Source organism: Taudactylus pleione, unplaced genomic scaffold (genome assembly GCF_031769625.1).
Source record: "Taudactylus pleione unplaced genomic scaffold, aTauple2 ptg000587l, whole genome shotgun sequence".
In the NCBI taxonomy this organism is placed as follows: domain Eukaryota; kingdom Metazoa; phylum Chordata; class Amphibia; order Anura; family Myobatrachidae; genus Taudactylus; species Taudactylus pleione.
The window spans coordinates 1-72,089 of record NW_028284989.1 but is presented as its reverse complement, the minus strand read 5'-3'; the positions used below and the strand labels follow the sequence as shown (position 1 = coordinate 72,089).

The following is a 72,089-nucleotide window of genomic DNA, read 5'->3' as shown; positions in this document are numbered from 1 at the left end:
GGGAAGGTTGAGCTAAATTAGTAATTGTGGAATTGTAGATGGGCGAGACATATCATATAGTATGTACCAAAGTCGCTGAATAAAGGTCAACATTCTAAATATTATTATAATTATTATTATTAATAATTTGTTCTGCTTATGTGCAGATATAGATGTACATATCGCCATTCTGAGTGAGTCTATATCTTGCCAGGAAGATGCTGCATTGGTTATGCATGGATGTCTGAACAGCTAATTAATCAAGAAAATATCTACAAGCTGTTCATTGCACATTTCTTCACCCATTGCTCTCCATATTCACACTGTCCAACTCAGTGGTCTCCAACCTGTAGCTCGCGAGCTAACGATAGCTTGCGGTCTTAATTTTGGTAGCTCACCTAGCTGCAGTACTGCCAAGTCAACTAGGAGGAAGAAACCTCTGACATGTGCTCCCCTGACGCATCGATGCCATGGGTGAAGCCACAGGGAAGCACGTCAGGTGATTGCTGCAGCCTCTACAGCAGTCACCTGATGTGCTTCCCTGTGGTTCCACCCACGGCATCTACGCTAGAGTGGAGAAAGTGACTCCTGCCCAGCCCTGTTGGCAAATCACACAGCTGACTATATCTTTAGCTCCTCTACCGCACTTACCTCCTTGAAGCCGGTAATTAACAGTGAAATGTGTCTTAACTAAGATTAAGAAGTCATTGTAACAAGTTAGTGTTTGTCTACAAATCTACACTAAACTTTTCAGGCAATTATTGCCTACAGTATTCTCTCCAGAAAACCATAGAAAAGGAAATGATAACACTTGTCTTATTTTCTCAAAGCCACCAGACTCTTGCTCTGTGTATTTAAAACAGGAAGAAATTAATTTCAAGATAACTTTAGGTATTTTAGACTGGAAACACATCTGTGGCATCAGGGACTCTGATAGTGGAGTCCTCCAACTTTGGATCAATGAAAAGCTCTACTAGATACCAGGAGAGTGATTGCTTTTAATTCTATTATCTTGAGGTAGGATAAAGACTTATTTGGGGATAATTTTTGTTGTTGTTGTCATACAGCACGTGGGCAATAAGGTACATGCATATGAAGGATTATGGTTTGTATCTGAAGAACATATGGAAAGCTTTATCCAATGACCAAAATGGTAATCAAATTGACTGGAGTTTAACCCACTAGGACAGAGGTTCCCAAACGCGATCCTCAAGGTCCCCCAATAGTTCAGGTTTTAGAGATATCTATGACTGAGCAGAGGTGATGAAATTAAGTTGACTGAGGTACTAATTAAGTCACCTGTGCGCAACCATGGATATCTCTAAAACCTGAACTGTTGGGGAGCCTTGAGGATCGGATTTGGGAACCTCTGCACTAGGAAACTATGTATCAAGCAGTGAAAAGCGTGGAGAAGTGGACCAGTAGAGAAGTTGCCCATAGCAACCAATCAGCTTCGAAGTAGCATTTATCATGTACAGTCCATAAAATAATAGGTAGGAGCTGATTGTTTGCTAAGGGCAACTTCCCCACTGGTCTTTATCGCCATGCTTTTTTGGGATGCCACTGACCTTAACAGGCTTCAGAGTAAGTCTTGGTTCTCTGTCCACAACCCAATGTCATAGATAAATTTCAACCCTGAAAGATCATTCACAGTACCTGAAGTCTAGCATTCCCACTTTACTCCAGTACTATTATGCCTTCAGTAAACCTGGTATAATACTGCTGATGGTGGACAACAATAATGCAAGGCAAGTATGCAATGTCTATCATATTGTCCTCATTTTTGCCAATATGGACCTTTCAGTTTTGTATTGCATTATTGTATTGCATTTGTATTGCATTATCCCTTCCTAATTAGCCACATCATTACTGTCTCTTAACTCCTACACCACACATCTAGTGTCTGATTCAGAAATGCATGCAATGTCAATGTTATAGGCAGTGGAGAGTGTTTTTGCCACTGCGCATGCATCAAAGCTGCTCTATGCACTTGGGGCGATGGATTCATGAAAAAAAGAATAAAAAGACACACAAAAGTCCAATAATTTTAAATAATTACAGCTCTGATAATATTGTATATGAAATAAGTAAATTCAGGCTGATCTATGAATGCTACTTGTACTTCAAATCCAGGGACATCATTATACCATATGTAGATTTACATGGATATTCAGCTCTTATTACAAGATTTAATGTGCCTCTGAAATTAGGCCCACATTCCAACAATGGCACAGAGTATAACTTCTAGTCATCTGATCACATGACAAATGCAAGGGATTGTGGTTCCTACGCATATTGCAAGTTAGAACCCATATGACTTGGTGCCAAAAATTTGGAATAATTGATTTGGTTGAGTGCAAACCAGGGTGGTAAAATTCATAAGGCTGACTAGGCATAAGCCCCACAGGGAGAAGCTGCAAGGCACACTCGTAGTCAGCTGAGGTTTGTTTTGAGACAATGGAGGGAGGGGAGAGACAGCAGATCAATACCTGACTAGCATCAGGGTTGTTACACCTCCATGGGGGACACATGACTGCCACCAACACAGTTGATGTCACCACCAGTACCTGGAGGGAGTTCACTCTTCTTCAGACCTCAGCACACACAGGGACAGGAGATTACACAGGACTTGCAGGGATTCCGGACTTCCATTAGAGAACCACCACCGACTGTAGAGCAAGGATACCCCAGCATATGTGTGAAGCCAACTGGATTGAAGATCTGGAGTGCACACAACAGGATGGATGCTGCAGCCTACTGGTAAGTACGTAGTATGGGACATTGACAAAACACACACACACAAGGACATCCAAAACCATGACAAGGGTGAGGGAGATGTATGGTGTGTACACCATATGGGAAGAGGACCCTTCTCCAGTAAGGGTCATCTTACACATCCCATTCCCAGTGTGTGACTGCACTATAAGCAGGCGCTACACTGCAGACTTGCCACAGGAAGATATCACCACTGTTTGGTGTACAGACATTGGAACACTCTAAAGGAGACAGCTTATCTTACCAACAACCTCTCTGACAACAGTCTTCCTGCACTGGACATTATTGATAATTTAATGTATATTTTATTGGTATTGTCTGGAACACTGTTTTTCCATTTTTAGTAATCTAATAAACAGAAACTCACTCTATACTGTTCACTCCATTATTGCCTAAAATGGTGGTCCCACTGAACCAAATTAGAAGGGCAAAGTATGCTGCACCATTAGTTCTACTGCCAACTGTAAACGTGTCTCTTGAAAAGATTGGGGTTGATTTGGTGGTCCCACTGAAGCAAATTAGAAGGGTCACAGTTTATTTTGGTGCTAGTAGATTATGCCACTCATTATCTGGAGGCGTTTATCTTACATACTGCTTCAGCTACACATGCAGCTATGAAGATAATAGAGTTTTGTTCTACAGTTGGTCATCCGAGGATAATTATTATGGATCAAGAGCTAATTTTATGTCCGGCTTAATTAAACGTGTGTTAAAACTTCTAAAGTTTACGTCCATAAGGACATCAGGTTAACCTCCTCAAACAGATGGAAGCTGCAGTGATTTAATCACACTTTAAGATCAATGTTGAGATGATATATGGACACAGGGGGACATTGGGATGAGTTTCTTCCCTACTTGCTGTTTGCTGTCCGACATCCCATGCTTTTATTGGGGTTTCACCCTTTGAGCTTCTTTATGGGTGGAAACCTTGAGGTACCCCCACTCTTGCAGGAAACTTGGGATGAACAGCTGGTTAAAGGACAGAATATCCATCGGTATGTTATGGACATCCAATATCGTTTAGATTAGGTTGGTCAATTAACCAGGGAAAATTCCTAAAACTCAAAACGGTTATATAATCGTAATGCTGAGGTTCAAGGTTTTGCACCAGGAAAGAATGTTCTAATATTATTGAATACTCCAGATAGCAAATTACTAGCAAAATATCAGGGTCCTATTGAAGTAAATCCTAGAGTAAGGGCTACATTTGCTATTATGATTTTTATCAATTCAATGCTTTTCTGAAAATTTCCCTGATTTTGCAAATAATAGATTTACTAAAGTCAAACTAGAATTGAAGTCGCATGGGAAACATGAATTTAGAAAGCAATAGATTTCATTAGACAATCAGTACAAATATTATATGGTTTACATAGACAAGAATAGAAAACACGGATTTACTAAGCTCAAAATGACACCAAAATTGCATCAGATTATATACAAAAAAATATACCTGCCTGAGAGTGTCGGGTTTGGCCGAAGCACTGCAAAGATCAGTATGATCTATGCAGGCATTGTTGTATTAAGTGTAAAGAAAGGTCTAATATTAAAAATGAAAAATGCGTGGCGTCCACCCCCAGACCTCTGAGTTCTTTCTGTTACTGGAATATCAGGGTAAAATCTGATGGGAGTTCCCCCATTTTTCCAGTAACGAGCAATGGGCTGAACCAGCTGGGGACATACACTATAGCAGGGAGACACGGGATGAAGTCGGCATCTCGGTGTGCGGGATGCCGATGGTCTTAATACCGGTGCCAAAATCCTGACAGGTCAGGATCCTGGCTTCTGTATCCCGACCGTCGGTATACCCAAAGGTAAGTATCAGGGTGCAGGGGGAGGGTAGCTTTAGCTAGCAGGGTTAGGGTTAGGCACTAGGGGGAGGGTTAGGGAGATAGGCATCAGTGAGGGAGAGTTAGGATTAGGGTGTGGGGAGGGAGAGGTTAGGTTTAGGCACCGGGGAGGGGGTGTTAGGTCTAGGGTGTGGGAAGGGGAAGGTTAGGTTTAGTCACTAGGTGGGAGAAGTTAGGGTTAGGCACCAGGGAGGGTGGGTTAAGGTTAGGTATGGGTTAGAAAACTACTTACCATAGCATCCTATGGGTGTCGTTATTCAGGCTGTCAGCATGCCGGTGTTTGTGTTATGTCCAGTGGCATCCCGACAGCTGGGCTATCATACCCAACCCAGGAGACACACAGTGTGGACCCCCCATGCTATAATGTAAACCAACCCAAAAATAAAATGGGGTCCCCCCTCTCGAGGATCAACCATAAGCCCAGGGTTCTTCCTTGCACCCCTAGAGGTGATAGGTGCAGGGATAATTGTGTAAAATATATCAAATAATATTGTTTTTTACAGTGGGACTACAGGTCGCAGCAAGCCTGCCCCACTTGCCAGCACTTGTGGAACAACAATAGACAGATATTCAGGGCCCACTAGTACATATAGTCACACTGTAAAAAAATTATTAACAAAAAAATGACTGGACACACACGCCAATGCTGAAGTACTTTATGTGGTGATGGAGAAAGTAACATCACAAAGTTTGGGAATGAGGAACCAACCGAAAGATCCTAAACATACAGATACTAATGCAGTACCAACAAAAAGGAAAGCTTATGTACCAAAAGAAAGAATCTGCTAGATTCAGGAAAAAAACAGCTACACAATATGAAGGAATCACATAATGGAGAGCTTGAAAAGAGGACTGGAAGAAGCTAAAAAAAAAATCAACATTCTAGGTAAGAGAAGAACTACTACAAAAAAATTAAAACCATGTAAGATAGGAATCCACAAACAAACAGATCTACTCCAGACAAGAGAATGGAAGCTCCTGAGGAATACTTGGAAGTTTTTTGAAGACCTAGCAAAAAGCCTTATGCAAGATACTGTACCTCAAAAGAAATAAGAAATACTCCAAAGAGAAACAAAAGAAATGTAGGAAAAAGAGCAACAATCAAAGTTAGGAGCAAGGCAAAAAAACAGCAGAGGAAAGAACAATCTAAATTGGCCACCAATACGCTGGTTCAATAAAGATCTTAAGTTTATGCCCAGTAGCAAAAGGAATACATTTGATACATATATCAGTCTGCACCAGTGGTGTATCTATAATGGGTGCAGTGTGCGTGGCACACGGGCCCCCGGATCCAGGGGGCCCCACACACCGCCATGCACCCTGCACCCATAGTAGTTTAAATCTACCTGTCCACGGTCCCACGTTGGGTGTAAGCGCTGCTCGTGAACACCGGAAAATGGCCACCACGGCTAATTCTCCGGTGTTCACTCAGGGCACACTCTAGTGCCTGGAGTCTACTAATGCTCGGGTGGCTGGCCAGCCATGTCAGCCGGCTGCCGGACACCGGGGAAAGAGGAGGGGGTCCCGCGTGGGGAGTGCACATGGGCCCCCTCCTCTCTTAAGATGCCCCTGGTCTGCACTAATTAGAAAACTTACGCTTAAAAATAATTTTGAACAAAACCAGCCCAGCAGCTCTAATATGGAAACAAATAAGGTTGAGTATTACTGCACACATTTAAAGAAAAAAAATTCTACCCTAGAAACCCTAAAAGAACCATTGATAGAAACATATTTAAAATGTCCAAAATAGATTTAGAAGAACTTTCAAATAACAAACCAATGAGGAACAACCAACTGTATCTAAGGAAGAGAGAAAAGCCTTAAAAGAACTACAAGAAAAGAACAATTTGATCATTAAATCAGCCTATAAGAAGATGAAGGTCTGGTTATCATGAAAAAAGAAGACTACCTAAAGGAAGCTTTCAGGCTCTTGGGAGAGGACACAACTTATGAAAAGTTGAAGGGTGACCCAACCAATAACTACCAAAAAGAAATGACACATTTTCTAAATGAAGCACTCTACATAGGTATCCTAAATAAAAAAAAAATACAAATATATTAAAATGAAGAACCCAGTATTACTGGTATTTTATTGGTTACCTAAGATTCATAAGGCTGCAGAAATCTCTCCTGGGAGGCCAATTATCTCTGGGATTAATTCCCTCACTACCAATTTATCATCATATTTAGATCAATTTCCTCAACCATTGGTTATTAAACAAAAAAAGTTTCCTCAAAGACACCATGCACATCGTTAACATCTTAGAGGAAACAGAATGGAAGAGTCACCATATTTTGTGCACATGTGACATCACTTCTCTCTACAGCATTATAGACAATGAAGCTGGATGCAAATCTATCAACAGCATATTTACGGAAAGTAAAAGTATTCCAGCGAGACAAATCAATTTCCTTATTGAAGCCATAATGTAACCCATAGTATAGAGTTAACCGATAGTGCCTCCACTCAGATTACATTTAGTTTATGCTACAGTATCTAGGCTAACCTGGGAAAGCCTAAACAGAGTATTGGTAGGTTGTAATTTCTAATAGAACCAAATCAATATCTCAAAAGAAATGAGAAAACAGAATGTCCTTTATAGGCGCACAAATACAAATAACGCATAAAATATAACCTTTATTGGTATATATTAAAACCTTATTATGTGAAATATAGTTAAAATAATATAGATAGAAGAAATAGTGAAAAAAGATAGAATGTGAAATAAAATATCAAGACACTTGACTCACTGGGTGCTGCTATTCATATTATTACTATGATATTAGAGAATCTATGTCTCTTTTATATAGTAGTAAATCATAGACCTTATAAGCCTTCACAGTAAATAATCGTTACTCAATATGTCTTATATTAATGTATATTCTGAAACATACCATAATATGTATTATAGTTGAATATATGTAACTTATATAGACTTAGTGATTATACCAGCTCAATTGCACTTGTATATATTCAATCAATACAATACATGGATTCCTTGTTTCAATATAAGATACATAATGGTAACCATATTTCCATGTGTTGCGGTTGAACAGTTGTGAATATTAATTATAGTTACTGCGTATTATATTCAACTCCTTCCTAGCTATGCTAATACACACTGTGTATTGGGGTCCTTTGGGTAGAACCTAAATAAGCTAATTAGAGATCTGAAATGATCGTATTAGGGTATTATATAGAATTTCTGAGGATATAAGATAACCGGTCAGAGTAAATGTTGATCATACTATATTGCTTAATGGTTAATTGATGTTCTCCGTTAGAAACTAAACTCCTGTATTACTGATATATCAGGTCTCTCATTACAGGTGTAGCGGTAAGATACTAATCTTTATGATTTATAAGATAACAAGTAGTCACGTAGCAACATTCAGTTATATTGTAACCTGCACCTGATCTCCAGCTAATTACACAACACGAGATACAATGGAGATGGCTGGTAATTAACATAAAGCGTAGTATAATCACATGTGATCCTATTTTTAAAGGAGTAATATTAGAGAATGCCTGGAATTAATCATCAGACAACGTGCAGTCTCAGATTGATCACAACATATATATTAAATATACTCAAATCCGATATGATAGTGTTAGGTTCAATTAAAATTATTTGACAGTTTATGATTGTACATAGTTCACATACACTTAATGGATTTCACCAAGTATATGGTGATGTTCACATATACAGAGCAACGAATCTCCAGCTGGTCATTCAATGTTTAATACATGGAGTTGCCCATTAGTGATCATAGAACAGTGTGTAATATTGACAGAGCATTAAACACATAGCACGAGGAAGTGCCAACAGTAACTATATATCAATGTCCGTTTATAAGTAAACCACAACACATTCGGTGGATATGAAATTCAGGCTACGGTCATTTGAACTACTAATAGTTCATATTAATTGCAGCGCAGCATCAGCGGTCAGCGCCTAAAAATGCCAACGTACGTTTCACAAAAGGCTTTGTCAAGGCAAACCCGAGTGTGCTGTTTGCCCGGGTTAAGTAGATTCCAGCATCCAATTAGATCCAATCTCAAGATCACCTGTCTCCAACTTCCAATAGGAACATCCCCATAATATAGAGTCTGGACACAATCACTCCGGACTTAAGCTGTCCCTCGTAACAAATTCTGTCAATTATCCAGAATATATGTGCGCATAAATCCTATACACTCCTTCTCAATGAATCATCATCTGCTTCAATTTACTGATGTTAACCGGGTATATATTCTACATCATAATAGTGCTAAATATGCTCCCGATTATCCCAATATATTCATTCTAAATTCATCAAATCCCATATATATAAATGTATATAAATCAATTACAATACATATATAAAACTATAATGTGCTGTGTATGTATAATAATTAAATCATGGTTTTATGAATCAAATAGATATAAATTAGTGTAATATTAATTGATCATATATATAAAAAATATATTTAATCAAAATAAAAATAGTAAATATAAAATTAATAAAGTGTTATGATAACGTGATCTAAAATTTTAATATAAGGTGATAACATCATAAATCTAATATAATGATGTTACCATACAGTGCCATAAGTGAAAACATAAAAATTAATAAATAGATATTATTATATAGTGTCCAAATATGATTAAGTGAACAAACAAATTATGTGAAATACAATAAATTAAATTAACTAAAATAATAAATAAAAAGTGAAAATATCTCTAAAACTACCTAATCTCTATATATCACACCTTAAAACTTACAAAAAACAAAATTATAATGACATACAATAATATTAATAGATCATGATACTCTGGTCTTAACTAAATCCCCTCAAACCCTGAATATCATTCTCTATCATAAGAATGCTTGTTACATTGTGTTCTCAATGTGGTTATTGATTTCTTCTGAGTATCATACTCTTCTGACACTCCTAGATATTATTAGAGCATCTCATTATTGATGAAGAAAAAAGAAGAAAAAGGGAGTGAGAGGAAAGGGTAAATAGAGAATATTCTTTAATTCATATAGGATATGATTAATAAAATAATATATATGGAATAGATGTAAATAAATATTCATAATATCGATCCAGTTGTAGATAGTATTCCAGTCCAGTGATAAATGCCCAATGAAATTCATGAAAATTATAAAAAAGGTGAATAGCTATTATATTCATTCAAACCCTTTGGAGACATGCAGTCCATTAGGAATATCATCCTAGTTTCTGCCTTTAACAGTTCCTTGTCCACATCCCCACCTCTAATTCCTGTCTGTATATGTTGCATCCCAAAAGCCTTTAATCCCAAGGGATTACTACCATGATGCCATAGAAAGTGATTCGCCACAGGTGTAAGTGTTTTAAATTTAGCTACATCTTTACTGGCATTACGAATACTGTTCACATGTTCCAGTATTCTTACCTTCATTGGTCTAATCGTCTTCCCCACATAAACTTTCCCACATGGGCATTCAAGTTGGTATATGATGCCCATCGTGGTACAACAGATATATTTGGTTATTATCTGTTTTTGGCCAAATTTGTCAAAGAAATGCAGTTTTGGGACCATGTATTTACATGCTTTACAGCGTCCGCAACTAAATGATCCTTTCTTGTTTAGTGTAATATTTTTCTTTACTGGTTTTAAATGGCTCTGGACTAAAATGTCTCTAAGATTCCGAGCTCTTCTCCAGCTCGTCTGTACCTTTTCAGGGAGAATTGATCTTAGGTCTATATCCGTCTGCAGGATACCCCAATGTTTTTGTAAAATGTCATTAATCTGTCGCCAATTAGAATTAAATGTACCAATAAATCTCACAGATTCTTCTTTTCTGAGTTTCGTCTTTGAGATTAATAGTGTATCTCTAGGATATGACTTAACATCATGTACAGCAGATTTGATCATATTCCTGCTATATCCTCTCCTCTTTAGTCTCTCACATACTTGTAATTCCCGTGTATGGTATGTGTGTATGTCCGTACAGTTCCTTTTAGTACGTAGGAGTTCTCCCTTGGGGATTCCTTTAATGGTGGCAGGTAAATGTGAGCTAGTGGAGTGTAGGATACTGTTAGTAGCAGTTGATTTACGGAAAGCATCTGTGCTAATCCGTCCATCATCTTCTATCCTAATAGTCAAATCCAAAAAGTTGACTTCCTTCTTACTTATTTCACCAGTTAATTTCAAATTAAAATTGTTGCTGTTCAAGATGACTATAAAGTCATCCAACATTTGTTGTTCTCCTTCCCAGAGAATGAAAATATCGTCGATATATCGAAGATATAGTAAGACATGTTTGGTATACTGTTCAAGATCTTCATTAAATACGAATTCACGTTCCCACCAGCCCATATATAGGTTGGCATAGGTGGGGGCACAGGCGGTACCCATCGCCGTGCCCCTCACCTGAAGATAGAACCGTTCTTGGCAGATGAAATAGTTCTTAGTAAGTATGAATTCCAGGAGTGATATAAGGAATTCATTAAATTCCCTATGTGTTCCCATATCCAAAAAGTATTTAACTGCTGAAATACCCTGTATATGGTCAATGCTTGTGTACAGGCTTTCAACATCAAAGGTTGCCAGCCAAGTGTCTTGATTCACCGTCAAATCCTGCAATTTCATCAAAACATCCAACGTGTCTCTAGTATAGGAAGGTAAGGATAGTACGTAATGCCGTAAATATTGGTCAATGAAAATACTGGCCTTTTCAGACAAACTCCCTATGCCTGAGACAATAGGTCTGCCTGGCGGTGTTGTTTCATTTTTATGTATTTTAGTCAGCAGGTACAGTGTGGCCACCTTAGGTTTGTCAACTTTCAGAAAATCATACTCTTTTTTAGTAATGACCCCATCTTTCGATGCTCTGGTAATCATACCATTATACAATGCCAGGAAATTGTTAGTAGGGTTAAATATTAGTGGTTTATAACATTTCAAGTCACTCAATTGTTTCTGGTGTTCTTGTGTATACATAGATTTAGGCCATAATACAACATTACCCCCCTTATCTGAGGGTTTCACTATGACTTCTTTCCAGTTTTGTATTTGTCGTAGGGCCAATCTCTCACCCTTGGTCAAGTTGTCAGTATGGACTAGTTTACCTTTATTATTTTGAAATAAGTGGTCAAGATCTCTAGAGACCAAATCCAAATAAACTTTCGCTTGAGGGCATATCTTAGGGTCTGGAAAGAAGGTAGATTGTTTTTTAATTTTCATCGGGTCATGAGGTGATGGGTGAGATGATTCGGAATCGTTTCCTTCCTTTTCTAATTCCTCCAAAATTTTTAAGGCTAATTCATCCTCATTACTTAGGGACACTCGAGACAGGGTCCTGTCCACTATTAATCCCTGTTCATCTGAACAAACTTGCCTACAGAAATATTTTTTCAATAGTATTTTTCTTATAAATAATTGGAGGTCTTTCTCACATTCAAACCTATCCAAAGTATGCTGTGGTGAGAAGGAAAGACCTTTACTTAACAAGGAAGCCTGATCATCTGTCAAAGTATGATCAGTTAGATTAATAATTCTTAATACATCATCCCTCATCTCCTGTTCCTTCTCTGCTCTCTTGGCTCCTCTCTCCATTCTCTTATATCTCTTTTCCTTCTTGCCCCCCTTCCCCCTCCTGATCTTAAATCTTCCATATTGGTTTGATCCCTGACCCCTATGGGGTTTAGTCCTAAAAAATCCCTATTGCGGTCTCTGACATTATGATAAGTGTCTTCATTCTCTGAGGAATCAATTTCCGATGTGGAATAATTAGGGATATTAATATTTCTACTCCGTTGGGGATAGGTTCGCCATCTGTACACATTATTTTGGGCAAAATCGTTCCTGTCTCTTTGTAATTTCCTCCTCTTTCTCTCAATGATGGTCTGCTCACATCCAATATCGTTTAGATTAGGTTGGTCAATTAACCAGGGAAAATTCCTAAAACTCAAAACGGTTATATAATCGTAATGCTGAGGTTCAAGGTTTTCCACCAGGAAAGAATGTTCTAATATTATTGAATACTCCAGATAGCAAATTACTAGCAAAATATCAGGGTCCTATTGAAGTAAATCCTAGAGTAAAGGCTACATTTGCTATTATGATTTTTATCAATTCAATGCTTTTCTGAAAATTTCCCTGATTTTGCAAATAATAGATTTACTAAAGTCAAACTAGAATTGAAGTCGCATGGGAAACATGAATTTAGAAAGCAATAGATTTCATTAGACAATCAGTACAAATATTATATGGTTTACATAGACAAGAATAGAAAACACGGATTTACTAAGCTCAAAATGACACCAAAATTGCATCAGATTATATACAAAAAAATATACCTGCCTGAGAGTGTCGGGTTTGGCCGAAGCACTGCAAAGATCAGTATGATCTATGCAGGCATTGTTGTATTAAGTGTAAAGAAAGGTCTAATATTAAAAATGAAAAATGCGTGGCGTCCACCCCCAGACCTCTGAGTTCTTTCTGTTACTGGAATATCAGGGTAAAATCTGGTGGGAGTTCCCCCATTTTTCCAGTAACGAGCAATGGGCTGAACCAGCTGGGGACATACACTATAGCAGGGAGACACGGGATGAAGTCGGCATCTCGGTGTGCGGGATGCCGATGGTCTTAATACCGGTGCCAAAATCCTGACAGGTCAGGATCCTGGCTTCTGTATCCCGACCGTCGGTATACCCAAAGGTAAGTATCAGGGTGCAGGGGGAGGGTAGCTTTAGCTAGCAGGGTTAGGGTTAGGCACTAGGGGGAGGGTTAGGGAGATAGACATCAGTGAGGGAGAGTTAGGATTAGGGTGTGGGGAGGGAGAGGTTAGGTTTAGGCACCGGGGAGGGGGTGTTAGGTCTAGGGTGTGGGAAGGGGAAGGTTAGGTTTAGTCACTAGGTGGGAGAAGTTAGGGTTAGGCACCAGGGAGGGTGGGTTAAGGTTAGGTATGGGTTAGAAAACTACTTACCATAGCATCCTATGGGTGTCATTATTCAGGCTGTCAGCATGCCGGTGTTTGTGTTATGTCCAGTGGCATCCCGACAGCTGGGCTATCATACCCAACCCAGGAGACACACAGTGTGGACCCCCCATGCTATAATGTAAACCAACCCAAAAATAAAATGGGGTCCCCCCTCTCGAGGATTAACCATAAGCCCAGGGTTCTTCCTTGCACCCCTAGAGGTGATAGGTGCAGGGATAATTGTGTAAAATATATCAAATAATATTGTTTTTTACAGTGGGACTACAGGTCGCAGCAAGCCTGCCCCACTTGCCAGCACTTGTGGAACAACAATAGACAGATATTCAGGGCCCACTAGTACATATAGTCACACTGAGGAACCAACCGAAAGATCCTAAACATACAGATACTAATGCAGTACCAACAAAAAGGAAAGCTTATGTACCAAAAGAAAGAATCTGCTAGATTCAGGAAAAAAACAGCTACACAATATGAAGGAATCACATAATGGAGAGCTTGAAAAGAGGACTGGAAGAAGCTAAAAAAAATCAACATTCTAGGTAAGAGAAGAACTACTACAAAAAATTAAAACCATGTAAGATAGGAATCCACAAACAAACAGATCTACTCCAGACAAGAGAATGGAAGCTCCTGAGGAATACTTGGAAGTTTTTTGAAGACCTAGCAAAAAGCCTTATGCAAGATACTGTACCTCAAAAGAAATAAGAAATACTCCAAAGAGAAACAAAAGAAATGTAGGAAAAAGAGCAGCGATCAAAGTTAGGAGCAAGGCAAAAAAACAGCAGAGGAAAGAACAATCTAAATTGGCCACCAATACGCTGGTTCAATAAAGATCTTAAGTTTATGCCCAGTAGCAAAAGGAATACATTTGATACATATATCAGTCTGCACCAGTGGTGTATCTATAATGGATGCAGTGTGCGTGGCACACGGGCCCCCGGATCCAGGGGGCCCCACACACCGCCATGCACCCTGCACCCATAGTAGTTTAAATCTACCTGTCCATGGTCCCACGTTGGGTGTAAGCGCTGCTCGTGAACACCGGAAAATGGCCACCACGGCTAATTCTCCGGTGTTCACTCAGGGCACACTCTAGTGCCTGGAGTCTACTAATGCTCGGGTGGCTGGCCAGCCATGTCAGCCGGCTGCCGGACACCGGGGAAAGAGGAGGGGGTCCCGCGTGGGGAGTGCACATGGGCCCCCTCCTCTCTTAAGATGCCCCTGGTCTGCACTAATTAGAAAACTTACGCTTAAAAATTATTTTGAACAAAACCAGCCCAGCAGCTCTAATATGGAAACAAATAAGGTTGAGTATTACTGCACACATTTAAAGAAAAAAAATTCTACCCTAGAAACCCTAAAAGAACCATTGATAGAAACATATTTAAAATGTCCAAAATAGATTTAGAAGAACTTTCAAATAACAAACCAATGAGGAACAACCAACTGTATCTAAGGAAGAGAGAAAAGCCTTAAAAGAACTACTAGAAAAGAACAATTTGATCATTAAATCAGCCTATAAGAAGATGAAGGTCTGGTTATCATGAAAAAAGAAGACTACCTAAAGGAAGCTTTCAGGCTCTTGGGAGAGGACACAACTTATGAAAAGTTGAAGGGTGACCCAACCAATAACTACCAAAAAGAAATGACACATTTTCTAAATGAAGCACTCTACATAGGTATCCTAAATAAAAAAAAAAATACAAATATATTAAAATGAAGAACCCAGTATTACTGGTATTTTATTGGTTACCTAAGATTCATAAGGCTGCAGAAATCTCTCCTGGGAGGCCAATTATCTCTGGGATTAATTCCCTCACTACCAATTTATCATCATATTTAGATCAATTTCCTCAACCATTGGTTATTAAACAAAAAAAGTTTCCTCAAAGACACCATGCACATCGTTAACATCTTAGAGGAAACAGAATGGAAGAGTCACCATATTTTGTGCACATGTGACATCACTTCTCTCTACAGCATTATAGACAATGAAGCTGGATGCAAATCTATCAACAGCATATTTACGGAAAGTAAAAGTATTCCAGCGAGACAAATCAATTTCCTTATTGAAGCCATAATGTAACCCATAGTATAGAGTTAACCGATAGTGCCTCCACTCAGATTACATTTAGTTTATGCTACAGTATCTAGGCTAACCTGGGAAAGCCTAAACAGAGTATTGGTAGGTTGTAATTTCTAATGTACTGCGTGTATAGTGTCAGTGCAACACATAACAGTACAATACTATTCGTATACTTGTTTTCTTAGGTTCCTGCAAACCTGAGACAACTTCCGGCACACCGCCACACACTGGTAAGTAAGCCACAAAAGACACACACACACACACACATATATATATTTATTTCAGTTACTATTTTATAAAAGAAAAGCAACATACATTGGCAAGTACAACCTATAATTTTCAGTACAATATAAGATTACCTTGTAACATATTATCACATATTATGTGCTTGGTTTAACTAGTTATTACTTTTATCATCTACTTGGGGGTTTATTTACTAAGCAGTTTTAGGAGACAGAGTGAAAAGTGATAATAAAGTGATAAGGTACCAGCCAATCAGCTCCCAACTGTCATTTTTCAAACACAGCCTGTGAGATGACAGTTGGGAGCTGATTGGCTGGCACCTTATCACTTTCTTATCACTTTTCACTCTGTCTCCTAACACTGCTTAGTAAATAGACTCCTTATTCACCCATCTATAATATTCCCTAAAGGTACAAAGAGATTATTATAAATTCCCTAGAATTGTTAACAGTGTCACAGTAGGAATTCAAGTATACAGTAGGTATATTATGCGGTTTGCGATACTTTAGAGTTCAGTAGATTAATTGTCCATTCAACAGTTCTAGATCAATAAATTACTGCCAATTAGTTTAATCCAGTTTACTTTTTCCCTGGCAGTGTTAATATTATACGCCTGTCCTCCGTTAGCTTTCAACTGTTACTCTGTGCGATGTCGACACAGTTCTTAGCTTGCGGAGCTATTTTTTTTTCTCTAAATTGCATATGTATACAGACTTAAGAAGAGGGGCAGAAGTCAAAGCGAGAGTCTATGAAGCCTATAAAATTGTAACAAATAAATCGCCAACCAATGAGCACCTAACTATCATTTTTAAAATACAGCCTACAAAATGTTAATTGGAAGCTGATTGGTTAGTACTTTATCTCTCACAATTTTTTCTATCTCACTTCTTTGATACATAGGCCCTATGTATAGTAGATTTACAAATGATCCTTAGACAGCTGTGGCTCATAGTGGTTATGTTGTGTTCCTCACTAAGGTTCTCACTGGCTATTATGTTGCAGCTCAGAATTTCCTCTTGTGTTATAGTAAATAAATCCTGTAGTTATCATACAAGGCTTCTTCCTAGGTCTGGTCTCTGCACCCCCTTTTCTTTAACGCAGGGCACACTTATCCTGTAAAATATTCTTGTTCGTCATCTATCTATATAAGTACTATAGCTGCAGTTAGTATTATACCAGCTATCAATATGAGAGAATAATTGTACAGTATTTGATCACAGGCTAGTATTTCAATAGGGGTTTAACAGCTTCTCTGGCCAATAGTCATATTAACAGGGCCGGATTAACAATGGGGCGGGTGGAGCTACAGCTCCAGGCCGCCCATTGAAAATAGGCCCACTGGATCCCCTACAGTGAGTGCAGTAGTTTTGACAGGAAAAAAAAAATGTTTTCTTGTCAACACAGACAACTTTCTGAAGCCCAGCACATTAACCACTGGGCCAACCTCAGCATCGCTGCCCTATTTATTAGCCCCCCACAACCCAGCTATCTACCACCAGGCCGACTGAAGCTCTGTCCCCCGGCCATCTGTAGTTCCGCCCCTGGGCTGTCAAAAGCTCCGCTCCTGGGTCATCCAAAGCTCCGCCCTCATCAATTTACATTGAGCCTATAGGAGGTAAGCTGCTGATTAAGTGATTGTACAGCAGATTTTGCACTAGTTTGTGATACAATCACAGGTGACTGCTATTTAGGATCCTCCCACATCACTATTATATCCATTAGTGGCACTGTTATAATCATGATGTCTATCAGCAATTGTGTCCCATCAGAAACTGTGACCCGAAGTTTCATATAGACATTTATCTGTACTGTGCATTATCTCCAGTTTCCCCACCTTTCATCATTGGGTGCCCAATCCATCTCTGAGCCTGTTTTAACTATAGTATTCCTGCTGAGGCTTTACCATCCACAGACTTACATTGTCCGCCATTACTGGCAAGTACAATGACTGTCATCTCTACCACTTTTGAAATCCCATTATGTGGAGCAACCATCTACTTCTTTATATAGTTTTTCAGTTAATTAATGCAGTTATTTATATTCCATTCTTAATAATTGCTATTGTATTTGTACAAGTGTATTTTTATTTTTTAGCTCTAGTAAAACTAATCATTTAATTCCAATTGACTCTAATGTTGGGTACACACTGGCAGATATATTGGCCGATCAATTGATTGGCCAATATATCGTATGCCCGTCGGCCAGTGTATACCAGTGATATGTCTGTGAATGACGTCGTTCACAGACATATCACGTCAGCTCTGCTGAACAGCCGATGGTGGTGCCAGCTATGCTCTCCATGGAAACCACACCCACACCACACTGACCACTGACATATATAGTACCTTCCTAATGATTCTTGCATTAAGGCAACTCCCAGCAATCCTGACTCTCTGTGTGGCTGGCTGGGGACATATGTGTGAGCGGAGTATGTTAGGGTAGACATTACTCACTCACTAGGTATAGTGCTACTGCTAAACCTTCATCAGTCCCAAGGTGCTTTAAACTGTGGTGCCCTCTGCGGTTCTTGTACCTGACTGTCAGCGGCTACTAGATGTATATAGATGGCTATTCATTCTGGTCGGCTTTAAGCATCAGTCGCTCCCCCTGCCCAGAGCCTTCTTTGCTGCTGCCGCCTGACTTGGAAGTCACGCCCAGTGATCCCCGGCCTCCTTCACTACCGCCAGCCACTTCTCTCAGTGCCAACCCAGCAACCCACATTCAGCTATGCCCACCGTGACCTACAAAGAACTGGCCACTTAATACCGCTGACAGGTACCTTGGTGCTCCTTACTGGCTCCTCACTCTCTGACTCCCGGCAGCTGCTATGTATAGCTCTCTAGTGTAGTGCTGGAGTTAGATAGCCAGCTCTAAAGGGGGAACCACAGTGTGGCTCCCTAACGCCGCTGCCTCCCCCTTATATAGCCCTGGACACTCTCTTTGTGGCACCATTTCTCCTGCCTAAGGCATGAGCTAAAGAGCCCCTTGTGCCCATTCCAACACTTTCCTTCTCTCCCCCGGGTCCCTGCCTTTCTCGCTAATCCAACTGCAGGAGTCCCCCTACCCGGTGTACTTGAGCTCCAGAAGTGACTTCTACTAGTCTGTACAATAAAAATACATATAAATATACACACTAAACTTATATATATTTACAATAGCCCTTACTGTATTATAATAGACATTTTATTCTTAAATACATGAGTTATAGTACATGGGACCATATATACCTCATCCTCAGCTTACAGGGGAATTATATGTTATTAAATGATGTGTTATGATTAACATTTTCAGGGAAACATGTTACTATATTAGCCACATATTTACAATATGGCTACAATAAGCTTCATTTTGAAGCATAATTTCTTCTGGTTGAAAGAAATATGGGGAACTGTGATGGGCACACAATTCACACCAGGGTATTTTCATTGGGAAAATAATAATATCTGGTAAAACAACCCCTTCTTGGGCAAAATCTTAATCTGGAGGAGAATTCTTCACTATATCTTCTTCATATGAGTAGAAAGTGAGAAACAGCTAAAATAATTCATCTCATACATTAACACAAATACACATTAGCACAAATACACTTAACCTCATCTGGAGAAAGTATTTTTTCTGGATATGGAAAACTGCATTGATAATAACAAAATAGATACCAAAACCCATCACAAAAAGTTAGATAGCAACAACTTTATAGACAGACTAAGCAACCACCATTTAAATTGGTTGTCCAACATTGCAGAAGGACAGTTTAAGATAATTAAATGCAATTGTTTACAGACTAAGGAATACACTAAACATATGGAAGAAATGAGGAACATAATCACAAAAAAGCAGTAGGAAAAGAGTGAGTGTATTAATATAGGTTCTCACGTCACATCTAGGGTAATCCTCTCTATTACTTGATAGATGATTCCCTTGATGGTTTCTTTGGAGACATATCTTTATGTTCTCAAGAAAAAAATTGTTCCCAAAGTCCAAAACAGAAAAAAGTTCTGTAATTTGTCACTTCTACTATTCCTCCTTTTATTTCTCTCTGGAGTATTACTTCCGTCATGTAAAAATATAGAGAAGGAATGTGATAGTGTAAAACCTTTTAATTTCTGACACAAAACAACAGACATATGTATAAAAAGCCAAAAGTTTAAAATTCATTAAAGTGCATAATATTCTGTGCATATAAAGTGCAAAAGTTGGACTCCTACCAGATAGATTCGAGACAATATGCCTCACAACAGCATGTATATAAGATGGTTCTGCCCAGGCATTCACCGTCTGAAGTTTCAGCAAAAGTTCCGGTCCTTGGTAGGTAGTTACTATGCCTCCTCTGCCAACGTGTTTCGACCACCCTGTGGTCTTTTTCAATGTGAGGAGTCTATGCAAATACCATGGTTTTTAAACCAATCTTAACCAATCAGAATGCTCTTGGAGTTAATACAATAAAAATCCTATTAGCCTGTTTTTTTTATATGATATAAATTAATTGTAATCATCCTTCTTTCATATATTGTTTTAATCCTCACAAGTAAACTTAATTTGTTTGTTTATAACTGTATATTTTTTTGTTACTGATCGGGTCAGTAGCAACAGAAAAGCATTGCTTGCATCTAAGAACAAGTTAAAAGATATTAAAACAGAAGAAATTAAAGAAGATAAAAAGATATAATTAAGCTTCATCAATAGTAAATTAGGAAGCATCCTCAAAAGGCAGTGACTCATCCTCTACAAAGATAACAAACTCATACATACCATTTATTTAAAAATGCCACTAATTATATACAAAAAAGCAAACAATTTAAATACAAGCTTGTTAGCAGTGCAATTGCACCCAAAAACAATAAAACAGTTGCAAATCTAAAACGAATTATAAACCAAATAAAATGGTAAAACAAACTGCATTAAAGACAAAATGCTATATGATGGCAAGGGAATACTTTTTTTTTTTTTAGCTAGAATATCCTTGTGGCCTACAATATGTAGGGCTCTCAGAATTAGAATAGTGCGCAACACATCTGCAATTAGCTGTGATTGGCATAAACTGGGGATTTTTCACCGATTAGCCCCGTTTTACGACAATGTTTTTTTCCCCCTATGCTATTATTGTGGACTAAATAATAGGATATTTCTCCCGAATGCACATAGGATCCATGTTTTCACCATTTCAGCAGTGTTTAAGTGACACTTTTTGTGGATTATATTTCGGGACACATTGGGTAGCCCCGCGACGTTCTATAAGCAGTGCTACATCAAAGATCAATCTGACTTGAAATTCATGGGTATAATAAAACAAAAATTTACATGGAGAGAGGGCGATTAAATTGCAAGTGGATCTACAATGTGTACACCATTGTAGATGAATGGTTAAAGATAGATTTTTACTTAGGTATTTTTCTGTGATTAGCATTGAACCTTTCTGCATTTTCAAAATATATGCTTTATCCACAATATACAAACTCTGCCTGATATATAGCAAATAAATGATTTATTGTCATAAGATATATATATAACAAACATTATACAATACAGATGCTGCAATGCTAAAATTGTTAAAATGGGAATTTATTATTATGAAAAAGTATATTACTTTATTTACAATGATAATACAGTACAACTCGACTAGTGGATTCTTTTATCACAGTATATACACAAACTCTGATCAATACATACAGCATATACATTACACACCAAAGATTGTTTTATGCCAAAATTGTTCAAATATTTATCATTAAAATATATTGGTTCATTTATAAGGTGAGTGCAGTACAAAGAATATCAATAGCCGCTGGTAGTTAGCCTGCAGTGAGATGGGCAGAACATTACAACAGCAGGTTTCCATAGCTACAAAAGTCTGCTATTTAAGAGCTAGCAGACAGCACAGGTCCCATGACCCTTAGGAAGCCCCTGATTGCACTACGCGTAGGTCCTCCATGCCTCCATTGTACACCCACCAGTGAGCAGCCAATCACAGCCCAACTCTGAATCAAGTCTGTCTACTGCCAGGATATGCAGCCACCGATGACCGGCCAATTATGCACAGTGGATGAGGACTAGGGTACAGCTAAAGAAAGGGGCTCACAGAGCTGAGGTGCTAAGGCTTCAGCTGCAGAAGGACTATTGAGAATGAGCACTATGCTCACACCAGGTACTCTATATGATTTAGGTAACAGCTGAGGTGTACACCGTGCCCATGCTTTGACTTTAATCACTCACCATCTAAGGAATAAGCATCTTTTAGGTGCACACATGGCTTATACTGAAGCATGTTTTTAGGAACTGCACTTTCAAACCAGCCACCAAATCTAAGGAAGCATTTACTTCAAAGGGGCGCACACCATGGAAGTACTGATGTGACTGCACTGTTATAATATACCCTATGCAGTGATATTATCAATATATCATAGTATTATTTTATATGTATTTATTTTATATGTGAAACAATTTTGTTTTATATGTGAATATATTTGTGTTTATCTGAATTAATAATTTCTATGTTGTAATCACAATTTTGGCATTTGAGGACTTACTGGTCTATACTGATACATTGGGCACTAAGGACACATAAACAGTACTATATGCCAAGTTAGACTCAGTGGGCAAGGACTACTCTCTACAGGGGAAGGGTATGTGGCAGAGTGACAGGCTGCTTTATCTGAGTGAGGAAAAAACTTTCTTTGGATTCAGGTGTTAACTCCATTACTCCATCACACTTGGTTGATTCAAGGCCAAGGGCTGGAGAGCCCATCTAGCACTTCTGGTAAATGCCAGAAATGCAGATGGCCAGATGGGCCAGTCCCCAAATGGGCCGGTCCGGCATCAAACCCTGGGCGAGTCGCTCTGCCTCCTGGAACTCTGCTCAGCCGGGATAGTGAAATACAGGGGTGTGCTGTGATGTCAAGCCCCTATGACTCATGGCATGTCCCAGTGAGGCTAGGTCACACCCCTTTTAAGGTGAGGTCACACCCCTTTTGCAGATGCATTTACGTGGAAAGGGACTGCCAGTCCTTCCCTCTCAAGGTCTATTTAAGTTCCGCTAGTTGAATTTTGTTTATCCTGTGATAAAGGAAGGACTATGCCTATGAACCTTTATGTGGTATGCCACCCACTCCTTATCTGGCCACCTCCATGCTCCAGTCCACCAGAACACCTGCTGGCCCCTCTCTACAAATAAGGCAGTATAGGCTATTGAGGCTCTGCAGTGGGACCCAATTGAAGACGGCTCGGTACCTTCATCCATGTGACCACAGCAGGCTATTTTATTTAATTTTGATTCATTTGGTTTTTAACATGTTTTGACCAATGCAAATCTAGAACTATCATTTACTTCTGTTTAAACTATGTTGTATTTTTATTTGCCCTATGCTGATATTACCACCTACTGTGTCTCCTACCTGCTATATCATGGATATAATTTCCCACTACATGTTATGCTCATCCTGCTCACTGTAACCTATGTAGTGCACCCTAGATGGCTGCATTGCTGGTACTGTCTAGGTCAGGATGAGTAATAATAATCTCTGCAAGTGATGACACAAAATGGCTGCCACATACTTTTTAATATCTCCATGGTCTCTATATTTCATGCATAGCTAAACTTCTAAATTAGTTTTTGCAATGTATTATGTTCATTCTATCTGTTAAGCGCCCCTGAATCCTATTGGCGAAAGAGGACTATATAAATATTATTATTATTATTATTATTATTATTATTATTATTATTATTATTATTATTATTATGCTGTTATATTGCTATGATATGATTCTCATATGCTGTGATACTACTATACCTCTATGCTATAATAGTACTATGCTGCAATATTGCTAATACTGTTATACCACTATGCTGCTAAGCTAATGCTGTTACACTGCCTTGTAACTGCTGAAATACCAATGTGCTGCAGTGACTACTTAATAAAGTGACAGATTGTCTGTTTATGACTGTATCACTTGTCGTTGAAACTACCCCGCTACACCATCTTAAAATGTTGGACCTATGATCGCCTCCTAACAAATGGTTCTGAATATTGGGATAACCTGGTAAATCTGGCTAATATTTTCCTTTCTGGAAGCTAAATGATTTTGAAATATCTTGTAATCTGTCATTATACAAGATTTTATTTTATTAATAATAAAATGACACATAATGTGTGTAACAACATTGACGTAAAGTACTGTAAATATCCTCTCTTCTGTTTCCTTCCTTTTCCTGGTATTTCTTAATTTTTATTATGCGAAAACATGTGATCATGGGCCTGATTCTAATTCAGACTGTGGGGTAAATTTACTAAGATGGAAGTTCTATTTAAGAAGTGATATTGTCCATAGCAACCAATCAGATGCTACTTCTCATTTATCTAGCACCTTTTAGAAGATAATACCTGGAATCTGATTGGTTGCTATGGGCAACATCACTTCTTAATAGAACTCCCATCTTAGCAGCTTAGCTATTCCGTCTGTGCTGATATTGGTAATGCACAGGAGGCATCACATCTCCTGCTGCATTACGTATCCGGATACTTTGCGGGACATCGGCCGGCTAAGGTGACCCATGGGGTCCCACAGCCGGCCGTCGCAGTTGAGATGAAGAAGCCAGGAAATCTCTGTCAGCAGATGGAGATCCTAGCGGCGGCAAACCACCTCCGTTTCAGGGAACAAGGGGTATCGCTGCCCCCTCCCCGCCCACAAACGTCAATCACTGACAGTCTGCTGCCAGTTTACGTGCAGAGATGTTGCATCTCCTGGAAGCGTTGCTTGCGTGTCACTGAGAGCAGTTGTGTACAGAGACACACAGCCGCTCACTTAGGATGCCATACTCAGACATAGTAACTGCATCTGCCATAGAACTGGTGCAGTTTTGATGGTGTTCGTAAGGACGGGCAATGCGGCAACTATAGACACTGTGAGTCGGTCTCTCAGTCCTTGTACACTGGTGTACACCAGGGAACAGCTTTGTAGTGACATTAGCATAAAGTCGCAGCAACGATGGCGGCAAAAGACACAAGGATGGCCGCCACTGCATCTGACTCAGTATCAGGCCCTGCTTCGGTGATGTGATTGTGGTTATATTGAAAGCTATTTTAAACAAGATTTGTTATTGTAGACTTTTATATAAGAAGGGTAACAGGCGGCACTCTGAACGACTTGTAGAATAACACAGACACCGCAATAATTCAAATCAACGTTTCAATGCTTAATGCATTTTCATCAGGACATATATATATATATATATATATATATATATAAAAATAGAGGTTGGAATTTATCAGTGTACAGATGAAAGCATTGATGTGCAACTGTAATATATCTTTTCTTTCTAGATATGGGAGGCAAAGTTTTCCTCTTCCCAAAACGAACGGCAACAGCACATGTGATTTTGAAGCCTGACATAGAGAAGCCATTGCAGAAAGTTACTGTTTGCCTGAGATCATACACAGAACTTTTAGTTGCCCATAGTCTTTTTTCCTTGGCAATGTCTGGCTCAGGAAAGGACAACACTATTCTTATCATTCCAAAGCCACCTCAATACACTACTGTCTATATAAACCAGGAGGAAACCAGTATTAAGACAGACCCTGAAATTCTGGACTGGAAACTCACCTGTGTTACTTGAGACACTGAAACTGGTGTGGTCCAGCTTTGGGTGAATGGAAAGCTCTATGCCAGAAGAGTTTCAAGAAAAGGGTTTACTATTGATGCTAAAACATCTATCATTCTGGGGCAGGATCAAGACACATTTGGGGGTGGGTTTGAAATTAACCAGTCGTTTTCTGGAGAAATGAGTGATGTCAACATGTGGGATTATGTTTTGACACCAGAAGACATGCAAAAAGTCTTGTTTGATGATCACAATGGAAATCTGATTAATTGGAGATTTCTAAATTTTGTGATTAAAGGGGATGTATTAGTTCAGCCGAAGCTTCAATGTAAGCCTTCGGTGCCAACAAATGATGTATATTCTCTATGCCATGAAGATAAGTTATAAAACTGAAAACATGATTACTAACTGACAATTATTAATTTTAACTGAAATTCAAAATTCAAATCATAATACCGCCTACTAGTAAACATAATGACAAATACAATTTCATAATTATATTTTCCAAAAATATATATAAAAATACTCGTTTCTCATTTATATGTTTTAAAATGAAGACAGCACAAATCAAGTAGATTGAATTAGACAGCACAAATCAAGTAGATTGAATTAATAAATACATTTAAAAAAATAAAGAAATTAATTGATTAACTTTATGAAGATCAAAAACAAGACCAAGAACAGGGAAGAGGAAAAAGATGATTTGAGGAACCAGGATAGGAAAATGTAAAGAAGATAGGAAAGCCAGAGTACAGAATCATAACTTATACCTAAATATTCCATTCCACCCATTGTAACACTTATTCAGACATGTCAGACATCAACTCATAACAATAGGAGGTAATGCATGCAATAGTTTCACAAGGGTATTTTCAACCAATGTGATCAAAGTTAGTGATGACATTTATTCAGTTATTCCTAATGGCCAAAACTGAACTCATTGTTTTCACTCCCTCCAATGCCCACTCATTTCAAACACTCTTTTTTTTCTCCATACCTGCTGTCCCTCAAGTTCGCTCCTTGGGTCTCATCCTTCTACCCTTACATTCAAAATATCTTCTAAGCTTTCCATTTCCACCTCCACAACATCTGTAATACTATAAGGTTTGTTCTCACCCTTGATAACCCAAATCTCTCTAATCTTCTCCCACCTTAGCTACTGTTACCTCTTCCTTTCTAGCCACCCTGATCTCACCTTTCCCACTACATTTAATCATGAATGCTGCTGCTTTTCTCATTTTCCTCCATTGACTTTCAGTATTGATCTCCAGCCTCTGTAACCTGTTTCATTAGCTCTTTATATGTCTCCGAATCCCATTCAAACTCCCACAAGAACTACTGTACAAGTATAATCCATTCTGTTCTAGAAAATTACTTCCCACATTTCCTACTGCTCAGTGACATTACTAATTTAGTTACTGCACTGAGCAGTTAGTGGGCTGTGGTTCATGTGCACACAAAGCAACTAACAGGAGAGAGTGGACTCACACAGTAGAAAAAGCTCCCCGGCTGTACAACATGGGCAAGACTCTGGGGGAGATTTATCAAACCGTGGAGAGAGATTGAGTACCAAACAATCAGCTTCTAACTGTCATTTTTCAAAAACAGTCTGTCAACTAACAGCTGATTGGTTGTTACTTTATCTCTCTCCAAGGTTTGATACATTTCCCCCTCTGAGTTGGATGCATCTGCAACCGCTTTTCCATAAGACTGTTTACTACTGTACTTTATGTTATTGCAAATATCCACCTAACTATACAGATTATCCATCCGTCTTCATGTAGAAGGTCACGCCAACCACAGATGATGCCGTCATTGTTAGTATCGGGAATTACACACACCTCATGATGGGTACAAAAGATCTATCAAAAAAAGACCTTCTGTCATTACATTACAAATGAGCATGGAAGTAGGCCTACACACTCACGACATTCCCACAAGATATACTCTATCGGTTCCATGCATCACAAGGAAATCCATCAATGATATGATCAATCCATCCACATTTTCAAACTCCTCCCATGTGCGCATGAATGGTATGAAGCATGTGCTATCCATAATTGCACAAACACTGGAAAGCCACCATTGAACAGTAAAAATACTACCATCACATGAAAAACATAGATGGTTTGAAACCATCGCAATGTAATGTCCATCCCTAATTTGAGAGTGGTATTGCTAAAAACAAATCCTGGGCATCCGCGTACATCTCTAACTTTTGAATACTTATTGATGTTGATAAGTCTTGTCATTGCCTCATTGCACTTATTCTGATTTTCTTTTCTTTTTTTGTTTGCTCCATTCTTATTGAATGATTGTTCAGCCTTGTGCTAAACAAAGACGGACAGACAGAATAGTGTATTACTGTCAACAAATGTCGATATTTCATTTGAAATGGTTCCTGCTATATTGAATGTGGTCTAATTCTATTGAGATTCTAAATGATCTACTTTTATATCAAACTCCCTGTTAAGGTTTTTCCTTTTCAAAATAAACAATGATTTCTTCTCATCCTCCTATGTCCATATTTGTCTTCCTGTCATCCCAAGTACAGGAAATAAATGCTAAAGACATTCATAGAACATTCAGAGAACATGAGAGCATTGCTATTCTATATATCCTGTCTAGCACTGTTTATGTGTATGGAATAAAGACTGTGGGTCTGACGTACAAATGAAGAGAGGCCCATTTATGTAGCATCTCTTGCATGAATTTGCACTGAGCGTGCTCAGAAAATGACAGCACCATCCCTTCTCTTTACTTACAGTGTTATTTTTTGTTTTAGATTTTAAGGCATCCATTAATTTATTGCAATTAACCCTTGTATACAAACCATTAAGCTAGCTTAATACTAAAAATAACGACAACGACACCACTGAATTGGTTTAAAACTCAAAGATGTTTATTTGTTAATTGTAATTAATTTTATTCAAATAAGGGTGGCAAAGAAGGATGCTACCAAGAACCAGCTCTAGCCAATTGAGTCTCTTAAAAAATTTGGGGACGACTAAAATGTCCCCCCTCAATAACGGCATAACCTACGCTGTGCAGGACTCACCACCCCTTACTATGGCACAGTATGGACGCTCCGTAAGGAAATGCCCGCTGTCCCCCCGCAGGGGTAGGACACACCCGCCGTCTTTCAAAAGGGTAAGTGCCCCACAACGACCACTTATGCCACGTGTGGCCGCTGGCTAGTAGCGCCTTCCCGCCTTCTGACTCTTTTAACGTTTTTTAAGGTTAGTAAGACAAACAACAAATAGTTTGCAAAGCTTTTGGGCGGGTGGATGGGACTTCCAAACCGAAAAGAGGCTGTACCATATTCAAATCCTACCTTAAATAGCCCCTTCAAAGGTGTACGCCCCAAACCCCTCTCATAGGCCAATTCCTTAGACCAATCAATATGAACCGACCAACTAATTTACCTAGCAACAGAAACCAATTACCTCTAATATAACCAATTACAAAAAATTAGGCCACTTATATTGCTTCATGCTTATCCAGCCCTCAGCTTAATATATCTTGCTTAAATTGACACTTAATAATTTAATAAAGATTTTCCTGTTTAATTGACAAGTTATAGTGAACTGAGAATGTTTCTATTTAGAATATTCACTTTCTTTTCTTCACTCATGATTTATTGTAGAGATGTTTTGGTTTTGGATCTGTATTTAAAAAAAAAACAGCTAAAATCATGTAGTTTGGACCTGTTTACATGCAATCCAAAACCAGAGTTCGCTTTTTAAATTCAAGTTAGGAACTGAGACCAGAACTGAACCGGGCCTCAGTTCAACTTGGATCGCCAAAGTGATTCCGTACTCAGAATTGGTTCAACTTGGAACCCCTAAGTAGGGTTGTTGTCTGTTCTCTGGGAATCGGACCTGCACATCTTTAATTTATAGTGTTCAGGACAGCGCCCTCTAGTTGTCATTTTGGAATATATTTTAGGGTAAAGTTCACTTCCAGTGAGGACATTTTCTTTCTACATCCCTACTTAGTATGATAAAGAGCTCAGTACAGACCATACACTACTTGCCAACTCTCTCTGATTGTCAGGGAGTCTCCCTGAAAAGTCTAGCAATCTCCCTGAGATATATACAATCAAATGTAATTTCTCTGCATTGGTTATACTTATAAGGCACAATGATCCCTATGGCTACATGCATTTTCATATAAGGTTTCTAGTGGCCACTTATATGGAAATGGAACCCTTTGTAAAACGCAATACATGAGCAAGCCCTAAAAAGTTTTTGTGTGTTCTCATAAAAAAATTAGATCTTAATAATTGCTTTGGGGCTTGTTTAGTTTTATGGCACACCTATCAGATGTAGCAGTACATGTCCACTTTACATCATGCTCATAGGTGGTGCTTTCACACTATCCCTGATATGCTTTTTCAAAAGTAGGCAAGTATGGTACAGACTAGAGTCAAAGATTGACATGAGCTGATGAAGAGCACTGGGCAAATTGTGTTTTTGATATGAGGAGTAATGGAGGTGTCATGAAGGTGTGTCATGAAGTCATGAAAGTGAGGGGCACAGTAAAGACTTGGGCAGAGAGAGAAGTAATCTGATGAAGAACAGACATGGTTCTGGGAAGTAATTGGGTTTGTTGGATGTACAGTAAGGGCTCAGTATAGACTGTAGGACAGAAGATAAGGGTTCTGATGAATGACACAGAGCAGGCTGGGAAATGGTGAGTAATGTTGAGGGTTTGATAAGAAGTCTAGGGGCAGGGCAATAGTCAGAGGTAGGCATGTGTTAGAAAAGTGGGTGACATATGAGGGAAAAGCTGGTGAGTAGGGGATGTGAGAGAAAAGCTGGGACCTGGTCATAGTACAGTATGTGATTGAAAAGCTAGTGGGCAGTGGATGGTAGTCCAATCCCTCCACCCACCAACACCAGCCACATTACACTAAGGGCCCTCAAACAATTACCTTTTTTCACCTGGACTCCTGAGTTGTATGAGGTAACATACAGATGCTTCTGACTGCCTTCCTTACTGCCTGCACACAGCAAAAGCTGTGACATACAAATAGGTCTGAGGTTGACACAGAGGCTGTAACACATAGTGGGAAGGAGGAAACTCAAAGGCTGTCACACACAGGGCCAAGAAAGGAGGGAGATAAAAGCTGTCACATGCAGAGGGGGGAGTGGGACAGGTAGCAGTGTCAGGTACCCATCAGGTCAGTATGGACAACAAAGGTACAACACAGGCAGTATCAGAAGAGTATCTGAAAGAAATGTGAGAAATAAAGCTGGAAATATTACTAATTCTCTAGCCTATATGATACAATTTAAGTATATTAAAAGGCGTTGAGTTTGGGGTGGGGAGCTGTCACGTGCAGAGTGGAGGAGATAGAGGCTGTTACCCACAGAGGTGTAGGGGATAATGACTGTCACCTGCATTGGGGGGATGATACAGAAGATGTTATGGGGAGTGGATGGAAGGAGGAAAGCAGGACGTGGATCCTGTCACACTGAGATGGAAGGGGGTGACCTACAATGATGCTGTCATTTGTTGGGAGTAGGGGGGAGAGACACAAGAAAAACCACACACACAGAAGGAGAGAGGAGAAGACAGAGGAGCAGTGGATCAGGCCAATGATGCACACAATTAATTCTTTGGGAGGACCCAGCCATCAGGAAGCACATAAATATTGGGTCCAGTTGCCCAGGGTCAGCCTAGAAAAACCTGTGGCTGCAGAGTTTGGAAGCCACATAAAACCCTTTCCTAGTTAAAATAACCTCAAAATGAAAAAAAAAAATACAAATAGGGCAGCCATATGACATCATAGGGGTCACTGGCCAATCAGGAAAACTCCTGCTAGTTTTATGTCCAATTTACCTCTGCAGCAGGCACGTTTAAGCTGGGTACACACCTAACAGATATATCTGCAGATGATGGTTGTTCATATACTCTGAACAACCATCATATGTCATCTGGTGTGAGTCCCGCTGGCCCCCCGGCCATGTCCCCTCCCTGTGGACTCTGCTGCAAGTGTACAGGCGTCGGCTTTATGACCACCCATACACACAGCATGATGCCCCAATATATCTGCCGATATATTGGGCATCAGCTGTGCTGCACAGCCAACATGGTTTGTCTGTGAACGACATATCGCTGGTACACACTGGCCAACGCACACAAAATATATTGACTGATCAATTGATCGGCCAGTATATCTGTCAGTGTGTACCCACCATTAGTAATGTATTAGAGTATCTAGAACTTAATGTTTAGTTTCGGACACATTATTAGGTGTGCGTTTTAGAAGCAGGATATATTCAGCTCTATATGGGCCCTTCCAATTGTGCAGGGGAACTTTTACACATCTAATCTCTAGTGAGAAGGACTCTAAAATCCACCTTTGCCCCACTAGCTGCATTGTGTATTGAAAGAATATACTGTGACTGTTTCCTCACATTTCTGTAATTTAACATAAACAAGAAGATAAACGAAATGACTGTATAGGAGTGGAGAGGGTTAAACTTCCTAGGCTGGGGGCAGACCAGTGTGAGGAATCATGTGATAATTAGGGCCAATGGGTTTTTAGGGTTGTAGGTTATAGCAGGGATATTAGAGATTGTTGGAGGCGGAGTCAGCCTCTTTTGTTCCTGTCTTGGGAATGGGTAAGTGCTCTTACCTGAGCTCTGTTATATTTTCTTCATAGCCATCCTTCTGTTTTTCTTTCCTCTTCTTATCTTTGTTCTTCACCTTCTTCATCTATCCCTCTCTCTCTCTGCCCTCCCCCACCTTTGCGCTCTGCATTTTCTAACAATCCTCCTAACCCTTATAAGGACTGTGACCCCCCCAAATTGGTAGCATGCCCCGCCTGCACCGCTCATCACGGATCCCCGCCCGTTACCGGGCACAGGAAGAAGGCCCAGGGAGTTCTGGGGAGGCTCCTGCCTCCCAAGAGGGAGCTGAAGGGGCTAGAGCAAGTCGCGCGGCCCCGCGGCGTCATGGGCGGCCGGGCGCGGCCGCGCTTACCTGCGGCCGTCAAGCAGGTGCTGTCAGGGTGGCTGGACACAGCCGCCGGCGGGGGGAAGGCGCGGCTGCTCTGAGCAGCCGCGAGAGGCAGTTAGTGAGCCCGCGGGAGGGCAGAGCTGCCGCGATTAGGGCGGTGAGCGCTCGCCCCCGTGGGTTCAAAGGTCACAGGCGCACACGTGCACCGCAAGGAGGGCTACTAATAGCCCTGTTAGTGCCCGGAGGGGCAGGGGGGACTCCCCCACAGTTAATGAAGTGGGGAATGTCGAGGTGGGGGAGATGGACAGCCCTGGCAGCACATTAGGGGCTTTGTCAGTCAGGGAGGCAGGCAGCCATTTTAGGACAGGGAGAGCTGATGAAAGGGGGCGGGGCTTGCACTTAATATGGAGGATGATTGGCAGGCTAGTCAGCAATCAGCAGACAGGGCCATGTCTGGGGCAGCAGCTTCTGGCTATGTGGATACTCAGGTCCCTAGTGGGGGTGCAAGTCAGTCCTTTGACCCTGCAGCTTTTGCGGCCATGATGTCATCAATGACATCTGCTTTTGCTCCCATGGTTGTGGCATTGGCTCCTAGCCAAGCAGATAGTGAAAGGGTGGATCAGAGGCAGCGTTCAATTTCTGCTACTCTAGGGCCAGCGGTAGATCAGTTCATACAGGCTTGCAGGGCTATGGGCTCCGCTGCGGCTCAGTTGGCAAGACCAGAGGCGTCTGGGGCTGGTGCGGCTGTGTCTTCTCCTGCTGTGTCGACCGTGCCCAGGGTTTCAGCCCAGGGGGCGGCTTCATCGTCTGTTTCAGATACTGCTGAGGGCGAAGCTATGGAACAGGATTTCAGCGTCGAGGAGGCTTCATCATCGGTCGTGTCCGGGAGGGAGCAGTCCGGATCGTCAGGTGAGATCTCAGAAGATGATGATGTTGCTGACTCTGCCTCCTCTTCTTCCTCTGTCTCTGACTTGTCGTCGACCTCTTCTTCTCTGGCTTCTTCTGTCAGCAGCGCGAAAAAGGCGCGGAAGAGGGCTGCTAAATATGCGCGCAAGGAGGCGGATAGGCGGGATAAGCGGGCTAAGCGGCAGCGTCAGAGTAGTAGCGCGCGGAAGTCCAAGAAGCGTCAGCATCAACCAGGTGTGGTACATTGCGACAATACAGCAGTATTGCGGGGTCTGCGCGATTGTTGCAAGAAAAAAATCAGGAAGGGCGATTATGTGGACATGTTCATTTTAACTGAGCAAGCCAAAAAAGATTTCAAGGCAGCTAAGCTTAAAGGCAGGGTGGGGTTGGAAGCTTTTCGTTCCTATGATAACTGGCTTGCTGGGTTTTGCGTATTCGCAGCATGCTACTTGAAAGATCGCCCAGGGGAGCACCTGAACATAATAAGGTATATCCACCTGATTCATGGGATGCAGCGTAAATCCAGGGGCAGCGCCTGGAGAACATATGATGAGGAATTTAGGCGCAAGCAGGACGGATCCAAGCGCTTAGATTTGCAAGGACGTGGAAGTGTGGTTTGACATCACGCAACCACCAAAAGGTGGAGTGGAGGATTCTCGGGTAGGCGGGGATACTCATAAGGGGGGGTCTGGGGCGTGGCGCCCGAGTTCTGATCCCTCTCCGGGGCATCGACAGATGGGCCCCGGTCGGCTTTCTGCGCAGACACCTTTTAAAGGTAAATGTTTTGCCTTTAATAATGCCTCCTGTTCCCAGGGCCAACGGTGTCGTTTTCGACACCTTTGCTTGCGTTGCAACGGATCGCACCCCGCCTCTAATTGTTTCAGGTTGTCAGCCCAACAGGGATCCAAGTCGGGAGGAGGAGCTATTCCCAAAGCTGGAGGTAGCACAGGCGCTAAATAGGGCACCAACCCCTATCCGTTTGGATGCTATGTCCAGGTGGCTAGGGTGGTACCCTAATAGGCAGGACGCTAAGTTTTTGTTTTTCGGGTTCAAGTTGGGTTTTCGTTTACCAGTTATAGGGGAAGTTCGAGTCGGTTCCCCGAGAAATTTACAATCAGCTCGACTTTTTCCTGACGTTCTTCAGTTAAAAGTCGAGAAAGAGGTTCAGTTAGGACGTATTTGCGCATTTGCGCATCCTCCAATGGGGAATCTGATTCTTTCCCCAGTGGGGGTGGTGCCTAAGAAAACTCCAGGAAAATTTTGGCTGATCCAGCATCTGTCTTATCCATTGGGGTCCTCCGTTAATGACGCTATACCTCCTGAATTCTGTTCAGTGAGGTATCAGTCTTTTGATGATGCTCTCAGTATCGTTAGGGCATATGGACGCGGGGCCCTCATGGCTAAGATGGATGTGGAGTCAGCTTTTCGTTTGCTTCCTTTGCACCCCGAATCGTTTAGGTTCATGGGTTTTCGCATTGGGGGGGAATACTTCATAGACAAGTGCTTGCCTATGGGGTGTTCGATTTCCTGCGCATACTTTGAAAAATTTAGCACTTTCCTTCATTGGTGGGTAGAGTTTTCTTGTGGGGGTCATGGGATAGCGCACTATCTCGATGACTTCCTCTGCGTGGGGCCCGCTGGGTCAGAGCCTTGTAACGAGTTACTTGGTTCCATGAGAGCGCTGTTTTTTCATTTTGGAGTACCTGTGGCAGACGAAAAGACAGAGGGACCCCTCTCGTGTTTGTCATTTTTAGGTATCGAGATTGATACCTTGGCTGGATCCTGTCGGCTGCCGCGCGATAAAATTGACAAATTGCGAGATTCCATTTCAGAGTGTTTGGTTGCGCGCAAAATTTCGCTCAGGCAGGCCCAATCACTGTTGGGTTGTATGAACTTTGCCTGTAGAGTTATACCGATGGGGAGGGAATTTTGCAGAAAGCTAGAGAGGGCCACAGCGGGGGTTTCCAAACCTCACCATTTGATCCGTTTATCGTCAGAAATAAAGAGAAACCTGGAAGTTTGGGTTTCCTTTTTGGCAGATTTTAATGGGATCAGGATATGGTTATCCCCTCTGGTGGGCAATGTCGATTTGCAGCTTTTCACCGATGCAGCAGCCCCTCTTATGTTTGGCAGGTTATCAAGCCGGACTGGAGGGGTTAGCGGAGCTGTCCATTGCACCAAGTACCCTCAAGGCTTACCGTCGGTCTTGGGATGAATGGGAAGTTTTTTCCCGTAGCCAAGGCCTTGGAGGTAAGGGTCAGCATCAATTGATGCTTGCTTTTATTTGGCAGCTGTATGTATCTGGCAAATCGAGAGCGGTAGTTTCACGGTACCTGGCAGGTATTTCGTTTTTCTCCAAATTGAAGGGAATCCCTGACCTTACAAGGAGTTTTGTCATCACAAAGGCCTTGAAAGGTTGGGCGCGCGCTGAGCCGGTTAACCCCGATAAAAGACGGCCTATAGACATTTATCTGTTACCGTCCATTCTAGGAGTGGTTGCGGACGTGGCGGCCTCCGGTTTCGAAACGCTTTTGTTTAAGTTAGCTTTTTCCATGGCTTTTCATGGTGCTTTCCGGGTGTCGGAATTGGTTGCTCCCTCCAAGTGGAGGGATTCAACTATGCTGCGTTCGGATGTGAAGGTGGGTGAGAGGTCCTTGCTGTGCAGATTGCGTCATTCTAAGACCGATCAGTTAGGCAGGGGTCGCTGGATAACATTGGTCCCCTCGGCGGATTGTCGAATTTGTCCGGTCGGCTTGGCCACTCGTTATGCATCTGTCAGACCCTCAGCGGAGGGTTCATGGCTGATGCATGGCGATGGGCTTCTGCTGACAAAATTTCAGTTTAGTTGGATGCTGCGGTGATGTCTTTGCAGCGTGGGCCTCTCACCAGGGGAGTTCGGCACGCATTCGTTTCGAATTGGTGCTGCCACTTCCGCCGCTGCTGCGGGATTTCCAGAGTCACAGATTCAAGCTCTGGGCCGATGGAAATCAGCCAGTTATAAGCGTTACATTCGACCGAATCATTGAGGTTAATGTTGTGCATGCACGTTACATATGGTTTGTTATGTTTTACGAAATGTCATTGGTCCTGGTCTTGTTTGTTTTCCCCTGTCTTTCCTACTCGGGGACTAGCTACTCGCCATTGATTTCAGTGGGAGTCTGGAGAGTTTTGACGATTTTTTTACCTGATCTGACGGATTCAATTCGGCTATTTGGTTTATAATTACAATTATATGTCCCTCAGCAGGTTTTACGTTTTCTCTCTGGTCGAGTTCACTTGTGTTATCCGATATCTCTCCCAACCCCCCCCCCCCCGCTCTCCCCCCCCCTTCTTTTTTATTTTAACTTATCCTCTTGTGTCTTCATGTTGCTTCAAATTGGCACAGAAGCTTGTTGATCTTTAAAGATTCCAATCAAATTTTTTTCTTTTTGGCAGATCCTCAGTAATATGTTCCCCGTTAGATATACATGATTAAATATGCTAAAATTTTACAATAACTTTAATGTTTTCTTTGTTTTTCCCTCATTATAGGAATGGCTTTTGATGCTTGTACTGTATGGATAATTGGCCATTCATTTGTTTTTTGGGCGGCTAGGTTCATGCAGGCGCAGGACGCGCCGTTGTTTCCGGGGGCTAGTGGAGTTAGATGGATAGGGGTCAGAGGTATGTTGTGGGAGAGCCTTAAGCCTAAACTCTTGCACCAGGTTCAGCGGTATGGCTTACCGAGAGTCGTGGTTATTCATCTAGGCGGGAATGATTTGGGCAAGAGGACATCTCTGGATTTAAGGCATGCGGTGGTGGAGGATTTGGGTCAGATTAAAATGGCATGGCCAGCTTGCACAATAGTTTGGTCTTTCATGGTCCCTAGATTATGTTGGCGTGGTGTGGTTGACGGCAGAGCCATTGATGAAGCCCGGAAGAAAGTGAACTTTACGGTTTCAAAATTTGTGTTGGAAAATGGTGGGGCAGTGGTCAGACATCCTAGGATAAAATTTCGGTATACTTACCTTTTTCGGTCTGACGGGGTTCATTTAGCGGAGGAAGGTATGTTTATTTTTCTTGAGGATCTGTTTGAGGTTGTGGTTTCTGTGCGTTAGTTCTATGGTGGCGGTGCAAGGTTTCTTTTGGCAGAACCTTGCTTTTGGCGGGAAAGAACGGCAGGTTACCTATTAGCACTGTGAATATTTGTTTACTCATTGTTTTGCTCACCTTCGTTGACTCATAAAGTCTGCTGGACCACCCTGCCGGGGGCAGCATCATCACCTTACCGGGTGGGTAGTCAAGATAGAAGGCTTGAGCGTATTGTGTTGTGGTTGGAGTGTTTATAGTGTTAGGCTTGGGCTGTTGTTAGCCGTTCTTTCTTTGCCACCATATTTAAATTAATTTAATTAATATAGTAACTAATTCATTATATGTTTTTAAATAAATAGCTAACAAATTCTGCCAAATACAAGTCTCCGTGTCTTTATTTCAATTAAGTATGTTATTGTCACTGATTCACACGCAGGTCAATCCTCAGACGATGGGAAGTTTATGCTCTCTGAGTATTGAAAGACTAACCATAACTGTCGCTGTGTTTAGACCACAGTAGCCATGCTATATGTAATATTTAGTTAATAAATATAACACTGTCCTTTTCATAAAATGGAGCTGACCTCCCCCATCTCACGAGATGGGATATTTTAATGCATTGTGGTGGGAACAATAAATAAGACATCTTTTCACAACTCTTTATTAACAGTTATTTATATAGCACACACATATTCCGTAGCTTTTTACAGAGACTATTTTGGCCATTCACATCAGTCAGAATTCAATTAACAGTATATTTTTGGATTGTGGGAGTAAACTGGAGCGCTCGAAGGAAACCAAGAAAAACATCAGCAGAACATACAAACTCCACACAGTCAGGGCCTTGGTGGGAATCAAATCCAAGATCTCAGTCCTGTGCAACAGTAATTTCAACCATTACACCAACCATGCTACCCACCAAATCTCTCTCTGCAACCTGGAAGAAAACAATTTCATGACTTGTGTGGTCTTCAGGTTCCCACTGGACTGATTGCAGCACTACTGAAGAATGACAAAGACCAGAACACTTTTGCTCTTCATCTCTGCAAGTTTTGGGTCTGTATTCTCACCAAATGTGGAATGACAGTGAACCACCAGGAGATGGCCTCACCACAAGCCTGCATCAGAGAACAACCCATGTGTTTCCAGTAATAGTGTTGCAGATATAAGACGAATATTTATTTTAATGTTCATTGTTGTTACATTTTTAAAGTTAACCCTTCCCTAGGATTGCTATAATCTCTTTATTTGTATTCTGTTTTCCAAAATGTTTTAATCTACACTGTTAACCCCTTCGAAGGCAAAAGGACAAGTGGAACAGGTGTCAACCTACACTTTAAAAATATTAAATGCAGGGAATTGGGTAACGGAAATAAAAGATCCCAACCTCCCTCATTCTGGAACCTAAAGAATCAGGGCCACCTTCATTTCAAAGAGAGGAGAGATATACACTAACCTTGAATTAATATGATCTGGCTCTTTATTGGCTATTATCTGGTGACCACTTGTACTTACCAGACAATATCATTCTGCACTTCATAAACTCCATTACAACTATGTTATTTGAGAAGGCACTAATACTGACTTATGCCCCCATATTACAGTATAACCTATAGTCACCTCTGTGAAACAATATGCCCTTTTATGAGTTATTTTCTGGTGATCTCATGTAATCACTAGACAATGACATAGTACCAGAAGAAAAAACATTAAGTTTTCAGGAGGAGTGGATTTAATGCTCATATCTCCCCTAATCTGGGTCAAATAATGTAGATTTTGTAGTTTTCAAATTGCCTTGTTGGTCAGTGATATTATTCCTCCATGTTGTATACATTTCATGCAAGATGTACATATCTTTTTGTGTGGGAAATGTTGATTGAAACTAATGCAAGAACCGCAAAGTTCTTCTTGGTGCTTTTTCGAAAAATAAAAATACATATTTGTTTATAATATTGTTTTCCATTTTAATTAAAAATACCAAACAATTATTTGTCCATTGTGGGTATATTTTATTTTCCTTATCAGGAGGAAAAATCAGTGTTATGGAAATAACTCACTTTGGATGTAGGTCTGAAAAAAGAAAGTTCTTGTTTATTTTCATCCAGACAAAATGCACAGGATCTGATTCTCTATCACTCATAATGTGGTCACAAGTCCAGATCTCTACAGCAGTCATAAGTCCTTTGCGGCTATCTGCCTATATCTACCATATACATTTCTGCAATTGCACCAACTCTAGCCTTCTGGCTACTAAAGCAGCCATCATTGCTAGAAATGAAACTTACACCTACCCCATGCTTGGTGCAGAACATGTGACTGAAAGTGTCACGCACACTCTATACGCAAAACAGAGTAGGCTATATGCTCGTGGGATATTTATCTTAGGTGTAAATGCCATATTGCTGCCCATTGGCGACCCATTCAGATGTCAGTGAGAAGCGTCTTAGGTGTGTATGACACAGAATAACTCGTAGCTCCTAGTTATGTATGTCAGCTGTGATGAATGCACACTTTGGTAAAAACTGCGAGATGCGGCCGTATTTGAACTTGCACACAATTGAGAATCAGACCCAGTGTTTCCAGATTAATGCAGGGTAGATCAGATAGGACATCAGGACATTAGTTTGACTTTACTGACAAGTGTATCCATGGATTGAAGAGTTGTCAGCCAATGGCAGGGGCAAAAAAACAAAAGTGTCATCAGCAATTGTTTTGCAGTCAAACAAGAGTAATCAGTCCAATCATATTAAAGCAGCAATGCTCATTTGTAAGGCTCATTTAGCAAAACAAAGCTTAATATACTAGTGGCCTTCCAGGGTCTTTTATAAAGACAATTGGTCTCTTGTCTTTGTCATGTGTCATCACGTCTGTATCAGCAGCCTTTGATGTGAGTGGGAAGATTGCACGAGAGCATCTGGCATCTACACTTTCACTTAGCAATTGCAATAACTTGAAGTACCACTGCAAATAGAGAATTTATCTTTGGATTGCAACTCAAGATGCCGCAAAATATATAAGACCCCCAGAGAAGAAGTTACTGCGGGGTAACACCCATCTGGGATTGTGTTGGCAAAGGTTATGAAACATATTGATTTTCTGGATTGGGTACTGGATCCTGGTGGTTGGGATGCCAGTGGTCAGAATACCTACAGCGCAGGGGCGGATCTAGACTTTTCTTCTAAGGGGGGGCGGTTTAAGAATTAATCTTAACCCCTCCCTTATCTCCTGTTTACTCCACCCACTTTGAGTCCTAGCCCCTCCCATAAAATAACCCAGAACACTGATGCTGTATGTACGTCAGCATGTACAATTCAGGATGGTTCTTAAATCCTAGATTATAGAACATCAACTTGTCACTGGCCTAAAAATAGTATAGTAATAACTATGTATTCAGGTTTACTATTGCTCATAATCAGTGGTTCCCTACTGCTGTCGGGATTCTGCACCATGCGGGCTTCCAAAGCTGGGATTTCAGCCAGCGGCTGTTCAGCTGCCAGCATATCATACCACTTCCCTGCATAGATTTTTGATATCCGCAATAACATAAGAAAGTAAGCAGTCTGCTGTATACCATATGGAAAAGCGGATTCAGGTTCATCCAACTCAGAAGGGCAGATGTATTAAACATTGGAGAGAGTTAAAGTACCAACCAATCAGCTTCTAACTGGCACTTTGAAACTGACAGTTAGATAATGTACCAACCAATCAGCTTCTATCTGCCATATAGAAAAATGACAGTTATGCTGGGTACACACTTAACGATTTGTACCCAGTCGATATATAGTGTGGCGAGTCCTGGCAATGGCAAGTGCATACACACTTCCCGATGCCAGGAGCGGCAGCGCGATGACGGGCCATGCTGCATTTGGCAGCATAGTACCCGATGACGGCAGGTACACACTGACCGATGTGGATGAAATGTTGTCTGAACTGCCGCATGGGCAAGACTCTAGTGTGTACCCAGCTTTAGAAGCTGATTAGTTGGTACGTTATCTGTCTCCTAGATTTGATACATCTCCCCTGAGTCTTGCCAATGCTGTACAGCTGGGGAGCTTCTTCCACTGTGAAAGTGCACTCTCTCCTAGCTGCCTTGTGTGCACATGTACCATAGCACAACCCACTAACTGCTCAGTGCAGGGAATACATTTGTGATGTCACTGAGCAGTAGGAAATGTAAAAAGTATTTTTCTAAGAGCAACACTGTATAGGAGTTTGTGTTGGAGTTTGAATGGGATTCTGAGAGATATAGGGGTCTATAAACAGTGTTAGGAGACAGAGTGAAAAGTGATAAGGTACCAGCCAATCAGCTCCTAACTGCCATCTCACAACCTGTGTTTGAAAAATGACAGTTAGGAGCTGATTGGCTGGCACCTTATCACTTTTCACTCTGTCTCCTAACACTGCTTAGTAAATAGACCCCTGAGTGTAGTGAGAAAGGTTAGATCAGGGTGGCTAGAAAGGAAGTGGTAACAGTAGTGAGGTGGGAAATGGATTTTGGTGGTATCAAGGGTGAGTTCAAACCTTATATTATTACAAATATTGTGGAGGTGGGAATGGCAAGTTTGGAGGACATTTTGAATGTGAGTGAGAATGATGAGACCCATGCAGCAGACTTGAGGCACAACAGGGATCGAGAAGTAATATACAGAAAGAAAGATTGGACAAAATGAGTGGGCATTGGAGGCAGGGGTGCTGAGAGGGGGGAAGAAGCGGGTGCACAGATTACCCAGTCCCGGGCTTCCTGTGCCATCCCCCCTCCCTCACAGCAGCCCAGCACACAGCGTGTGCTGAGCTGCAGTGGGAGACTGCTCGTGGTTGCTGAGCAGCAGCCACAGCAGTCTCCTATGCCTGTTGGGGGAAGCGATCACACTGATCGCACCCCCCCTGGCTTTGAGCAGGACTGAGGGGGCTCAGAGCGCACCCCTCCCCAGAATACAGCGGTGCTGCTTTTTTTTTTTCTGGGAAGGGGGCGTGGCCACACCGCCACGATTAGGCCACGCCCCCTGTTACTCGGGCCCGCCGCAGGCTTGATTGGAGGGGCTGAAAACAATGAGTTCAGTTTTGGTCATTGGGAATAACTGAATAACTGCCATCACTAACTTTGATCACATTGGGTGGAAATACTCTTGTGAAACTATTGCAGTACCTCCTACTGCTTTGAATTGATGTCTGACATGTTGGGATGAGTGTTACAAAGGGTGGATTGGGATATTTAGGTATTATTTATGGTACTGTACTCTAGATTTCCATTTCATATGTCTCCTTCCGTGGTTTTTATCTCCCGTTCCTCCCTCCTTTACAGTTTCCTATCTTGGTTCCTCAAATCATCTTTTTCCTCTTCCCTGTTCATAGTGTTCTTGTTTTTGATCTTCATAAAGTTAATCAATGAATGTAATTATTTTTTAAAATTTATTTATTCATTTAATCTACTTGATTTGTGATGTCCTAATTTGAAAACAAATATTCGAATAACGAGTATTTTAATATATTTTTAGAAAATGTAATTATGAAATTGTATTTGCCATTATGTTTTTCTAATAGGCTTTATTATGATTTGAATTTTTAATTTTAGTTACAATTAATCATTGTCAGTGAATAATCTAGTTTTCAGTTGTATACCTTATCCTCTTGGCATAGAGAATATACATTATATGTGTGCACCCAAGGCTTACATTGAAGCTTTGGTTGAACTAATACATCCCCTTTAATCTCAAAATTTAGAGATCTCCAATTAATCAGATTTCCATTGTGATCATCAGACAATACTTTTTGCATGTCTTCTGGTGTCAAAACATAATCCCACATGTTGACATCACTTATTTCTCCAGAAAACGACTGGTTAATATCAAACCCACCCCCAAATGAGTCCTGCTCCTGTCCCAGAATGATAGATGTTTTAGGATCGATAGTAAACCCTTTACGTGAATATCTTCTGGGGTAGAGCTTTCCATTCACCCAAAGCTGGACCACACCAGTTTCAGCATCCCAAGTAACACAGGTGAGTTTCCAGTCTAGAAGTTCAGGGTCTGTCTTAATACTGTTATCCTCCTGGTTTATATACACAGAAATGTATTGAGGTGGTTTTGGATAGATAAGAAAAGTGTTGTCCTTCCCTGAGCCAGACATTGCCAAGGAAAAAAGACCATATTCGCCTGAAAGTTCCGTGTATGATCTCAGGCAAAGAGTAACTTTCTGCAATGGCTTCTCTATATCAGGCTTCAAGATCACATGTGCTGTTGCTGTTTGTTTTGGGAAAAGGAAAACTTTGCTGCCCAAATCTAGAAAAAAAAGATAATTACAGTTGTACACCAATGCTTTCATCTGTACACCGATACATTCCATTATATTTTAATCTCTATTTTATCATTACAGTATGTTACCTAGGGGTCTATTTACTAAGCAGTGTTAGGAGACAGAGTGAAGAGTGATAAACCACCAGCCAATCAGCTCCCAACTGTCATTTTCAAACAGCCTGTGAGATGACAGTTGGGAGCTGATTGGCTGACACCTTATCACTTTTCACTCTGTCTCCTAACACTGCTTAGTAAATAGACCCCTGTAAGTGTAAAATAACAATTCTTGTTTAAAATAGCTAATTCAATATGACCACAATCACATCACTGAAAATATGGCCAGATACTGAGTCAGATGCAGTGGCGGCCACCCTTGTGTCTTTTGCCGCCATCGTAGCTGCGGCTTTATGCTAATGTCACTACAAAGCCCCTGGTGTACAAGGACTGAGAGACCCACTCACAGTGTCTATAGACACCACATTGCCATCTGGTGCATTTTTATGACCACCATTAAAACGTGCACCAGCCGTATGTGGCAGATGCAGTTACTATGTCTGAGTATGACCTCCTATGTGATCGACTGTGTGTCTCTGTACACAACCGCTCTCAGCATCGTGCAAGTAACACTCCCATTACATGCAACAACTCCGAGCATCTTTTATCCACCCTCCTGTTACCAGGGCCATACAGTCAGAGGAGGCTCAGAACCTCCCCTGTCATACTCTGGAGATTTGATATAAAAATTATTAGAATAATACAAAGAAGATATTTATAACTTATAAACATCTTGTTTATTGTAATAATTTTTATAGTTAATACTCACCAGTTTTGTGTAACTCCCTGGGACTGCAGGGAGACGAGAGATGAGGCGGAAACAGCTCAGCCTCACTTCAGTATAGTCAGACAATGCTTGCAGAGCTGTGGGTGGGACCACACCTTGGGCAGTAAGCTGCACAGAAAGAGAGCTAATAGCGGCATGCTTCTGAGTATGAAGGGGCATGCCTTGAGCATTGATGGACAACTTGGATGTGTCATGTGACCAGGAAGTGCCCTGCAGTGTTTAGAGATCAGAGCTGAGTCAGTAGCAAGAGAAGACACAGTGATGCAGGTAGGAGAATCAATGGACACTGAAGCTTAGTCTAGTGAGGGGAGAGTTACAGTGAGTAGGGGGTGATACAGGCTCCCAGCACTGATCTCCATGTATGCCTTTCCAGCCATTGACCTCACCGCACATTACTGCCTGTTAACTCCTAGTCACTGGAAAGTATTGCCCCTTGCATCTCTGCTACCTTGCATCCAAATCTGTACTGCGGCTCTGTACAGACAAGACTGGGATGCATGAGCGGTGAGACTCAGATGCATGTGCAGTGAAAAAACATTGTCTCTTTATGTGAATATCAGTGTAGAGGAGCTAATTCAGCAGATGACGGAACTGCAAAGCTGCACGCAAGAAGTTTCTTTGACACCCCCCTGCTGCATTTGTGATCCCAGCACAGTGACTGAGAATGCAATGTTGGATGGTGCCAGCCAGCTGAGCAAGCCTCAGCTTACCAGGCTGGCCAGCTTGCAATGCTAGGAAACTGCGTCCTTGGATCCAGCCCCTGGCTTTGTCACTCCTGCAAAATGGGGCCGACACACCGCCATTTCTGGGAACACCAATCAGGCAGAGGCATAGCATGAGCTGCATGCAATCACGCAGGACCCATTCTGAACATTCAAAGAATGGGTCCTGCACACATGCAGATTCCCGATAGTTGGGAATCGGTGTTCAGCATTGGACTAGCTTGCAATGCTGATTCAGCCCCAGAGTATGGCACAGCACAAGGCCCATGAACACTTGTATTTCCACACACTGTAACAAAAACAAAACACCAGAAAAAGGAAAGGAACAGAAGAGAGGATATTTACGCCAATGTTGTTAAACCTGTTATGTGTAATTATATTATTATTAACAACATAAACATTTCTATAATTACATATTACAAGATAAATCATTTAGGTTCCAGAAAGAAAAATATTAGCCAAATTTATCAGGCTATCTCAGACAGGGCCGGCTCCAGGGGTCGGAGCACCCTGTGCCGGCTCTTCATTGGGCACCCAGACAGAAAATGGGGGCATGGCCTAATTACCATACGCCACGCCCCCTACTTGACATTATTTGAGGGTGTGCCCACAACATGGCACGCCTCCAAATAACATCAGGCTGGGGGGAGCCTCACTAGCTGGGCTTCCCCCAGCCCCCTCCCGTCACCGCCCATTCAGACTTCGGGGTCTGGCACCACCGCACAGCTGCGGCGGTGGAGGTCCCCAACCTCCCGATTTGACCATCCACGGGCCACTTCGGTCCATGGGTGGAACAGTACCGTCCCGCTGAAATAGGGATGTTGGGGAGGGGTGTGCCCTCTATGGGTGTCACCCCTGTGCGACCGCACTGGTCGAACACCCCTAGAACCGGCCCTGATCCAAGATAGCTATATTCAGAACCATTTGTTAGGAGGAGGCATTCATATAGTAGGTACAACATTTTAATGTGGCATAGCGAGGTAGTTTCAAGTTTCATAAATAGACAATTTGCTACTTTATTAACTAGTCACGGCAGCACATTGGTATTTCAGCAGCACCAAGGCAGTGTTACAGCATCAGCTTAGCAGCATAGTGGTATAACATTATTGGCAGTATTGCAGCATAGTACTATTATAGCATAGCAGTATCAGCATAGTATCACAGCATAGGAAAAAAATGGTATAGCAGGATTACAGCATAATAATAATAATAATAATAATAATATAATAATAATAATAATAAACATAATAATAAACATAATTATTATTATTATCATAATTATTATTATTATTATTATTATTATTATTATTATATAGAGATCTTTTTCCAATAGGACTCAAGGCGCTTAACAGATATAATGAACATAATACATTGCAAAAACTATGAACACAATTTAGAAGTTTAGCTGTGCATGAAATACAGAGACCATGGACATACTAAAAAGAGTGTGGCAGCCATTTTGTTTCCTCACTTGCAGAGATTATTATAACTCATCCTGCTCTTGACAGTACCGGCGAGGCAGCCATCTAGGGTGCACTACATAGGTTACTGTGACCAGGATGAGTAAGTCATAGATGTGTAATATGTAGTGGGAAATTGCAGAGAAAAGAGAAAAAACAACAGTTGAGGTGGCAACCATGATACAGCAGATAGGAGAGAGTACTATAGGTGGCAATATCAGGAAAGGGCAAATAAAAGTACAATATTATTTAAACAGAAGCAAATGATCATTCTAAATTTGCAAGGGCCACAACATGTCAATAACCAAATTTTTTGGACCTACAAACTGCTTATCCCATTTACAGCCATGGGTAGACACTTACATCATTATTTACAAGGGAGACGTAGGCACAAGTGCCTTACGGAAAGGGACCCCCTTAAAAGGGGTTACCTGACATTACCTGCTACCCATTTATAGGTGGAGTTTCACCTACCAGGAGACACTCCTGGATGAAGGACAATTTTAGTCTGGCATAGGGGCACGTAGTAACCAATAGGCGATCTACGGAAAGAGGCACCCTAAAGGAGCCCTCTCACTCACCCACTATAGCCAGGACCCAGGAACTGTGACTTTTGGTTACACCTGGAGACATATATTTGAACATTAATACTTTTAGTAAGAGCAAGAAGACTCCTTTTTACGCATTTATCATATTCAATAAATATCCACTTTTTTATTCGCCATACCTGTTATATCTGGTTCTTGACACTACAACACACTACCAATAGAGACTGACAGAGAGCCATAAGGTTAGCGCTAGGCACAACCACTCTAGTCAATAACCAAATGAAGCAAAATAAAATAGCCTGCTGTGGTCACATAGAAGAAGGTGCCGGGCTGTTTTCAACTGGGCCCCACTGCAGAGCCTCGGCGGCCTGTACTGCCTGATGTGTAGAGAGAAGCCAGCCGGTGTCCTGGTGAGTAATGTGGCCCCGATGCATGGACTAGGCCAGATAAAGAGTGGGTGGCAAGATGGCCAGGTAAGGAGTGGGTGGCATACCACATAGCAGGGGCGTAAGTTCATCTCAGTTGCCCGGAGAGTTTGGCACCCCCCCCCCCGAAAAAAAATAAGGGAAAACAAATATGGTGTTTGTGTATATATGTATAAATATATAATAACCACGCAATCACACTTAAATAGAAACATAGAATTTGATGGCAGATAAGAACCACTTAGCCCATTTAGTCTGCCCTTTTTTATCTTTTGGTAACCTCAACCCTATGGGATCCTCAGTTCTTTGTAAGAATATTCTTATGCCTATCCCAAGCATGTTTAAATGATCTACTGTCTTAGCCTCTACCACCTCTGATGGGAGGCTCTAGAATATAATGTATGAATACAGTAGGATACAAAGGTCTAGAGGTGTATGATAATTCACATATCAGGTATAATTGTGTATGAGAGTCTGTGCCTGATTTGGAGCTGCAGTATCAAGACCCAGGGATAGTTCTCCTAAAGTTAGTGCATAGGTACAAACATATATATGAGTAATTACAATTTGTACATAAGGTATCGGACACAAAGCAGAACACTGATGTGCGTTTTGCTGTGGCTTTTACAAGATTAGCCTTGGCTGCGATATATCAGGCACAGACGCTCATATACAATTACACCTGATATGCAAATTTTGTTCCAGGTCTCCAGGTACGCTATGTGGCAACTGTTAGTGGGTCAAAGTCCGACAGACTTACCGAGTTACAGCCGACTCTGCAGCAGCATATGCTGCTGAGCCACTGTTTGTTGTGAGGCAGGATCAGCGGTTACCGGTGGCTCTCTGTACCGGTGGTCCCTGGGATAGGAGATCAGATTGGTGTCTCAGGTCCCAGCTCACTGTCCAGCAGCAGTGGAGGGTGCGCTGTCGCTTTCTGCAGCACAGGCTGAGGCGTATCAGGTGGGAGCTTTCCTGTTCCCTATTGCAGGTTTTCGCCGGGCTCTCGGTACAGAGCCGATCAACACTGCAGCAGCAGCGGGTGCACCACTGCAGAGCTGCAGGGGACGATCAGCGGTCGCACTCATTTTCCTCTGTGAACCACACAAGTGATGCTGCACATGCTATAGATAGAGGAGCCCCTTCAGGGCTTGGTGCCCGGAGGCAGGTGCCTCCATTGTCTCTGGGAGTAAATGCTTCTTTAGCATATATAGCTGGTTTGAAAGTGCAGTTCATAAAATCAGGCTTCAGTATAAGCCGGTTGTGCATGTAAATGTGCTTTATCCTTACAAGTGAATGATTAATTAAAGTCAAAGCATGGGCTGGTCTTATGCATATAGATTACCTGCTATGAGCATAGTACTCGATCTCAGTAGTTCTTCTGCAGCTGAAGCCTTAGTGCTTCAGCTCTGTGAGTCCCTTTCTTTAGCTGTGACCTGGTAGTCCTCCACTGTGTGTCTTTTGCCAGGCGCTGGTGGCTGCATGTCCCATAAGTAGACAGACTTGATTCAGGGTTTGGGTTGTGATTGACTGCTCACTGGTGGGTGTGCAGTGGAGGCCATGTAAGACCTACGCATTTAGTCTTATCAGGGGCATCCTAAGGGTCATAGGGCTGTGCTGTCTGCTAACTCTTAAATAGCAGACTTTTGTAGCAATGGAAACCTGCTGTTGTAATGGTTCTGCCCGTCTCTACTGCAGGCTAAGTAACAGTGGTTTTGGTAAGCTTTGCGCTGCATTCACCTTATAAATGAAACAATAAACTTTTAATAACAAATATTTAAAAAATGATGGCATAAAACAATCTTTGGTGCATAATGTATATGCTGTATGTATTAATCAGAGTTTGTGTATATCCTGTGAAGAAAAAAATCACTAGTGCGAGTTGCAGTGCATTATCTTTGTAAATAAAGCTATATACTTTTTAATAACACTAAATCCAACATTTTGGCATTGAAACCTCTGTATTGTATAATGCTTGTTGGATATATCATCTGACAATAAATCATTTATTTGCTATGTATCAAGCAGAGTTTGTATATGTATTGCAGAGAAAGGATATATTATGCAATGCAGAAAGTTTCATTGCTAATCACAGAAAAATACCTAGGTAAAAATCTATATTTAACCATTTGTCTACAATGGTGTACACATTGTAAATCCACTTGCAATGTAATCATCCTCTCTCCATGTAAATATTTGTTTTATTGTACCCATGAATTTCAAGCCACATGGATCTTTGTTGTAGACTTCACAGGAGTGTGTGAGACACTATGAGGTAAATTTACTAAAGTGAGAGTTTTTAGTAGCGGAGATATAGCATCCAATCAGATTTTAGCTATTATCTTCTAGAAGGTGCTATTTAAATGTTAAATACAATCTGATTGGTTGCTATGGGCAACACCTCCACTTCTAAAAACTGTCACCCCTATGTGTGCCTAATCCATTTTTAATGTTGCAAATGTGTTCCACTATTCTAATACTGAGAGCCCTAGTGGTACTTCCTACATATTGTAGGCCATAAATTTGTCATGAACCCGGACTGACTCACAGATACAACAATCTGGATCAGCTGGTTGTGATGCCGGTGCACCGCGGTCACTTACCAAAATACACGGTTCTTCTGCCACCACGCAGACTGTTTTCCAGAGGTCTGCGATCTCCCAACAGATTAATAATAAATCACATTCAAATTACACACAAATATGTAGCATGGGCCTATCCAGGCACGCAAGTTCAACAAGAATCACGGAGAATATGCTAGATTAAATGTGTTTCATCCAAAAAATATTTTCAAGGCTTAGTTACAAAAATATTAATAAAATGACAAAGATTATAATGCAAATATTTTCTTAAAAAATAAAAGAGAGAAATAATTCAGAGTCCCTAAGACAACTCACAATAAAGTTCTTAGCTCTGCTGATGGGGTGGGGGATCTCACCCACAGGAATATCCTGATGCACTCCCAGAACTTGTGTCTGAACCCCAAGGAGTGAACATTGAATGCTGGATGGTATTCCTTTTTATACATACCTAATTCTTTGTTCATACTTAACAGGGTCTCCCTATCAGGTCAGCAGGGTTTGAGATCAATAGATTTCCAATACAGGGTTACCTGGCCAAACTGACAGGGTCCCTACTTTAAAGATATGTGACAATATAACTCACTCTTCAACTTCCCCCTTCCAGACCTATAGTAAATACCAGAATCCTTATCTCAGCCTCTATAGCATAACAAGAGTCTTTAGAGGTAGGACAGTGAAGTAAAAAATAGGTCTGTTTCTGGGATTATGATCTAGGACACTGACTTCTGGGATCATAAAAATGGAGAGGGCTAGTTGTTCACACATGACCTCACATGACCTCACACTGTGAGGGACATACATTATTTTGTTATCTGCTAGCCATCCACTTTATTTACGATTCACCTTTTGTTAAACTCAGTCCTTCCCAACCTGCACACTGAATAGCAATTGACACACCATGTTTATATGGAATATAAAATGACAGAACATCACACATCATACAATATCATAATTTGTGAGGGCATAGTCATCACAAGGGCCTTCCAACAAAAAAAATATTCCCTATTCCCTTGCTATCATATAGGATTTTGTCTTTAATGCAGTTTGTGTTACCAATTTTATTTGATTTAGAATTAGTTTTAGACTTGCAGTTATTTTCTTTTGTTATTTTAGAGCCTATGAATTCTGTACAATAATATCAACCTTTTTTGTTTTCTTTTAACTATACTGTGGAGTCCTTCATTGTTTTTTGGTGCAATTGTACTACTAACAAGCTTGGATTTTAAATTATTTGTTTTTTTTGTATATAATGTGTGGTGTTTTGGAAATAAATTATATGAGTTTGTCAACCTTTTGAGGATGCTTTCTAATCATTTTGATTCACTATTATATTATGCAATGAAGCTTAATTATATATTTTTATCTTCGTTAACTTCTTTTATTTTAATATCCTTAAACTTGTCCTTAGAAGCAAGCAATGCTTTTCTTTTGATATTGTTGGTCTATTCCAGTGTTTTAATGTTGAGTTGTAGTCTTGTTCTGTGTTCTGTTCCTCATTTGTATTCATTAGTCTGTGAACAATTCCGTTGGACAACCAATTTAAATGGTGCTTGCTGGACCTGTGTATACAGTGTTTGCAATCTATTCTTTTGCAATGGATATTGGTTTCTAGCTTGTTATTCTCAATGTAGATCTCCAGATCCAAAAAATGACTTTTTCTTCACTTCATTTGGAGGTTAAGTGTATTTCTGTTAATGTATTAGATAAATTATTATAGCTATTTCTTACATCCTACTCATGTGAAGAAGATATCATTGATAAATCTCCTAATTTACGATTTTGTCCATGAAGGGGTTGTTATTCCAGATATGATTATTTTCATAATTGGCCATAAATAGATTTGCATAACCTTGTGCAAAGTTTGTGCCCATAGCAGTTCCCCATATTTGCTTGTGGAATGCATTTTCAAATCAGAATAAATTATGCTACAAGATGAAACTTATGGCTTCAACAAGAAAATTGATTTGTTTTCCTGGAATACTTTTACTTTCCATAAGTATGCTGTTGATAGATTTGCATCCAGCTTCATGGTCTATAATGCTGTAGAGAGAAGTGATGTCACATGTGCACAAAATATAGTGACTCTTCCATTCTTTTTCCTCTAAGATGTGAAGGATGTGCATGGTGTTTTGGATGAAACTTTTTTGTTTAATAACCAATGGTTGAAAAAATTGATCTATATGCACTGTTAACTTAGTATTGAGGGAATTAATCCCAGAGATAATTGGTCTCCCAGGAGGGTTTCCTGCAACCTTATGAATCATTGGTAACCAATAAAATACATGTAATACTGTGTTCAACATTTCAATGTATTCATACTCTTTTTTATTTAGGATACCTATGTACAGTGCTGTATTTAGAAGATGTGTCATTTATGTTTGTTAGGTAGTGGTTGGGTCACAGTTCAACTTTTCATTGGTTGTGTCAGAACCTAAAAGGTTCCTTCAGTCAATCTTTTTACATGATAACCAAGCCTCTGCCCTTATTGGCTGGTGTTGTTTTCTGTAATTTATTTATGGCTTTTCTATGTCCTTAGATAGGTTGTTCCTTTATGGGTTTGTTCTTTGAAAATTCCTCTAAATGTTTTTCAACCATTTTTTAAAATGTTTCTATAAATGGTACTTTTAAATGGCTACAGTATTGTAGAAATTAGAGTATTCATTTAATTGTGTGTGATAATACTCAAACTTATTTGTTACCATATTAGACATGCTAGACTGGTTTTGTGCAAAATATTTTTTAAGCTTAAGTCTTCTAATAAATTTGTGCAGACTGATATGTATCAAATGTATTCATTCTGTTACTGGGTGCAGACTTAAGTCATTTATTTAACAAGCATATTTGTGCCTTATTTAGAGTGGTGTTGCTTAGGTGGAATATTCCCATTGGTTCTCTCTTCTGCTGTTTTGGCCATGCTCCTAACTTTGATCGCTCCTCATTTTACTCTTCCTCTATGTCTTTTGTTTCCCTTTGGCATATGTCTAAATCTTTTGAGGTACAGTATCCTACAATTGGCCTTTTGATAGGTCTAAAAAAACTTCCAAATATTTTTCAGGATTTTCTATTCTCTCGTCTGGTCTGGAGATGCCCTGTTTGTTTGTGGATTCCTTTCTCACATTGATTTTTTACGACTTTCCAGTCTACTTTTGAAGCTCTCCATTGCGCTATTCGTCCATTCTGTGTTGCTGTTATTTTCTGAATCTAGGGGGTTTTGGTCTTTTTATATATAGTATATGTTTGATCATCCTAAATTTTGGGCGATTGCTTTCTCCGTCATCGTACCAATAGCCACTGTTATTAAGCCTGCAGCAAGAGACTGGCAGAACTATTAAAACAGCAGGTTTCCATAGCTATATAACCATTTTTGTGCCTGCTAGGACAGGAAGAACCATTAAAGCAGCGGGTTTCCACAGCAACAAAATGTATGTAATTTAAGAACTAGCAAAAATACAGCCCAATGAGCCTGAGGAATCTCCTGATAAGGCGAAATGCATAGGTATTACATGCCACCACCACCACATACCCACCAGTGAGCAGCCAATCACAGCCAAAACTAGAAGCAAGTCTGCCTTCTCCCAGGTCATGCAGCTACTGGCACATGGCAAAAGATGCATTATGGAGGAGCACCAGGGTACAGCTAAAGAACGGGATTCACAGTGCTGAGGCACTAAGGCTTGGGCTGCAGAAGACTACTGAGATCGATCGCTATGCTCATAACAGGTAATCTATATGCATAAGGAAAAAGCTGAGGTGTACACCCAACCCATGCTTTGACTTTAATTAATCATTCACCATCTAAGGAAGAAGCACCTTTTAGGTATACACACGGCTTATACTGGAGTCCATTTTTATGAACTGCACTATCATACTAGCTATCAATTCTAAGAAAGCATTTACTTCAAAGGAGTTCACTTCATAGAGATACTTGATGTGACTGCATTGTGATAATATACCCTATAGAGTGATATTAACAATATATTGTGGTATTACTACATATGTATTTTTATTATGTGTTCTTGCTGTACTCAGCCTTTTTGTATGTGAATATATTTGAGTTTTGCTGAATAAATCATTTACATATTTTACCTGTAATTTTGGCATTTGAGGACAAACTGGTCTATACTGATACATATCCATCGGGCACCAGGGACACATTAGACATAACACTATATCAAGCATAAGGTTTTATGGAGAAATGTTGGATGTTATATCTCTAAAAGCAGGCCATCTTTTTCACATTACTTATAGGAGCATCGCAGATATAAGCTTTATATAAAACTCAGGATATAAAATCCCAATTAAGATGAAGTTGTCCCTGCCGGTGATGTACTTAAAAGAAAATTGGCTAGAGGGACAGGTACCATCTTATGAGTCTTGGATTACCATCTTTTATGGAAAATAACAATACTGCAGTGTCTTCAATGCCCATACAAGACAGTAACAAACTTTTCAAGGGAAGAGTTTATGACTAGGGGTTAAAGTTACTAAAGTGAGAATTTTTAGAAGTGAGTTTTAGAAGAGATGTTGCCCATAGCAACCAATCAGATTCTTGCTATTATCTTCTAGAGGTTGCTAGTTAAATGTTAAGTAGAATCTGATTGGTTGCTGTGGGCAACATCTCTTCTAAAACTAACTTCTAAAAACTCTCACTTTAGTAAATTTAGCCCTAGAAGTTCATCCGCTCTGGGCATGGGATGTGAATAAAACTTTCAGACTGCATTCACCTATATAAAATCCATGCAAAAACTAAGACTATCAACAGCATTAGCAACCAACATATTAGAGTAACACTATTTTTGATTGGATTGTTCTTTTACCCCTAATGTCAAACTTTCTTTCACTTCTTTAATATCATATTTACACTGGCCAACTAATCACCTATAAGGCATTTGAAGCATAACAATGTTATGTTGTTTCATACTCATGCCCCCCAGAGCATCCAAATATATACATGAGTCAGCCACCAGGGATTTTAGAGAATTTTTATGGTCTAAGGTTAATGAAAAGTCACCCACAACCTGAGCCCTTGGCAAAACATGAATAGATACTTGAGGACTGATATAATTCCCTCCCCCCTCAACAGGTTGAGCAAACAATGTCTCCTGTTTTTCCAAGAGTTCAATAGACTCACATGATAAATCTGTTTTCCCCTTCTTGTACTGTATCTGTCTGGCAAATTTCATAAATTACAATTCTTAAGCTAGGTACACACTAGAGTGATGCCAGGATGATATGCCGTTTCGTAACGACATATTGCCTACATCGCTCAGTGTGTACGCATGTTTGCATGCTCCCGCGGGCGCTAGCGATTTGTCACCAGATTTGTTGTGCTGCACATCAAACCTAGCGATATCACCAGCGGCCAATGCATTGTTAATGAATGACATAACGGTGATTGTTACATCGTTCATTAAAGTCGTCCAGTGTGGTTGCACAATCACTGTTGATGGGCATTCGTTGTCAGAACGACTGCTCGCCGCTCCAGTGTGTACCTAGCTTTACTCTAAGAATTATTAGAATAGAACCCTGACATTTTGTTAGTAATATGCTACCAGGAGAAATCAATAGTATCAGAAGATTCTTTCCTGGGGCAAACACATTAGCCCTTGCTTATTGTGCCTGTTTGGAGTTTAAAGCCTTCTCTCTGGGCAGGGATTGATGTGAATTATTGATAAATAAATACTCTGTAAGGTGCTGCAGAATATGTAGCTGCTATATATATAACTGTTAATAAATAATTATGGTCCTCTTGCCTGGTGTGGTTGCATAAGATTCCACCATGCCACGCTAGGCTTTCCCTGACACAGTTGCATCTCATGTGACTGTGTCAGAAACACCTACTGGTGGCTGCAGGAAGCTACTCTTCCAGCAGCTGCTGAGCTCAGGAGGCAGCGCCAGCCCCTCTGCTCCATTACAGATCCCTCCCAACCCCCTCCTTCTGCCTCAGCCACAAGTAAGGTTGCAACCTTCATATGCTAACTGCTCGCATATTATTTATTATTTTATTTATTAACAGTTTCTTATCTAGCGCAGCATATTCCGTTGCGCTTTACAATTTGAGATAACATTAATAGAACAAGACTGGGTTGTAAGAGACAGACATAAAGGTAAGAGGGCCCTGCTCGCAAGCTTACAATCTATAGATTGGGTAAAGACAAAACTTATCCCCAAATGAGTCCCGATCCTTCCTCAATATAATACTTGTTTAGAATTAAAAGCAAACATTTTCCTGGTACCTAGCAGAGATTTTCATTGATGCAAAGTTGGAGGACTCCACTGTCAGAGTGTCTGATGCCATGGATGTGTTTCCAGCCTGGTGGCTTTGAGAAGATAAGGAAGGTATTGTCATTTCCTGGTTTTCTGGAGAGACTAGGCCAGAGGTTCTCAAACTCTGTCCTCAGGACCCCACACAGGTCACGTTTTCCAGGTCACCCAGCAGGTGCACAGGTGTAGTCATTACTTACTGACACACTTTTAAAGATCCACAGGTGGAGCTAATTATTTCACTTGTAATTCTGTGTGGAGACCTGAAAAACATGCACTGTTTGGGGTCCTGAGGACCGAGTTTGAGAACCTGTGGAATAGGCAATACTGTAGGTGCCTGAAAAGTTTAGTCTAGAATCGTAAACAAACACTAACTTTTATAATGGCTCCTTAATCTCAGTTTTACAGACTCCATAAGCTGTTAAAGACAATTTTGGGGAGATAAAGCTTTGCTGTAAAAATCTAGGGGACAAAAACACTACATTAATGTTTATCACTCAGCAACACATGCCGTGGAAGTTACCTAACAGCCAAACTTTCCAGTGTCTTTCTATTGCCGCATCTTTTATTTTGGTAAGTGGGTTTATTTTAACTTATTTTTCATAATTGCTGCACTGCTATACCCATTCAGCCACAAGGGAAGATGCGGCTCAATGTTGCGTATGCTCGCCCCATCACATGCACATTTGCTAAAAATCACGATATCCAACTACAAAGTGGACTTGTGTACAACTCTAAATCAAAACTCTACCAATGCTCTACCTACAGAGTGCAACTAAAACATACCGTACCTTGCTGTGCAACAGATCCTGTGATGAACACCAACAACAGTACACGTAGCTCCATGCTCCTGCATAAAATACATACATATTTAGTACATAAGATTTGCTTCTCTATTTATCATCCCAACTACAATGCTTTTAATATATAAATAATTACTATTTACAGATTGAGGAATTTATTTTAGATAATTATCCCTCATATGTATATCTGGTGACTCCACCACTTATACTATTGAGTGGGACACATGTTCCCCACACACCCCAGAAGTATTTAAAAATACTATTTGCTAACTAAATAGTGATGCATCAAGGATGTCATAACAACTTCTAGACCCTGGTACTCTAAAGGGATGTGACCAATCAGGTAATGGGATCATCCCATTGTGTATATTGAACCACTATGGAGAGTCTATGACAGTGCTAAGTGGCACCAGATGCATTAGGGGTTAGGGTTAGGCACTAGGGGGAGGGTTAGTTTTCATTAAATCAACAAGAAGAAAAGACAAGATTGATGTCTGGTGCACTTGTCGGGTCAATGTACTTTTATATCAGAATTATTCTCAGGAAAAACCTTAAAACATAAACTTATATTTATATTTCTTAATAAAGAGCATTGTCCAAAAATTAGGCGAAATATTAAAATAAAATCAAAGATTTAGAGAAAAATGCTTATTATTTTAGTAGTCCTGAATATCTCAGTGGATCTCCTATGATTGGAGAATTGTTTGATTGTTTGTTTTGTTTAATAATTAACCTGATAGGTGATCTTAGCCATTTTTTCTTCCTTTATTTTAATTTTAATGAATATCAATAAAATTTAGAGTTTTAATTCTGCTAATCTTCATTACAATAGGAGTGTGCCCCTTATATAGAGTCTTTCTCTTTTCTCTTTCCTTTTTGATACATACAGTTTACTCATAGGGTGCACCTTCTGCTTACATCTTTTGTATACTGATCCTTCTCATAAATTATATATTCCTGTTAAATCAATTCTTCTCCCACCTCCCCAAACCCTTATTTATATACCAAGCAAAAACATGCAAGATATGCAATGAAAACAAGTCTACATTTAACTCAACATCAGTCCCATAGTGAGAATAGAATATTTTTTGTAGTAGACAAACATTTAAAGTCTTAAAGGGATGTAGTCATTATCCTGGCATCGGCATCCCAACAGTAAGTAGTGGGGTTAGGGGGAAGGTTAGGGGTCAGGGTTAGGCACTAGGAGGAGGGTTAGGTGCTATGAGGAGAGGGTTAGGAGTAAGGTGGAGGGGGAGAGGTTAGGTTTAGGCACTAGGGAGGAGGGTCAGGTGCTAGGAGGAGAGGGTTAGGAGTTAGGTGGAGGGTGGAAAGGTTAGGGGGTAGACACTAGGAGGAGGGTTAGACGCTAGGAGAAGAGGGTTAGGAGTAAGGTGGAGGGGAGAGCTTAGGGTTAGGCACTAGGTGGAAAGTTAGGCGCTAGGAGGAGAAGGTTAGGAGTAAGGTGGAGGGGGGAGAGCTTAGGGTTAGGCACTAGGTGGAAAGTTAGGCGCTAGGAGGAGAAGGTTAGGAGTAAGGTGGAGGGGGGAGAGCTTAGGTTTAGGCACTAGGAGGAGGGTTAGGAACTAGGAGGAGAGGGTTAGGAGTAAGGTGGAGGGGGAGAGGTTAGGTTTAGGCACTAGAGAGGAGGGTTAGGTTTAGACAGCGGGGAGGGAGGATTAGGGGTAGGGGTAGGAACAGGGAGGCAGTTAGGATACTTACTGACAGGTGATGATATCCTAACCCTGTAGGGATGCCGATGTCTAGATTCAGACCCCCGGGATCCCGAGCACCGGCATCCCGTACCCAACCAATCTTAAAGTATCTACTGGTAAACATGTATACAAATTATGGGATTTTACTCATTTTAGGGTTAACTTCAAGCACATTGTCACACAATAGAGTCTGTTTGTATCCGCCATCTAGATACAGGTTGAGTCTCCCATATCCAAAATGCTTGGGACCAGGGGTATTTTGGATATCGGAATATTCTGTATATTGGAATACTTGCATACCATAATGAAATATCTTGGAAATGGGACCCAAATCTAAACACAGAATGCTTTTACTGTATGTGTTATATACACCTTATACACACAGCCTGCAGGTAATGTTATACAATATTTTCAATAATTTAGTGGCTCAAACAAAGTTTGCATACATACATGAAATTCATTTATGTTTCATATACACCTTATACACAGAACCTGAAGGTAATTTTATACAATATTTTTAATAAATGTGTGCCTTAAACAAAGTTTGTGTATATTGAACATTAAAAAATATCAAAGGTTTCATTATCTCAAGCATGCTTAAAATATTCCGTATTGCGGAACCTGTACTGTACAAAAATATATTATTTATAATATTTATTATTCTTTGTAGGCACAACAACTCTGTTTGAACACACTTAAAGGGGTACATTTACTAAGATGGGAGTTGTTATGGGCAACATCACTTCTTAAATAGAACTCCCATCTTAGTAAATTTACCCCAAACTTCTATATTCTCTACAGCATTAAATAAATGGCCTCCATTTGCTGGTGTTGTTAGAGACAAATATCTCTAACAACAAAAAATCAGGTCAGCAAATTATAAATTCATTAAAACACACAACAAAACACAACAAACATACAATAAATGGTTTACTAGAACATGTAAATAGTTAACTAGAGTATCCAAATGTAATAACCCCATACATTGTATCAGTTTCCATAAATGTACAACATCTATAGTTTAACTATACTACAGCTTAGTGCTTAATTGTTATCTTATGAAGAAAACAAAAGCTAGGAAACATGTCTACACCATAAGTATTGCCTATGCAATCTGGTTTTGTCAGTTGTTACCTGTTTTTCTCCTAATGTGTATGGTCTAAATACAAAGTATTTCCCAGGCTCTTCACAGTTCTGTGTGAAGTCAGTGCCAGTGGTTTGTTTATATACCACAGACTAAATGCCAGCCCTGCCAATAATGATTTAGTGTTGTAACAGATGTCCCAGAATGATCAGTTCAGCTGGTACCTGTATGCATAACAAACATCAGGGACAATAATGACATTTACTAATAGATTATATTACAGATTACAAATTTTCAAACAATTATATTTGAGTTTACTTAAATGTTATGTAATGTTTAATTAGTGAACTTTTCACCTTTAATGTAGATTTTTTGCCTATTATGCTCTAGATACATTAAACACTTTGAATAAGAACTGATTGGCTATTTTAGGAGCCACATTAGTAATGCAAATAGAATGTAAAAGATCTTGTATTGTGTGAAATAGATATAATTTACATGTTAATCCCATATTAGCCTCATTATTTATTGAGTACAGTAGATGAGTTTATTCTGTGCTGGCTATTGCAAGTTCTAGAATTTCAATGTACTGTAGGTAAATTAATCTCTTGCCAAATACAGTTCATATAATACTTGTAGTGAAATATTGTTAATTTTATATAGGAAACTATCTCTTGTGCTTCTCCTTACTTTATATTCATCTACTTCTTACTCACCACTAGGACACCTAACACTTGGTGTCTATGCTTTTTTGTTGCTTAATTGGGTGTTATGGCCACCTATGTATCAATGTATATTATAAATATCCTTGTCCTTCATTGTATTGTATTTTACTGTAAGTCACTTTTTGGTTATGTGCCTTGTAAGGCGCTGCGGAACACTTGTGGCGCCATATAAATAAACGATGATAATAATAATATAGTGGCAACAACATATTAATCAGTGGGTTCTATTTACAAGCCTTGGATGGAGATAAGTGAACGAAGATAACGTACCAACCAACTAGCTCCTAACTGTCATTTTTCAAACACAGCCTGTGACCTGGCAGTTAGGTGCTGATTGGCTGCTACTTTATCTCCGACTCTCTTAAGCCTTCTTAGTTTTAAACAGACCTTTGCATCAGGGGGCGGCATGTACTAAGCATCGCTTTCACGATGTGGTACATCCCGCTTGTCTTTGGGTACATACCGCGGTATATACCAAGAATTTCACAAAGGACAGCTCTCCCGATAAAAGCTGTCCGTTGCGATGCAGCCAACACCCAGAAGTCCCTCTGGCATCCTTCTGCGCATGCACAGAAGGCCACGGGCCGCGGGGACTCATGGGAGGGATCCGATCCCTCCCAGCCTGGAGCTTCTCGAATAAGAAGCCCATAGGCTTCTATTGGGTAATGCCACCTAAAGGTGGCGTTACCTATTGGGGCAAAGCACCAGAATGCATCGCATTCCAGGTGCTTAGTACATTCGGGTAATGCAGTAAAACCCCAGAAAACTGCATTTTCGGGGGTTTTACCAAATTTTTACCTTTAGTACATCCCTCCCACGGTCTGGTATTCTTGCACTAAAATTTATGCTAGCTCCCCACTGCGTGCCTCCATCAAACACAGTTACACAAACTCAAGAACTGTGTCAACCTACTTACTTTAACTATATACTATAGGGCAGACGTGTCATGCTCTGGCTAAGGTGATGCTCTGCCACGGGATAGGAAGATGTAGACCCGGGTTGAGGAGGGAACAGGAGGAGAGGGGCCTGGATTAGTGTCTTCCTCATCCATCAGTACCGAATGTTGGCGAGACCTGACCATAGGTGCAGAGTCTAACCTACTGGGAGGTGTTCACCAATGACTGCTCCAAGTGGATTTTGGCTTAAGCTGCACCCATTCGGCAGGTCACAGCCCTTTGGTCAAGTATCCAGCACAAGTGGAAAAAAATGGAAGAACACTACCACAGGGCACACACAGGAAAAGGATATTGGAGGATTGTACTGAAGTGTTGTACAGAGAACACACTTATACCCCTTTTCCACCTAAATTCCGGGTCTGACCCGGAGTTGGAACAAAGTTTCTATCAGGATCAGACCTGGAATTTTGCCGGCGCCGACTCAGGATATTCCGGAGTCGGGTCTGCATAGACCCGGCTTTTCCAGAGTGAAAGTGGTTGCTTGGAGATGACATCATCTCCAATCGCCACTGAAGCCGGACAAATCGGCCGGCTAGCAGCGCACTCCAGGTCATCGTGACCCGGAGTGCGCTGTTCTCACAGCAGGGTTTCACGGGCTACGCCCGTGTTAAACCCTGCTAGTTACCTGGGTTGGATTGCTGGGTTACTCGACCCGGCAATCCAACCCTCTCCCCTTTTACACCAGGGGGCTGCCCAGGTTAACCCTTCAAAAACCCGGGTTTTAGCTCTGGTGTAAAAGGCTTATAAGTGGTTTCAGTCACAATGCTGGCACAGGAGATGGTATAATGAGCGGGTACTTGGATGATGTACTAAGTACACACACTGTGGCTTTAGATGCAGCACTGACACAGGAGAATGGTATCACAAGATGGGACTTGAATGATGTACTAAGTACACACACTGTGGCTTCAGATGCAGCACATGAGAATGGTATCACAAGATGGTACTTGAATGATGAACTCAGTACACACGCTAAAAATGCAGTCACAGAGCTAGCACAGAAGATGACTTTTAATGGATTGTACTCAGAAGACATTCTGAGTACACACACCATGGAAAACACTAGGAAAAAGTCACTAGAAGGAACAGAGCTTGGAACCTGGAATGCTGCAACAGCAAGCTAACACTGGAAGTAACGACATTGTACAGGAAACTTCCTGTTGGCCAGAGCTCAGTTATATACCCTAAGGTAGCAGTCCATTGGAGGACACTGTCAGCTGACCGCAACCAGCGCTACAATTGGGTAAATGGTTAGTCAGGTGAAAACAGAAATGATAAATTAATTAAGAAAACACAACAAAACTCAGCAAACAAATAAAATAAATGGTTTACTACAACATAAAAATAGTTAACTAGAGTATCCAAATCTAATAACCCCATACATTGTATCACAGTTTCCATAAATGTACAATATCTATAGTTTAACTATACTTCAGCTTAGTGCTTAATTGTTATCTTATGAAGGAAAACAAAAGCTAGGAAACATGTCTACACCATAAGTATTTCCTATGCAATCTGGTTTTGTCAGTTGTTACCTGTTTTTCTCCTAATGTGTATGGTCTAAATACAAAGTATTTCCCAGGCTCTTCACAGTTCTGTGTGAAGTCAGTGCCAGTGGTTTGTTTTTATACCACAGACTAAATGCCAGCCCTGCCAATAATGATTTAGTGTTGTAACAGATATCCCTGAATGATTAGATCAGCTGGTACCTGTATGCATAACAAACATCAGGGACAATAATGACATTTACCAATAGATTATATTACAGATTACAAATTTTCAAACAATTATATTTGAGTTTACTTAAATGCTATGTAATGTTTAATTAGTGAACTTTTCACCTTTAATGTGGATTTTTTGCCTATTATGCTCTAGATATATTAAACACTGTGAATAATAACTGATTGGCTATTTTATGCTCTGCATTAGTAATGCAAATAGAATGTAAAAGATCTTGTATTGTGTGAAATAGATATAATTTACATGTTAATCCCATATTAGCCTCATTATTTATTGAGTACAGTAGATGAGTTTGTTCCGTGCTGGCTATTGCAAGTTCTAGAATTTCAATGTACTGTAGGTAAATTAATCTCTTGCCAAATATATTTCATATAATACTTGTAGTGAAATATGGTTAATTTTATATAGGAAACTATAGTGGCAACAACATATTAATTAGTGGGGTCTATTTACTAGGCCTTGGATGGAGATAAAGTGAACGAAGATAACGTACCAACCAACCAGCTCCTAACTGTCATTTTTTAAACACAGCCTGTGACCTGGCAGTTAGGTGCTGATTGGCTGGTACTTTATCTCCGACTCTCTTATGCCTTCTGAGTTTTAAACAGACCTTTGCATCAGGGAGCGGCATGTACTAAGCATCGCTTCCGTGATGTGGTACATCCTGCTTGTCTTCGGCTACATAACGCGGTTCATTACCGTGGTATGTACCAAGAATTTCGCAAAGGACAGCTCTCCCGATAAAAGCTGTCCTTTGCGATGCCGCCAACACCCAAGAGTCCCTCTAGCATCCTTCTGTACATGCGCAGAAGGCCATGGGCCACGGGGGTTCATGGAAGGGATCAGATCCCTCCCAGCCAGGAGCATCCCGAATAAGAAGCCCATAGGCTTCTATTGGGTAATGCCACCTGAAGGTGGCGTTACCTGGTGGGGCAAAGCACCAGAATGCATCGCATTCCAGGTGCTTAGTACATTTGGGGAGTGCAGTAAAACCCCAGAAAACTGCATTTTCGGGGTTTTACCGCATTTTTACCTTTAGTACATCCCTCCCAGGGTCTGGTATTCTTCCACTAAATTTTTTGCTAGCTCCCCGCTGCGTGCCTCCATCAAACACAGTTACACAAACTCAACAACTGTGTCAACCTACTTACTTTAACTATATACTATGAGGCAGATGTGTCATGCTCTGGCTAAGGTGATGCTCTTCCACAGGATTGGAAGACGTGAACCCAGGTTGAGGAGGGAACAGTAGGAGAGGGGCCTGGATTAGTGACTTCATCATCCACCAGTACCGAATGTTGGCGAGACCTGACCAAAGGCGCAGAGTCTAACCTACTGGGAGGTGTTCACCAATGACCGCTCCAAGTGGGATTTGGGCTTAAGCTGCACCCAGTCGGCAGGTCGCGGCCCTTTGGTCAAGTATCCCGCACAAGTGGGAAAAAATGGAAGAACACCACCACAGGGCATACACAGGAAAAAGATATTGGAGGATTGTACTGAAGTGATGTTCAGCGAACACACTTAGTGGTTTCAGTCGCAATGCTGGCACAGGAGATGGTATAATGAGCGGGTACTTGGATGATGTACTAAGCACACACACTGTGGCTTTAGATGCAGCACTGACACAGGAGAATGGCATCACGAGATGGTACTTGAATGATGTACTAAATACACATACTGTGGCTTCAGATGCAGCACAGGAGAATGGTATCACAAGATGGTACTTGAATGATGAACTCAGTACACACGCTAAAAATTCAGCCACGGAGCTAGCACAGAAGATGACTCTTAATGGATTGTACTCAGAAAACGTTCTGAGTACACACACCGTGGAAAACACTAGGAACAAGTCAACAGAGCTTGGAACCTGGAAAGCTGCAACAGCAAGTTAACACTGGAAGTAACGACGTTGTACAGGCAAATTCCTGTTGGCCAGAGCTCAGTTATGTACCCTAAGGTAGCAGTCCATTGGAGGACACTGTCAGCTGACCGCAACCAATGCTACTATTGGGTAAATGGTTAGCCAGGTGAAAATAGACTGTCATGGTTGCGTCCATGACGGTAACCGCAGAAACCACATCACGAAGCAACCACATGGATGTCCTAGCAGACCCCAGGTATAATCCTCAGCTCATCACTTTCAAGGAAAGCCGGCACTGAGGTGAGTAACAGCTGATCCTAGGCCACAAGGTGACAAGATGTACTAAGCCTTGGCAAGTGATAACGTGGAGAGAGATAAACTATCAACCAATCAGATCCTAACTGTCATTATTCAAACACAGCCTGTAAACTGAATTTGGAGCTGATTGGTTGGTATTTTATCTTTCTCCACTTTATCTCTCTCCAAGGCTTGGTACATCTCCCCCTATGTGTGATACATGGATAATAGTCCTCATATCTGGTTGTATTACATTAATACAAAAGTGCACTTGATGTGTGTACTGCTGTTAAAAAGTCCACAGATAATAAATATTGATAATATTGAAAATATATGATATTTAAAATAAATATCCATAAGTGGTTTCAATAAAATGAATCTAATTATTAATGCATTAACATATAAACAAAAACCTATAATGTATACCACTTTCACACAGAAAAACTTAAAAAATCTGGCTTTTACCTGGCATTTGATGCATGGGTTTTTTTGCAGGTCCCAACCTGTACCCCCCTTCAAACAGAAAAGCCAATAGCCAGGTCAAGCATTTGGACCCGATAATATGCGGATCAAACATCAAATATATTTGTGTAAAAGGGTCAACCCTGGTTGCAATTCGTCCCAGTCACTGATGATTTATGGTAACATGTTGAAAAAAAAAAGAATAAGATCTGGCACTTTCCAACTTTTTTTAATCTGTGTTCAAGCTAAGAACTTTGAAGGAGTTTTACGGAAAAGAAAAGTAAATTAAGAACCATGAAAGTAAAGAAACTGAGCTCATCTTCTGTTTTGTGACATCAAGGGAGAAATTTATTGAGAAGAGGATTGTTGGTGGATTTGAGACCATCTTATATCGTTGGCAAGTTTGTTCTCCAAGCCACTGGAGGAACTATTATTTCTTAGTAATGATATAGGTTCACTAATATTTATTAATAAAGATACAGGGTCATTGTTTTTTATTTTATTTCCATAGTAACTATTGGTTAGGGGTACAATGAATGGATCAGTGCCAGGGGCGTCGAGATGGGCCAGGGGCAGTACGGTCCGAAATTTGATAACACACTCCAGTACCCAGACCCTGTTTAGCCCTCTGTGGCTCTGATCAGTGCTACTTTGTTTGTGAAACAAACATTTGATCAGCACACAATGCTAAGTACTGTAGCAGTAATACAAAATAAAAGGTCCCAGAGATTAGTTAAACGTCAAAAATATCAAATGTAGAAAATCTTGATTTTATGCAACTTTTTGTGTTTGGAGATAATATAATGATTTTTGGGGTGTACGTCCAATGAAGATAAAGTTGGTATGTTTGTTACAAAATGGGGGTGTCAGGACACTGAAAATAACTTTTTAGCTGGGAAGACACTCTTTTTGTCTAAAGGTTACAAACTATTTATTGTTATTCAGATCAAACAAAAGAGGGGTGGAACAAAAGCTTTATCATTGTATATATTAAGGCAATAATTTGTGCCCAGGACAGAGTAAACTAAATACCAGTCCAAGTTATTTGTTTGGCCACCTACATTTTTATGACGAACTGCTGGGTACAGTGTTAATTAGTCAGAGTAATGTAATATTTCTGCCATCTGTAAAGTCTGTAGTACTTACCTACTATTTCACAACACAGTTGAAATATGAACTACACATTCCAAAAATGTGCTTGGCAAGTTGATAAGCTCTATTAGTAGTACAGTATTAAACAAACACTCCCAGCACTCCATGCATAATATGGTGAATATAAATTAGGTAAAGTAATTAAACAATGGCAGCAAATACAAAGAATTATACTGTTGTAAATTTAAATAAAGTAACAAAATAAACATAAAACAAACAAGTAGAAAAGGATATCACATAATTCAAGAATTAATTGAACATTTATGCCTGACACGCACTAGATATTTTGTACCTTGTGTATTATACCATGTCTAAAGGAGATTGTTTAATTATTAATACAATACTATTATACAAATTATATATTAGTAAACATGAATTCTATTAGTAAAATTAAAATTTGAAAACAGGTTCATGGCAAACAATATATATTTGATATTTAATCTCTGGTAATTGACATAATTAGGTTATCAGGGCCTGATTCAGAGCTGGATGCTCTGACCAGAGCGCTCGCTCTGAATCAGGGCCGTCCTACCTAATATTGGAGTATTGGAGCGGCCTCCTGGCCGCTCGCATAGCTGTGGGTGACCACCCACAGCTTATGCGAGCGGCCAAAAAGATGGTCGCGATGGTCAAGGCCATCGCGACCATCAGGCTTGCGACGAGACCCTTGCAGTAGGGTCACGTTGGCCGCAAGACCTGGAGTGCTTTTGGCTCTATCAGAGCCAAATACACTCCCACTGACATCACTAGTGATGTCAGTGGGGCCGGCCCCAGACGGTAGGCGTTCCCATGGGAACGCCTCCGTCTGGGCAGCCACGCCCCGGCACGCCAACCAAAGAGGGCGTGCTGTCAATCATCACTCACCATCGACAGCATGCCCCCTTTGGTACGAGACCCATAGCGACGGCTTGGCCATCGCTATTCGGGTCTCGCACATGTGCACAAGGGAGCCGGCTCCCTCGTGCGCATGCACACTGGGCCAACATCGACCCGCTTGCGAGCACTCAGCGCTCACGAGCGGGTCTGAATCAGGCCCTCAGTTCTATGATTTCTCTTAATATATTAATAATAATAATAATAATAATAATAATAATAAATGGCACTGTGCTAATATCAGTGATGGCAAAAGACACATCAATCAAGACATGTGAAGTTTAAAAGTATTTCATCTCTCACTATATATATATATAATCAAACAAAACAATGATATAATAACCATAGACATATAAAGTAATTAACACTTTATAAATACTGCACACAACTACCTAAATTCCAGGTTTCACTCTGAGGTTGGAACAGGGTTCCAATCCGGATTAGACCCGGAATTTAGCCGATGCCGACCCAGGATTTTCCCAAGCCAGCGCCGTTCACACTGGAGCCAGGTATGCATTTTCCGGCATTGAAGTGGATGCTTGGAGATGACATCATCTCCAAGCGCCACTGAAGCCGGCCAATCGACAGGCATGCGGGACGATCCAGGTCACCGTGACCCGGATCACACCGTTTACACAGTAGGGTTTCACGGGTTTTTCCCGTGTTAAACCCTGCTAGTTACCTGGGTTGAACTGCCAGTTCACTCGACCTGGCAATCCAACCCTCACCCCTTTTACACCAAGGAGTTACCTGGGTTAACCCTGCAATAACCTGGGTTATAGCTCTGGTGTAAAAGGGGTATTAGTCTCTTCTCATATAAAATGCAAACCAAACAGAATATAGAAAGAATAAAATGTTGCAGTTTTTACATGACATATCCACAACTTGTATGGGAAGTCTCATTATCAGTGTGCTGCCAGCATGAATTCATGGAGTTCCATAACAAACAAATTGGATAAGCTGCACTACAGGTGATAATGCTTGTAAAATAATGTATCCAAAATATGCTCACATAGAATTTAGCGACCGCTATGGAGTGAGATAGGTGACAAGCTCAATCGTGGACTGCTGCTCCCGACTGACAGGTATTGTGTGTCTGTTGTAACTTGTTGCGTCATGCTGGTATAAGCAATGTCTGTAGAAGCTGCAATGCTGGTAAGTGCAGGTGTATCACTGAATTAGCAAACCAGCTGTTACTGTGCTCTTTTAGCTACCACTGCTGGTGATTGTGATGACTGGAGCCTGCTGAAGAAAGTATCCTGCAGGTAATAAAGTCACAATGGGGAGTCCAAAGCTACAATGAGGAGTCTAAAGCTGGGTACACACCTATACAATCGTCAGGCTGTTCTTTCGATTTTGACCTGTTCATGCGATATTGCACCTTCCATCATGTTTTGTCAGAAGAAAACTAGTCGAATCGAAGGATCGCATCTTGTGTGCAGTTTAATATTCATCCAATTTGACCGAGCCAGATTGGAATAAAAGTGCAGGGTGTTGTCACCGACCACCGTTCATGTAACCATTATTATTATTCTACATCAACAGCAGCGATGCCTCTCTGGGCATGGTCAGGAGGCTTGCTATGTGCTCTCGGCAAACTGTCCTGTAAATATTCGTCCCTTTATTTATTTGCCACCACTGTATTTAGCCAATATTGTAATACTGCATAATGTTATATTTTTTTTCACTAAAATGTCCTCTGCTATACGGGTTGGGTATGAGATCCCAGCAGTCGGGATGCCTCTGGTCAGAATACCAACAGCGACATCCCAACAGTCAGAATCCCAACACCCATTAGGAAATTAGGTAAGACTAACCCCCCAGTGCCTAAACCTAACCTCCACCTCCCTGCACCCTAAACCTAACACTCCCTCTCTGGTGCCTAAACCTAACCTGCCCCCTAGTGCCTAAACCTAACCTCCCCGTACTCGCACCCTAAAACTAACCCTCCACCCTAGTGCCTAACTCTAACCTGTCACCCTAACACTAACCCTCCCCCTAATACCCGATACTTACCTTCAGGATATCGACAGTAGAGATTTCAGCGATGGTATTTTGGCCGTCGTCATCCCACATGGAGGGATGCTGACTATATCCTCTGCTATACAGCAGGGAAAGTACTAATGTATTGCAAGTGGTCAAATGCATGCACCCTATACCATACACCTTTCTTCAGGACCCATATGCAGTATGAACTGTGAGTGTAGTCTGGAATCAGGAAAGTGTGTATCGTGGTACAATCATTATCTTTTGATATTTTGGCATTCGGGGATTGAATGTTGGCAGTATGATTGTATAGGTGTGTATGCACGTTTCGGCACTGTGGTCAAGGAATCTGATTGGGAGTGAAGTTGCTAGAACCATCGATGGAAAAGGTATGCACCCAGCTTTAGACATACAGTCAGGTGCATAAATATTGGGACATTGACAGAATTTTCATATTTTGGCCTATATTCACCACCACAATGGCTTTGAAATGAAACAAACAAGATGCGCTTTAACTGCAGACTTTCAGATTTAATTTGGGGGTACTTACATCCAAATCAGGTGAACGGTGTAGGAATTACAACGGTTTCTATATGTGCCTCCTACTTTTTAAGGGGCCAAAAGTAATGGGACAAACTAAACAATCCTAAATCTAACTTTCACTTTTGAATACTTTGTTGCAAATCCTTTGCAGGCAATTACAGCCTGAAGTCTGGAACGCATAGACATCACCAGATGCTGGGTTTCATCCCTGGTAATGCTCTGCCAGGCCTCTACTGCAAATGTCTTCAGTTCCTGCTTGTTCTTGGGGCATTTTCCCTTCAGTTTTGTCTTCATCAAGTGAAATGCATGCTCAATCGGATTCAGGTCAGGGGATTGACTTGGCCATTGCATAACATTCCACTTTTTAACCTTAAAAAACTCTTTGTTTGCTTTTGCAGTATGCTTCGGGTCATTGTCCATCTGCACTGTGAAGCGCCGTCCAATGAGTTCTGAAGCATTTGACTGAATATGAGCATATAATATTGCCCGAAACACTTCAGAATTCATTCTGCTGCTTTTGTCAGCAGTCACATCATCAATAAATACAAGGGAACCAGTTCCATTGGTAGCCATACATGCCCACACCATGACACTACCACCACCATGATTCACTGATGAGGTGGTATGTTTTGGATCATGAGCAGTTCCTTTCCTTCTCCATACTCTTCTCTTCCCATCACTCTGGTACAAGTTGATCTTTGTCTCATCTGTCCATTGGATGTTGTTCCAGAACTGTAATGGCTTTTTTAGATGTTGTTTGGCAAACTCTAATCTGGTCTTCCTGTTTTTGTGGCTCACCAATGGTTTACATCTTGTGGTGAACCCTCTATATTCACTCTTGTGAAGTCTTCTCTTGATTGTTGACTTTGACACATATACACCTACCTCCTGGAGAGTATTCTTGATTTGGCCAACTGTTGTGAAGGGGTTTTTCTTCACCAGGGAAATAATTCTTCTGTCATCCACCACAGTTGTTTTCCGTGGTCTTCCGGGTCTTTTGGTGTTGCTGAGATCTCCGGTGCATTCTTTCTTTTTAAGAATGTTCCAAACAGTTGATTTGGCCACACCTAATCTTTTTGCTATCTCTCTGATGGGTTTGTTTTAATTTTTCAGCCTAATGATGGCTTGCTTCACTGACAGTGACAGCTCTTTGGATCTCATATTGAGAGTCGACAGCAACTGATTCCAAATGCAAATGTCACACCTAGAATCAACTCCAGACCTTTTACCTGCTTAATTGATAATGAAATGAGGGAATAGACCACACCTGTCCATGAAATAGCTTTTCAGTTGATAGTCCCATTACTTTTGGC

At 40.8% G+C, this 72,089-nt stretch overlaps 1 protein-coding gene and 1 pseudogene across 1 annotated transcript; one reads left to right on the top strand and one right to left on the bottom strand.

Moving 5' to 3' along the window:
• The first annotated feature begins 15,126 nt into the window (after window positions 1-15,126).
• LOC148481227 (C-reactive protein-like) lies at window positions 15,127-25,891 on the top strand (annotated as a pseudogene).
• Window positions 25,892-43,003: 17,112 nt separating this feature from the next.
• Window positions 43,004-60,283, bottom strand: LOC148481226 (C-reactive protein-like). The gene is made up of 3 exons (XM_088453754.1): window positions 60,232-60,283; window positions 57,374-57,432; window positions 43,004-43,728 (listed from the first exon to the last, which is right to left on the bottom strand). The coding sequence occupies exons 2-3, from the start codon at window positions 57,426-57,428 to the stop codon at window positions 43,058-43,060; spliced, it is 726 nt and encodes a 241-aa protein (XP_088309880.1). The 5' UTR covers window positions 57,429-57,432; window positions 60,232-60,283; the 3' UTR covers window positions 43,004-43,057.
• Window positions 60,284-72,089: the final 11,806 nt, after the last annotated feature.

What these genes read in the sequence shown, in the direction of transcription:
- LOC148481226 (XM_088453754.1), bottom strand. Translation starts at nt 57,428, where the DNA reads ATGGAGCTACGTGTACTGTTGTTGGTGTTCATCACAGGATCTGTTGCA. An exon ending in AGGATCTGTTGCACAGCAAG is followed by an intron (nt 43,729 to 57,373) that starts GTACGGTATGTT and finishes TTTTTTTTCTAG; the next exon opens with ATTTGGGCAGCAAAGTTTTC.